Source organism: Ictalurus furcatus, chromosome 15, assembly GCF_023375685.1.
Source record: "Ictalurus furcatus strain D&B chromosome 15, Billie_1.0, whole genome shotgun sequence".
In the NCBI taxonomy this organism is placed as follows: Eukaryota; Metazoa; Chordata; class Actinopteri; order Siluriformes; family Ictaluridae; genus Ictalurus; species Ictalurus furcatus.
This window is the reverse complement of record NC_071269.1, coordinates 11355145-11427233: the sequence shown is the minus strand read 5'-3', so window position 1 is coordinate 11427233 and position 72089 is coordinate 11355145. Positions and strand designations below refer to the sequence as shown.

Sequence of the window (72089 nt, the reverse complement as noted above, 5' to 3'; positions counted from 1 at the left end):
AGAAAGAGATCACCATCTCCGCCTCCCTTACTGGCTGGGGGGCAGTGTCGTGCCTTAGCTAAAATTGAGAGCGGACCATTTGGCCTTCAATTTTTTTTTAACCAAAGCTGAGATATCACCATGTGTCTGTTCAGATGAGGTTGTGAAAATCAAATATATTAATAATCAATGAGGCATGAGGTCAGATATATTAATAATCATGGAGGCATGAGGTCAGGTTCTGTGCAAGGCTGTCTCCGCCTTGCTCAGATGGGCCCATCCAGTGTTAACCTCACTGAGAGCAACTCACCTGCCTGGACTGTACAATGGCAGCACTGTTCTGTCTGCACCCAAAAGTGGTCAGCATGCCTTTCCTGCTCTACTACTGATTCTGCCCATGTTGCACAGAATTCAGCAACTAAGCCAAAGAGTCTTGCTTCTGGCACCAAGATGGTCACCATGGCCTTGTTTTCACTGTCCCCTTTGTTAGTGATCAGACACTCTATAGACCTTCCTCGCTAAGCTTGTCTGCTATTCCAAATATATGAAGAGATTTGGCACATACAACCAAGTCATCCTTGCCTGTGGGTTTGGCCCCTCAAACTGAGGACTGTGACCTAGCAGTTCAAGAAACTCTTACACAATGCACGAGTCCCTAGTATGGACCTTGTATGCCCTTAGGTGGAATCTGTTCTGTGAATAATCAGCTGGATCTGGTGCACTGGCTAGTTCCCAAACTACTAAAATTTCTCCATGAACTGCTAGGTCACAGCATGTCTCCATCTACACTAAAGGTGTAACTAGCACTGGGATCAGAATTGTTCACATGTGGGCCAAAAATGAAAGCAATGAAATGGAAACCAAGAATGGCATCTCTCTGCGGGCTCATACACTTATTATGATCTTTCTGAAAGGTGCAAATCGCCTCCATCAGATTCTCTTAAGAGTCTGGGAGCATTGGGTGTTTCAGTTTTTGCAGTGCTGTGGTATGCATTTACATGTTCATCGCATTAATCAACAGTGGCCATATGATCCTTTGATCAATTGCTCATCGGTCATGCCAGAAAAACATGGGGGGGCCTCATGTTCACTAACAATACGTTGGTCCGATGTGTGGTGGACATCATTGTCATGGCCTATAATCCCATTACATGCCAGTCTATAAGGAGGAAGTCTCATTTCAAGTGCATATTAAGACATAATGGTAACAGATCTAAAGAAACCATGGTTCCCAACTCAGGTTCTATGCATGCACAGTTTGGTGATTTTCCTGCATAAACACTTCCATGAACTTGTTCAAGTGTGTTTGAACAGCAAAGCAAACTACATCATTCCTGGACTAAAACATGAATGAACATGCTGTGAACCTGTTCTTAGACCTCAATATGCACACCAGTGTTTGACAGAAAATTAAAAGAAATTGTTTGCTGTATGTACTTATGTCATGTCATGTAGGTAAATTAGGACAGCAGAGCATCATAACAAAATCTGATAGAAATGTTATTCTGTAAATTAACTTATTTATGGCCATTTTCAGCTCAAGAGCTTATAAAGATGGCTCTGTATCTACTTATGAGATTTGAATAAATCATTATTCTCATTGTAGGCCAAAAATGAAAGGTCCCCTGCCTGAAAGTTCAAAAGTTTTGTAGCTATGCAATGACAGTTCATTTTTAGTCACTATGGCAACTGTATTCTACAAAGAGCATCTCACCGTTCAACGTTCCATTATCCCATCAGCCGAATATGTGTGTGTGTGTGTGTGTGTGTGTGTGTGTGTGTGTGTGTGTGTGTGTGTGTTTGCTGTCATTTTCCGCTGTTCAGATGTCACATTGAAAGCCTGTCATTGTAAGCGACCTGCAGCTTTGAGATGGCTTTGTGATAGTAACTGTCTGTGAAATCTTTGAAGACAACAGAAAGAAAACATTTTGTTTATTAATGCCATCAGGAGGAGGGTTATGTGCAAAAAAAGTCCTATATTCACAGGACAATACTAATAGATGCTAATCATTAGGGGCATTTGCATTCCAAAATGGGTAAATTATCATGAATTTTCATCTTCTAATTATTGTTGTCTATGGAAATGCTTGCAGGACGAGTTGCTTCATTTAAGATGCCCTTGGATGTTGTCTGTTTAATGGGGTTATCTCAGTGTCCTTCGAGTGTACACAGTCAGGATTCTTGACCACATGTTTATTTAATCTGTTTATGTTTAGACAAATATGATTAGCTTAAAATATTCTTTTTAAAAACTTAGCTGAATTCAGTTAATGTCAGCATGCAATCACTTGTCAAAATATTTGCAATGATATATGATGTGTTTATATTGAATATAATCTTACATTTCATGTGATTTTTCTGTTTTGACTTAAAGGTAAAGATCTTGGTCATTTCATGTGTCTTGAGCATCAGATTATACTGTATCTGAAGATGTTTATCCACATAAAAATTAACTACCGCATAAAACTGAAAGTGTAAGTGTACACTTTAAAATTTGTTTTGTTTTAAAGTTGGTGCCTTAAAAATGTCAGCAAGATTAAAAACAGCACAATAAATAAATCTTATTCATAAAACAACTAATAAGGAGGAACAGTAGTTGTTCAAATGTAATGAGCTAATTTGCATATTAACACAAAATTACAGCTATTAGAATTTAATCTGGCCAACTGGAAGCACATTTGACTACATGTGGTTGAAATCTTATCAGGATACAAGCCAGATACAAGATGGATGAAATGGCCAGGTGTAATTATAAAATGAAATATATATATATATATATATATATATATATATATATATATATATATATATATATATTTCATATATATTTCATATATATATGATATATGATATATATATATCAGTTCAAAATAAACAAGAGTAGTACACAAAGTTTCCAGACAAATGGGACATTTTGGACAAAAGTCCATCAGCTGTACAAGCAAAGTGCTTCTAAGGAGGAGGAGGCTGCAGGAGATATTTGAAACCTGTAGATATTTGAAATGGTTGATGATGTAATAGATGTAACAATAGATGTAACATTAAAATAGATGTAATAAACCATGACATTTACCATGACATTCGAAAGTGGAGATTAACACTTTCTACAAAATGATAAGCCAATTTCTTCTTGGTTCCTCCAATGTAAAGCTGATTGCAGCTCTTACAGGTGAGATAGTAAACAGCTCCTTTGATGAGGTATGACTAAAGTGATGCATGACTAAAACTCATCCATTAGGGCCTGAGACTTTAGTGGTTATGTTATTTATTTTACAAGTTTATTTGAAAGCACCATATGAAGCACCATCCATTCATCCATCCATTGTCCATACCGCTTATCCTACACAAGGTCGCAGGGAGCCTGGAGCTCATCCAAGGGAACATGGGGCATAATGCGGTGGATAACCAGGAAGGGGTGCCAACCAATTGCAGGGCACAATCACACACACACTCACACACTACGGACAATTTGAAAATGCCAATCAGCCTACAAAGCAGGTCTTTGGACTGGGGGAGGAAACCGGAGTATCCGGAGGAAACCCACGGAGCACAGGGAGACCATGCATCTGTTTTCTCAATAATGATACTATGGTCCATGGCATCATGTATTACTTTCTTAGCAAATCCATGGTAATAAAAATAATCACACATTTCCTTGCTTTTCTTCATTTTCACTACATTTCAGTCTCAGTAGCTGTGAATAAGGAATGAAATTTTTTGCAGTGCTTAGGATCGGAGGAATTGTACTGTAAATACAAGTGAAGATCTGTACAGTTATAATAGATGGTGGTTTTCAAAAGGTATTTTCTGACATCACTATAATGTTTACAAAGGTCAGGGTGTGTGATGGTCCACAAAATGTGTTTATAGAATAAATGAACATCTACAGCTCTTTGAGTGAGCAGGTAGCTGTATTTAAAATGTTTACCTAGGGTGCATGTCCAATGAACAATACTTTCCTAACAAATCAAATTAAGAGTTTTGTATAAGAGGTTCCCACTCTTCTAGTGCCAGGAGCTGATTAGACAGAGTGGGATGAGGTCATTGCTGCCTTTTTTTTTTTTTTTTTTGAATATTGACATTAGGTATGCAAATGAAAGTGGGTTATTGCATGCTGCAATGACTACCGTATTTGGCTTTTGGATCTTATGCATATGATGGTTTTTCCCCCCATATTTCAACCAAATGTATTAAGAGATGATGCAGTGCATTTAATCTGGGCTTGCAAAGTAATCAGTACAAACCCCAGAGTGGGGGGGGAATACCCCAGAGTGGCTTTCGGAAAATGCATAATTCTACTGAAATTAATTATGAGAATTTCTCACATAATTTTCTGCATGGGAAAACTATCGAGGTATTGTTTTTTTAAATATCTTCTCTTGAAGTGTTGCATGTTGGGCTCAAGTTTCTCAGGTGCTGTCCTGCAGCTTCTTTGCTCTGCGGCCATGACTTTGCCCCGTGAATGATGGATTCCTTTAAACAGATTGCACCACAGATGAGTGATTGCACTCAGAGTGACAGTGAGCCACTTGCAAACATGGCTCCCTTTTTCTCCCAACAGCAGTGCTGCAGGGAGGGTGTGCAGAAGAAGATAGTTGATAACAAATGGCATAGTGTGGCTGTCATTTTTGTGATAAATTATTCCCACCATTTTTTTAAGCTCTTGGGGCATTTAGCTAAGCAAGCCAGTATCCTCAACAGTATTATTGCTGTTTAAAGGACACTGATATAGAAGCTGTACATGGATGTTTTGTTCCCGTGTTTAGTGACTATAATATTGAAAATGATTTTTACATGCATGACCTTTTATATATGGGAGTGAGAGAAGCATTCTGAAATTTGGATGAGTGACCAGTATTTGTAATTCTGTTTGAACAATGAGCAATACAGACTAAAGATACAGCATATCTGATCTACAGCAGTTATTCAGTTATCAAATGTGATCAAATGAGGAGCAAACAGGAGTTTGGATCTAGTGAGTAATGCGAGCTATGACTGATGTGACTGATACACATGGAATCACTGAATTACATCACTGAAGAGTACTCAGACATAAATTAATAAAGCAGGTGGTTTTGTTGAAGGCTAATGAATGGCTCTAACAAAAAAGAAATCTGTTTAAAAAGCTTGTATCTGAAAAAAGCTTGTAAACAGAAGTTTACCGACACTCCAAAACAGCTGGTGTGCATCAATCTCTGTGGTTGTATTGCTGCAAATACAATATTTAACCAAATTAATGCTCACCATAGTGTGGTGAAAAGTTAAGCTGAAACGATTAATATAAAAAAAAAATGTTTACCGTGGTCATGCAAGTGCTCAGCTTCATGTTATTGTGATTGTAAAACTGTGTTCCCACCTGTAACAAACTGAACTAGAGTTCAATTTGGGTAGGCTGTATGGGTATGGAGTATATGTGAAGTGTCCATATCTGACAAAACGGACCAAACATTAAATAGGTTCACAACAAAAAATGAAGGGGTGTGTGTGTGTGCACTTACCTGTACACACACACACACACACACACACACACACACACACACACACACACACAAACACACACACACCTATTGTTCTGGTAATATATCATGCCTATCAAGAGGGTTTCATCATCCAGTGTGGCTATGACATCACTTTCTTGAACATTACCACTTTTCTGGCCCAAGGGTGACAGAGTGAAATAGGCTGTTCCCTTTGGACTGTCACTGCCTTCATGAAATATATGTCCATATGGACTGACAATGTGCCAGAATCTTACTGTGTCCTCCATACTCAGTATGGCAAAGCTATGAAGGCACACTTGAAGTTCTGTTTTACAATATATGCACTCCAGAATTTCCTGGGCACTGCAGAAACCCTAAAGGCTGTGTTTTAAGTCAATAAACAACAAATAAAAGCCTTCACTATATACATAAACCCTCAGAAACATCAGTAAATGGATTATTTGTCATCTCATTTGTCATCTGTATTCAAGGCACATTGCCTCTTCACAGGATTATCCACAATCACACTGACTTCTGACAGGAACATAATAGATAAAGGCACATTGGGGCAGCCAGAACTAGAGGCCATGAGATCTTAGCTAAGCAATCATATCTCCACAGACTGCACTTACAGCCCATAAAGGTACTTCAATCTTGCTATAAACACTTATTGTCTCTTAAGACGAATGCACTTTTGATTTTGTGCTCCACCGGGTGACTTGACTGCAGACATGTTAATATGCAACCTCAAAGGCTGATATGACTGGCTTAGACCATACAAAGGGCAAAGGGTCCAAATGGATGTCACAGTGTTAGATACTGAGCTAATTTCTGCCATAGTCCCTGGTATCTAAAATGACCTTTGCTTTCTTAATACCCTCGTATTTATAAATATTTTTATTCACCTATTTATTCAGTTATTATTTAAAGATTAAAGATTATTTAGTTTGGATTATTTAGATTATTTAGATTAAGTTGGTAATTATGTATTGCTCAGAACCTTGAAACAAAGTATTCAAGCACCTCAAACCAGTGCAGTAAAGAAAAGAACCATTTCTTTCAGACTTGATGTGTCCTCCTTAAGCTACTAGGTTTTACCTGTATTTCAATATCCTCATACATTTTCACAGATAACTTGAAAGTGTCAGGTTAAAGTGCAAGGGCTGGTGGGTATAATAGGAAGAGGATATTTTCATCAGAATACACTTCTGGGATATGATGGCACTTTGTCACAGCGAAGCATGCATACATATTCAGACATGCCATTGACACCTAGGGGCAATTTACATTAGCCAATCCACAAACCACCATGATTTTAGGAGGTGGGAGGAAAATGGAGACCAAAGGGGAAACCCACGCATGCATAGAGAGAACATGCACAGAAACTCCAAACAGACTGCAGCAAGATTGAATTGGGACCCTGCTCCACCATGCTGTGTTCCATGGGAATTTGAATGATTTATTTTCTTTTGATCTATGGACAGTTATACCAGCATGCTAATTAGGAGAATAACAAACTGAAGTTATGCTCCCTGTTATATACAAAGTGATACGCCAATTGGCTACATATCTCAAGTTTGAAAGTAGCAGATCAGGTGTTATATTGTTTAAAATCATGAAATTTGTAATCAGTTTCATTTCCAGTCTCATCTCCAGTGAGAGATACACATAATTGTGCCTTCTGATGTGCTTTCGCTGGGCATTTTAGCATTGTGTTCAATATTTCACAGCACAGTAAGCTATGCAGTCCTTATATATCTAATATATATATACTACTAACATGGCCGCTGAGAACTACAACAACCAGACTTTCTCACGTTTACACTCACCTGATTACACACAGCTGAATCACCTTCACAGCAACCTCACAGTATATAAGGACTCACTCATTGTGAAGTATATGCACTGTGTCTGCTGTACTAGTCTATACCAAGCTGTTGGTCTGTTGTTTGTTTCTCTGGTTTTGACCTCATTTTGTTGTTTACGTTTTTTGATATAAATTCTTTATTCTAATATTTTGAGATACTGGATTTATGATTTCCATGAGCTGTAAGCCATAATCATCAAGATTAAAACAAAAAAAAAGGCTTGAAATATTTTACTTTACGTGTAATGAATTTAGAATATATGAAAGTTCCACTTTTTCAATTAAATTACGGAAAAAATATATTTTTCAAGATATTTAAATTTTTTTAAATCTATATATTGGTGTTTCTATGTTTATCACATTGTATCACTGTAGTGGCTGATAGATATTGGGTAAATGAGTTATTGAATCTTATAAGATTTTTTTTTCATTCAGTAAATATAACAGTTTATATGCAATTGCTAAGAACATTTTGCACTGAAGTCTCCATCATTGACCATTTAATAACTTCAGTTTGATGCAATTTAACTTAAAGTTAAAACTATAATGTATTCAGAAATGACTCTGGTACTCATATGTTCCTGTTTACACACTTGCACTTCTTGACTATATAGTATACAGGTGTAGAAGAGAAATGATTTATAATTGCACTATCCAGTTTCACTCAGATGAGGACGGGTTCCCTTTTGAGTCTGGTTCCTGTCAAGGAATGCTCCTCATGTTATCGTCACCTCTGGCTTGCGCATTAGCGATAACATTTATAAATTTAAAATTTATATGGGGAATTTATATATTTCTGTAATGCTGCTTTGTGCCCATTGTTAAAAGTGCCAGACAAATAAAATGGAACTCAATTGACTTGAATATGCTTTTGTATATCCTATCTAGATAGAAAGTATTGTGGACATTATAATATAAAATATTCATGCTTGACCTGGAGGAGGCTGCCCTAGTAGATGCCATTTTTGGCAGTGTCTTGAGACAAAGGTTGTTCCACTAAAATGACAGCTTTGGGACAGCTATCTCCTAAGGCTTCTCTGGTTGAATTTTTGTCACATATCTTCTGACTATTAGGGATCTCATATTTTTTTTCACAAAATACAGTAATTTATCAACCATTCCCACCTGCAGCTTCAGCGCATCCATCTGAGCTTTGCCATTTTCTTCTTTTATTGCCTTTTTAAAATCTCCTGGCTCACGCACAGATAAGATTTTATTGTGTAAATGCCATGTGTGTGCTTTGAATCTTTACACTTGAAATCGCTAGAGAAGCAATGGGTTATGGAAATGTTAATCGCAGATTTGTGACTCTGTGGTTACTAATATGACATTATCCATCATCCATTTACAAAAGACACAATTATTCAATGAGATTTGAAAGTACAGTAAACATACTGAGAAAATTTTTTTATTACAGGATTATGATGTATATTTTTGGCTCACACACATTTGCATCACACCCAACTGTATCTGCTGACTCTTTCTTTCATATTTCTAGAGGTTCTCTCGACATGCATTCACCATCCACTTTAAAAGGAACACCTGTACACCTGCTTATTTATGCAGTTATCTAATCAGCCAATCATGTGGCAGCTGTACAATGCATAAAATCATACAGATACAGCTCAAGAGCTTCAGTTTATCAAACATCAGAATGGGGAAAAAGTGTGATCTCTGTGACTTTAACTGAGCCATGGTTGTTGGTGCCAGATGGGCTGAGTATTTCAGAAAGGTCAGAGGAGCTACAACAACAGAAGACCACATCAGGTTCTACTCCTGTCAGCCAAGAACAGGAATCATGGGCACAACCTCATCAAATCTGGACAAAAAATATCTTCAGGACAAAAAAATCACCCTGTCTTTCTCCTGTCTTCAGCTGTCCAATTTCAGTGAGTCTGTGCCCATGATGGCCTCAGATTCTTGTTCTTGGCTGACAGGAGTGGAACCTGATGTGGTCTTCTGATGTTGTAGCTCATCCTCCTCAAAATTCGATGTTTTGTGTGTTCTGAAATGCTTTTCTTCACACCACGGTTGTAAAGAGTGATTATTTGAGTTGCTTTAGACTTCCTGTCAGCTCAGAACAGTCTGGTCATTCTCCTCTGAGCTCTCTCATCAACAAGGTGTTTCAACCTGCAGACCTTCCACACACAGGATGTTTTTTGTTTATAGCACCATTTTGTGAGACTGGTCCATTCCATTCTTCAGAGACTGTTATGTGTGAAAATCTCAGGAGATCAGCAGTTGGCTGATTAGATAACTGCATAAATGAGCAGGTGTACAGGTGTTCCTATTAAAGTGGACACTGAGTGTATACTGTATATGTCTTACAGTGCCTTGAGAGGCCTTTTTAAAGGTGCTATATAAAATAAAGCTTCTTCTTCATCTTCTTCTTCTTCTTCTTCTTCCTCTTCTTCTTCTTCTTCTTCTTCTTATTATTATCTGCATGGTTTTCCACACTTTTGATGTTTTACAGATATCAACAAGTCTGGCTTCTTGACATCAAAATCTATCAAATACCACCAAACAGCATATTGAAAACCGATGTAAATTGAAGTAGAGAAAAACAAAACAGTATCAAAATAGTATTTTTCATGAGTTCTGGAATCTCCTAACTACAGGGTCCACAGTTCAATCCTGAGCTCAGGTGACTGTCTGTGTTGAGTGTCTGTGCATGTTTTCCTCTGGTCTGCATGGGTTTCCTCTGTATTCTCTCACTGATTTTCTCCCACTGTCAAAAAACAGGCAGGTGGGCACACTGGCAGAGATGTCTGAATGAGTATGTGAATGTGAGTGCATGGTGCCCTGTGATTGGCTTGTGTTCCATTTAGGGTGAATTCTCCCAGCTTGTACCCAGTGTTCCCAGTCTAGGATCTGGAACGATTATAAATATAAAGTATAAATCAGTTAAGCATGATTATAAGCATAACTAATAAACATGCTAATCAGTTTTATACTTAGGTTGTGTACATGGTTGTGTGTGGGTTTACTGGAGTATAGCAGGCAATATGGGTGATGTAATGCAAATGTATGCAGACAATTTACTTCTGTGCCAACAGGCATGCTGAATTACAGCTTTTTGAGCTTGTTAATGGCTCATTACTTAGTATTTACAAATTTAGTTAGCATTTTTGCAGTGTTTCTGGGAAATAACAAGCATTAGTACTGTGCTAACTGTTTTTAGGAATTATGCCCCGAAAATGGGGAGGGTTATGTCAGGAAGGGCTCCCGGTGAAAAATACTGTAAGCAGCCGAAAAAGTGTGTGTGTGTGGGGGGGGGGGGGGTGTTGCTTTCCCCAATTCAGCTGTCAGTTAATTAATTATTATTTTTTTTCAATCACTCATGTATCAATCATTCATTTTCTGTTTTTTGTTCCCATCAGTTCAGGTTGTACAAACAGCACTATTATAGAAATGGGTGAAGTTGGAATTAATACTTTACTTAGAGGTGTGCTTTGGCATGCTGTTGTGATATTAGGCACATGCCTAATGCCAGTGAATCTACTTTTACTTCCCATAGGACAGGATTTTCTTAAGCTATATACAGTTTTTTGTACGATGTAACTTAGAACATTGACTTATTTGTTTGATTATACTTACAGAAAAGTAATTTACATTCCACACCTCTCTGGCATACAGCTACAAAACCAGTTGTTATGTAAAGAGGTTGGACAGTAGCTAGAATTGATCACTTTGAAAACTATATATATATATATATATATATATATATATATATATATATATATATATATATATATATGTATGTCAATCAGTGGTAAGTTTAATGAAGCGCAGGCCACTTTGAGCCGGTGTGTATATTTCAATTGAATGTTTATACCCATTAGATATGTTTTTCTTTTTTGTAGCGGCTTATGCCTTTAGCACATTCCAAGTAATGGACTATGTATAGATTAAAATCTCTTTTATGAGGAATTGGTTTGAAAAAGTTGTAGAAATGTTGCCACTGCCAGTTATTTTGAGTTCTATTCTTTATTAATTGTAGTGATTAAATCATTAGTCATAGTTTGTGCACAACAGATGTTCCTAAACATGTCAAAACATGCTTCTGAGATTTGAAACTCTAAGCCAAGGAAGAACATGTAAAAATGACTGAGACAGTTTTTGAACATTATCTCATTGAACTATAGATGAGAATTTGTTACTGAGTCTGTAACACTTTTAGAAACTTTTAGTTGTTTTTGGATGTCATTAGAGTTTCACTTTCTACGTGTTGCTTTCAGTCACAGTTTCTCTCATACTCAATGTAACAGTCACGGCAGTTGTCACACCAGAGGGCTTAATTTATTGCATTGCTTGTAATGGCATCAGAGAGAGAGTGTGTGTGAGAGAGATATGCAGAGTGCCATTGGCGTAACTTTCTGTGAAACATTCACAGCATGGCTTTGCGCTAAATGTTTTTCACTACACTGAGAATTAAAGCAGTGAGTGCATATGCTTGCATGCCAGTGAATTAGCAGTGGTCGTGAAGGTAGAGAGCGCACAGGGTTGTTTTTATGATTAGGAGCAGTCTGAGGGAGGTTTGTGGAAGAACGAAAATATTGTGTAGTGCATGTGGGTGTAGAAAGCCATCAAAATATATGTTGGTGTTCAAACCACAGTTACGTGATTTACATTTAAACAGACAGTACATGACAAATGAAAACTTTTGTCTTGCAAAAATCAATAGGTTAATATACAGTCTGTACAGGAGTTTTTTTGTGATTGTTGCAGCAAAAAATGCTTGATTTTGCTGTGGCTTTTTTCAAAATTTGCGGAAAACTAGTTGAATTGGCAAAATTGCAATTGCAAGAAATTGTTTTGAATGTGGTCATCGCAGTGATGCTTGTTGGTAAATGAGACCTTTTAGCTGTACCCATGCTCGATGCACATGAATTGAAGAGTGCTTTGACTGAATGTGCATTGTGATGATGTTACATGACACATCTTGGCCCAAATCTGTGCAAATTCTCTGAATATTGTGGTGTTTGCTTGATTTTGCCTTAATCGCGAATGCAAAATCGCGAAATCCTGAAGGGACTGAATATAGGTTTAATTTCTTTTCTGCGGTTGCCGAACCTACTTGTCCACAAACAAAAAGTAAAAACAAATAACTAAAATAACCGAATAGGTTAGGTTCATACCATTTTCCAGTTTTTATCTCCTGTCTGTCTGCTGAGATTTTTTCTTACTGGATTTGCATGATGTCTTATTCACTTTGTGCTATCGGTCTGGTCCCTCAGTTCCACAATACAGAAAAAGCTATTTGTTAAATGTTTGGCATGCCAGTGTTTTGCATTATTAAGCCTTTTGGAAGGAGCTCCTACTTCTTTGCACAAATACTGTTCCAACAAGTTTACAATTTTAAAATAGCTATCATAAATGTACAGTACAATAATACAATAAGAACATCAATACTGTTTTAATAGCATAAGTAGTAAAGAGTCAGTGCTAAACACACATGGACCTGTTAACTCTGTAGTGATCAATGTGGAAAAATAGAATTTAATGGCTATCATGCACCATACATAATAGCTTTAGTAGAATACAAGTTGTCAAATATCAACAAAAACTATGTTATTGATGTCTTGTTTCTCAAACTGTAAATATTTAGAATGACATGATATCCAAATATTTAATCACAATATTACTGAAAGTGTCCCCCCCTCCTCTGCTATATTGGCTACATAACTTGGTTAGATAACACTGTTATACTAATGCAACGCTACCAGCATTATCCATCTTGAAGTAAGTTCATTGTTGCTGTGACACTAATTTGGTATATCGAAGCTCCATCACATTGGGCTATGAAATTATTTGTCTTACGTGTCTGTTGCAAATTCTCTTTTACTTTTGCAATAAGGAATTATAGAAAAATATTCTTGATCAAAGAATTGCAAAAATGCATGCTATTATGTGAATCCGTAACAGTATAACAGAAAATAATAAATAATACTGCCCAGCCCTCAAAAGTTTGCAAATACATCTGGAGTACCTGAATGTGATTCATAATGTAGAGCATTCCTGAAAAAGTTCTTTTACAATATTTTATCAAGGATCTTATTCTCACTGAAAGTAATTTCAGTGTTGCAATATAATGTTGGAGTCACAAATTATGTGTCTAATTTCAGGGATATAAAATAGAAATATCATAATATAATATGAGCACTGCCCAAACACCCCATGTGGATGTATGAGTGAAGAGAAGTTTGTTTGTAAGAAATGTCATGTTATTGTATGATAGTTTGTACAAAAAACCCCAAACTATTTTGATATTGTTGGGAAAATATATTGGTGGTGTTGCTATTACCATCACATCTTACCATTGGTGTGTCTATGTGTAGGACTGTAAGTACTCAGAATGTCAGAGAAGGGTTCTACTTCCGATGTGAAGAATGCCATGGAGGGAGACAGCAAAAGAACAAGAGATCAGGTAGGACAAGATATCAATGCAGTGCTGTCCAATGCAACATTACGTGCTTTTCATGACATTCAATGTAATATGATGCAGCATACACAGAATCAGTCAAAAGTTTGGACACATCTATTTTAATGTTTGTTTTTCATGATCTTAAAGGCATTATAATCAAAAGGCTTGTGCTTGAGATTTCATATTGAGACAAATACAAATTGTTACATTGATGTCTATATATGGATTAATTTCTAATACAAGTATTTAAAATTATTACTGATTTTAAAACCCCGTGACCCTGAGGGAAGGATAAGCGGTATAGAATATGGATGGATAGATGGACTGATTTTAAAACACCACCTAAAATGTACTTTTCATTTAAGACTTTACAGTACAATGTAATGTATGTGAGTTCTAAGACTAAATGGAGGACTGCCAGGGCAGTTTCCTTTGAAATAGTTTTTTTAATGCTCTTACAAATAGCAAATAGCACAAATACAAAGTTGTCCTCTATAAAAAGGTCCCCGCTACATTGTAGTAGTGACTGCACTTCTTCAGTCAGCATAGCCAGCTCCCTTCGATACCTGTGTTTGGTGGTAGCTGACAGTAAATCTGTAAATGACTACCTATTTTCAAATATGATGCTGAGATGCTGCAGCACTTTCAGCGAATTGTTCCACTGGAAGTGTGGTCACACTCTGAGTACTTACTGTACTTCTTTAATTGTTTTGGTTTCTCACTGCAGCACCAACGTGGCCCATGCTGTTTCCTGCGTAGCTCTATCTACCAGCTGTTGCTGCTGTGAGAGTAGTGTGTCAGCAGACAAGGGCACCGAAAGGTACCTGGCTGCCTTAAATATCTAGATCATTTCTGACAGAAAGAGGTGATAATCTTGTGCATCCAGTGCTGCCTGCAGGTTTTCTGTACTGTTTGCTTCTCCAGTTATAGGCATCTCATTAAAGGCTAGGAGCAGCTGTGCCACTGTGTTAGAGATATGACCCATAGATACAAAACCAGAACGTCATGCACTTTGAGAAACAATTGTCTCTCTCTTTCTCTCATATTTGATCTGTAGGCTACACAGATTCATGTGCAGAGCTTCATCCGCCTCTACCACTAATGAGGCCATCAGTGTCTCTACTGAAGCATACTGCACATCTCACCCCTAGTCCTTGCATCTGCTATTGCAGCCAGTATGTGCTCCTAAATGCACATTAGAGCTCTTGAATGAAATTGGTACATTGTGGAATAGCCCATTTTCTCCCTGTGCTGGATGAATTATCGAAGCATCGATTTGATCAGCTATGGGTGGAGGCTTCAGCTTTAGTTTTACTAAGGCAGCCTTAATTCCAACCTGCAGCATATTTGCTGCTGCTGCTCAGCCACACTTCTGCATGACATTCTGATTGTTAGAATGCTTTTATGGCAGGCTATCAGGATTCTTTTTGCCAGAGTGGGCTTATTACTCAAAATCAGAAAATCAGAAACAACCACTGAGAGGGGCAGAGCATCTAAGGCTTCTGTTCCAGTGCAGCGAAAGTGCTGCATAAACTTTTATTCTTGCTGCAAAAACATAGTGAAGGAGCTTACTTTTTTCCTCTTAGTAGGCTCAACAGCCATTCCTGTTCATTCCACTCCCTACTCCAACAACTCGGCATCAAAGGAAGGTAATTAGTCAGCAGTATTCCCATAGTGTGTGAGGCATGTTTCTAGCATTGTTGCTGTTAGCATTATACTGCAGTTGGGACAAATCTCTGTAAAAGCTTAAAGATGCCAAAAAATATAATAATTGGGCATTGCTTATGTCCAGCATCCTTATCAGTAAGAAGAAAATGTGATGTAGCAGGGACCTTTTATAGGCTGTCCCTGTGGGGTTAGGGTCACAAGATGACAACTTTACTATTTGTACTGAGTAAGGAAGGGAAAATATGAGAAGACTCCATTAGTTCCAAAGGAAACCACCATCTAGAACTTGAGAAAGTAGAACAACTAAACAATGCACTTTACTTTTAGGATCATGACTCAAAGATATCTGATGAACACCGAGACACAGATGACTCATCTGAGAAAACATCCAGCAGGATGTCCAGATCCCCACAGAAATCTTCCAAAAAACCAAAGACCGTGCCTGTGAAAGTCACGCTGTTGGATGGATCAGAATATGAAACTGGAGTGGAGGTATGACAGTTGCCGTCTTATGTGCCTTAGTGGGTTCCTGACATGAAAACATTACATTTAAGATCAATTGAAAAAATCTAAAAGTTTTTCCACACATATACACAAACAGGTGCATCTCAACAAATTTGAATATTGTGGAAAAGTTAATTTTTTCCTCTAATTTAATTCAAAAAGTGGAACTTTCATATATTCTAGATTCATTACACATAAAGTGAAATATTTCAAACCTTTTTTTGTTTTAATCTTGATTATTACGGCTTACAGCTCATGGAAATCAAAAATCCAGTATCACAAAAGAATAAAGACTTTATAATACAGAAATGTCGACCTGAAAAGAGCTCTAATCAGAAAATTAACTCAAAACACCTGCAAAGGTTTCCTGAGCCTTTAATCTCTCAGTCTGTTTCAGTACACTCAACCACAATCAATTTTCAGATGAAAGTAAATGTTGCATTTCATTTGGAAATCAAGGTCCCAGAGTCTGGAGGAAGAGTGGAGAGGCGCAGAATCCAAGTTGCTTGAAGTCCACTGTGAAGTTTCCACATTCAGTGCTGATTTGGGGTGCCATGTCATCTGCTGGTGTTGGTCCACTGTGTTTTCTCAAGTCGAGAGTCAATGCAGCATCTACCAGGAGATTTTAGAGCACTTCATGCTTCCATCTATTGACAAGCTTTATGGAGATGTTGATTTCCTTTTCTAGCAGGACTTGGCACATGCCCACTGTGCCAAAACTACTCGTAACTGGTTTGCTGACCATGGTATTACTGTACTTGATTGACCAGCCAACTCGTCTGACCTGAACCCCATAGAGAATCTATGAGTGACACCAGATCCAACAATACAGACGAGCTGAAGTCTGCTACCAAAGCAACCTGGGCTTCCATAACACCTCAGCAGTGCCACAGGCTGATTGCCTCCATGCCACGCTGCATTGATGCAGTAATTCGTGCAAAAGGATTAAAGCCCCGACCAAGTATTGAGTCCATAAATTAACATAGTTTTCAGAAGGTCGACATTTCTGTATTATACATTTATTCTAATATTTTGAGATATTGGATTTTTGATTTTGAGCTCTAAGCCATAATCATCATAAAAAAAAGGCTTGAAATATTTAACTTTATGTGTAATGAACCTGGAATATATGAAAGTTCCACTTTTTAAATTAAATTACAGAAAAAAATGAACTATTCCACGATATAATTTTTTTTAGATGCACCTGTACATACAACAGTGATACTGGGTCTGTGGACTATGGATACTAACTGCCGTACCTTTTAGAACACCTTGTAATCTATAGTAAACATAGATTCATCCAGCAATAGTTTGTGTTAATTATCCACTAAACCAAGGGTTCCCAAACCTTTTGGGCAAACCAACCCAAATGGACATTGTGAATGACCCCTTGCCTTGACCACCGTAGACTTTTTTTTCAATTCCAGATTTATAATTTAGGACTACTGTAACATCTGAACACTTTATGGTGTAAGTAACATAAGTATGTATAAGGACAGTGACTAAAAACCAAAGGTATATTACTGGCACTGACTTACCAGTTTGGTGTCTAGTGTTGGGTTGTTATAGGATAATCAAGCACATTCACTACATATCTAATGTACCATGTCAGGATAGTAAAAAGAATAAAATAACATGTACTCTGTTAATTTAAATGCGGCTTGTCTGAATGTGACTTCCAGTAGCACCCAAAATCCATCTTCAATATTTCTAATATTAATTTGTAAAATAAATTAACGAAACAAGAAAGGAAACTGTAAGCTTCTCTCATGACCCCATTTGTAAATCAAGTGACCCCTAGTTTCCGAACCTGCACTAGACCTTCATCAGGGGATGGTTGCTGACCATGTGTGTGCCATTAGGTAGATATGCTCTTCCAGGTGGTGACAGATGACTATGTATGTGATGCTCTCTGCTCTAGTGAATCATCTGGTGGAGGGGTGGACTTTTATTGTTGATAAATTTATGGCTATCCCTACCCTCTCTGATCTCCAGGAAGCACATTCACGGGCTATAGATTAGAGCAACATCAGCCTGTCTTGCCCCGGGGCTTTCCCCTGCCTAATGTACTGTATTATGTTGGCCTATAACCAATCCTTGAATATGTGGGACTGTATTCAGAGCACTTATTCAGTGTTATGGCTGCTGAACCATCTAATTAGAAAGACACAGAGACCATTCAAAAGTTAAAGGGCACCGTTGCTCTAACTGAAAATGGAGTGATAGATAGCAATTGTATTGCACTAGTCTTAAAAAGGAAAATTAAAATTATAGAGGTAGCAAATTACTACTCTGTGTGCAGCCAGGTGGGAAAATAATGCTACTGTACTTAAAATGAACAAAGAAGTAGGGGACTGTGTGTGTTGGTGTGTGTGTGTGTGTGTGTGTGTGTGTGTGTGTGTGTGTGTGTGTGTGTGCAATGATATGCGCAAGGTGTGGCAGTATCTCTAGTGAGTTCACTGACAGGAGTAACTGAAGCAACAGCTCATTCATATTCTGATTACTTCTATTAGAATATGCTGAAAGTGTGTACAGTACTTGAAGCGACAAATTATTTTCCCTGGTAATACGATCCCCCACTGGTAATTGACTCCTCATTCCAATTTGATTCCTGGGCTCACGTGTCATTAATACTAATGAACTCTCATATGCTGCAAAAAAAGAAGCATTCAAGTTTCTTATTTCTATACACTTGCACATGAAGTAGATATCAGACACACTAAATGATTAAGGCTAGGGATAATGATAAGGGTTAATTCAATAAAATTGTCAGATTGCTAGCATTTATGCCTTAAGGCATGAATAAAAAAATATCACATGATGTGGACAAAACTAGTAGTGTACAGAGAACATTATATACATTTTATCTGAAGTTCCTCCACATTTGTACTCTAGAGTGATATCTGTGTTGTCTGATTAGCAGACACACGTGATTCAAGAATCACCCTTGGCATCAAATGTGCTCAAATCTCTTGTGTACAATCTGCAGTGAGGCCAAAAAATTTCATCCACATGTCTGGGTGGCTTCTAGCAATCAGGGGTGTTAGGATTGACTGCATTGATATGATTCTCATGGCTAGTAATATTGCATTTGTCCTAAAAGTCTACTTTAAATTGTTTGTGTGATCTCCTTTGCTAACTAAAACATGACTGTTGAAGTTTTTTGTACACAAGGAGCTCTAGTCACCACTCACCAAACTCTCTGTAAAAACATTGAGTCATGGTGCTCTTAGAGGTAGGGAGGAGGCACACAGACCCAAAAGGGAGAAAAGCCCTCCTCATCACTTCTGTTTCCATGGAAACAGCTGCTTCTTCTCCCTGTTGCTGTGGGAACTGTGTTCCCTGGGTGGTGAATGCTTGGTGTCTTTGTAGAGTGGCACTTTGAAAGGCGGCATCTTAAGTACTTTGCTTCTGCCACCCTTTTCTGCAGTATAGCCTTGAGGTCTTGACAACATTATAGTGCATAGATATAATATCTATAATGCTTGAAATATTTTTGTGACATATGTATGTGTTTAAGTTTGGTGTGCTTTAACTGTCCAGCACCAAAACGTTGGCCCGGTTCAATCCCACAGTACAATAAACAGAGCTTGTGGGAACGCTTTAAAATGCTCCTAAGATGCTACACTGAAAATGCTACACTGTTCTCTGTAATGATTGATATTTGTGTTTTTTAGAAATAGTATTTGGTGCTGGTATTGAAATAGAAGAAGGACAGGACAATATATGTATGAAGTATGTAACAAAATGATGCTTATATTTACTGTAATTGATATGGTTTTTGTGTGTGTGTGTTTTGCATGTTTGCCTGGGCAGAAATCCTGTAAAGGTCAAGTGTTGCTGGATATGGTGTGTGAGCATCTGAACCTGCTGGAGAAGGACTACTTTGGCCTGACCTTCTGTGATACTGACAGTCAAAAGGTTGGACGTCATACACAATACCACAGGGTTAAACCCACCATAAGAAAAAAAAATTGTGACTGATATTTAAATATTATATATATTTATATATAAACTGAGGACTCAAAGCAAAGTACTATAAGTGGCTTTTGCCTCTTAATTTACTGTCTGTCTATGTCACTGTTTTAGTGTATATACCCGATTTCTGCTTATGTTTTAATCTTCTGCTTTAGAATCACTTAATAATTATTATTAATAATTAATATCTATTATTTCTGATAATTGTGTACTTTTGAACAATATATGGATTTGATTTTTTTTTGCATTTTAATAGTTTAAATGTTACCATATGTTTCTAATCTACACAGCTCTTTCTATATTTTCAACAGACCTTATTTAGTATTAATGACTATTTTTATACTTTAGCATGCATACACCATCAACATTCCCACATAAAGAATTCCTCATTCAAACACAACTCCATATAAATAAATGTACATAAAAAGCATAATGCTTATATATTGCCAACTGAGCATCCAGTGGCCTTGTATGTAGTGTGTGTGTGTGGGTTTGTCTTTGTATGTGAGAATAATGGTGATCTACCTCTTTTCAGGGAACTCCAACCATAGTTTGCTATGTATACCTCTTTAACCTTTAGTTTCTGTTAAAGGGTAATTCCCTAATGATGTTTCTTTAATATTTTGGCACAATTAACTTGCTGAGAAGTAAACAAAATCCTGCTTCTGTTTTTAATAATGTGCTGACAATATTTGTGATTGGAACCAGGGGTCACACAGTCAGTTTTGATGTGTAGTGATGATGATACTAAAATGGTGGTAAATCCGTTAAAAAAATTTTTTTTACTTTAGGTAATATTGGTTCTTACATTACCATGTATATACTCCAGAATGTATGTCAACAGTTATTGAAAAATAAGCCAATATCATGGCCCCTAGGACGCAATGTCTGTTAAGTCATATGTTCTAATATGGGGCAGTGGTGGCGTGGTGGCTTGGTGGTAAAGGGTGGGTTGCTCTCTGGGTTACTGATCGGAAGGTTGGGGGTTCAAGCCACAGCACTGCCACGCTGCCACTGTTGGGCCCTTGATCAAGGCCCTTAACCCTCTCCAGGAGTGCTGTATCATGACTAACCCTGTGCTCTGACCCCAGACTCCTAACATGCTGGGGTATGCGAGGAAAAGAATTTCACTGTGCATATGTATATGTGACCAATAAAGACTCATTATAATGTGCATTCACTAATACGGAGTTACCTATGGGGGAAAGACCTCTGCTTAGTCATAATGGTTGTGCAGTTTAGTCAGCAATATTGTTGTCATTAAACACTGGTACCAAAAGATGGTTGCTGTAACCTACAAAATTCCCCCAACATTTGATACAAAGAATTAAAAATGCTATGAAACGTGGAAAAATTTATTTATAATGTGTAGATGCATTACAGAAATTGACAAAAAGAAACAGGCTTAGCCTGTTAGCCTGGCTTAACCCTTGTTACTAACTGGAAGAGCAATGGATGCTGTCTTAGGCATACTCTCAGAGAATTCAAAACTATATTATAATATATAAACAATAACTATAAAACAATATTAGAGAAATTGGACTGACAAATTCCTACAGGGAGATGATGCACAAGATGGAAATGAAGATGCTGCATCCCACAAGGAAAATTCTGGTAAGAGAGAAAATAAGTCACTCACTTGGTACAGAGTCTCTAGATAGGCATGATAAAAATGCCAGCCAAACCACATGTCACTGGACAAAAGACTGCCTACTGTATACAAAACAGAGCATGCAAAGTTGACAAAAGATGTAGAAAAGTGGAATATTGTGCTGGAATCACTGGGTTCAGCTGTCATTGACACAGCTTATACCAGACCAGTTTGTGTAGATAAATTACTTGATCATTATGTCAGGGGATTAAACAAAGATGAAATATCGAAAATAGAATATGAAAAGAGTGAAAAAGCTTTAATGTTTGGTGATGGAAGGGTTTTGCATTAAAAAAAAAAAAAAAAGACGCTTTGGTAAAAAACTGCAAAAAACACTTTCTAATTGTAAAGCGACCTTGATTGTATAGAAAGGCGCTATAAAAAATAAACGTATTATTATTATTATTATTAATATTATTATTATTATTATTATTATTATTGTTGTTATTAGCAAAGGGTGCTGAAATCTCAGCCACAATGGGGCAAAGTACATGCTAGATATAAACTAAAACAGTTCCACTAGATTGCTTTCAGCTGTAGCTGAAAAAAGCAGGTACAATCTTGAACATTGAAAATGACAAAGCCATGATGATCAAGCAGCCAGTTAAACTTTAAGTTACTGGTTTGGGACCTTATGAAAACAAAATTCATGCTGCGGAAAAGGCTCTTCCTCTAACAGAGAACTTGACAGTAAAAGAACAAAAAAAAACAAAAACAAAACAACAACCCAGAAACAGAAAGTCCTATTATAAGCAGCTTGGCTTCAGTTGATAGACTACAAAAACTGCTAATGTAATGATGATGAATTTCAATTCTGATGCATGTATAGAGTACAGCAAACCCTAACCCACAGATTGTTTTGCATTGCCTTTAATGGGAAATGTTTTAGATGATTGCACTCATGGCAGACAAATAATTGTGCCAATGGGAGAAAAATGAATATTCGCATCCATCTGTTGGCCATATTAAAGAACTGTTTGGAGCACCCTAGCTGAGGAAACTTTATTCTTTGCAGATGGTAGTGATAATGCAATCTTTTTGTCTACACTATCATCTTACTATAGGCAACAGCGAACAGCACATCCTGCCTACTGTTTGTGTAAAAGACAATAACTCTCATTTTGATGAGGCAGAAAGGAGACTACATATGAAAATTAGCAAGAAGAATAACAAGGAGCTTATCCATGCTAGAAGTATTTGCTAGGTACTGACAAAAAAGCATCTGCATGACTTCTCTTTACCATTCACAGTGAAGGTGTATGGGAAGTAAATACTGCAGAGATTTAATTAACAAAACTGTGATGACATCATCTGACGTGCAACGTCTTCTGCAAAGGTGGAGTGAAGAGCAATGTCCTCTACTAAGGTGGGGCAAAGGCCAGAAATGTCCTCTATGACAGTGGGGTGAGGAGCATTGTCATCCTCTGTGCAGTCAGGAGGCTGAGTAACATCATCCAATGTGAAGTGAGGAGTGATGACAACTTCTGTGGAGTCCTTGTTGTCCTCGATAGAGTCACGAGATGGATGATGTCATTCCCGTCAGAATCAGGAGGCAAAGAGTCCTCACTGGAGTTTTGTAATGGAATGACAACACTCTTACTGGACTCAGGAGGCAAAGTGATGCCCACCAGAAGATCAGCAACCACACACTCATCCACTGAGGAAAAGGGAAATTAACTGTATACTCACCTCAGAACTGGGCACCTGCAACTCCTCCTCACAGACTAGGAGCAGGACATAAGAAGATGGACAGAAGAAGCCTCAGCAGAAGCCTGTGCTAGCTTGACTCTCTGCAGAGGCCTCACAGGGTTAGTTAGTTATACAGTAATACGGGGAAATAAGTATTGAACATTTTTTTTCAGTAAATATATTTCCAATTTTCCAATGAGGCTATTCACATGAAATTTTCACCAGACTTTGGTATTAACTCAAGAAATCCACACATATAAAGAAATTCAAACATTAAAGTCCATAAATTAAGTTATGTGTAATAAAGCGGAATGACACAGGAAAAAAGTATTGAACACGCTAACTGAAATTTACTTAATACTTAGTGGAGAAGCCTTTGCTTGTAATGACAACATTTTGTCTTTAAATCTTGTTCAATTGGATTCAAGTCAGGTGATTGACTGGGCCATTCTAACACCTTGATTTTTTTCTCTGAAACCAATTGAGAGTTTCCTTTGCTGTATGCTTTGCATCCTTGTCCTGCTGGAAGATCCACCCGTGTCTCATCTTCATCATCCTGGTGGATGGCAGCAGATTCTTTTCAAGAATGTCCTGGTAAAGGACTCCATTCATCTTTCCTTCAGTTATATGAAAGATTACTTACTGGAAGATTCAGAAGTTTTTTAATACACCTGTATCCGATTCCATCAATATGTTTCGCACCAATAAGGTTGTGAAGGTGTTGAGCGCGCTCTTTGTTTTTACCCATCATGAGATGTTTCTTGTGTGACACCTTGGTAACGAAAAGCCTTTTTATAGACCATCAATTTACTAACCCAGCTGATATTAATTTGCACAGATAGGATGTATGGTTACTTTCTAACTACTTACAGATTTCAGCTGGTTCCTTGCCTTACCTTGCCTTTGAGAACTGCTTTTTCTTAGCATGTTCAATACTTTTTTCCTGTGTCATTTCACTTCATTACACATAACTTTATTTATGGACTTTAATGTTGTGAATTCATTATATTTGCAGCTTTCTTGAGTTAATACTGATGTCTGGTGAATATTTCATGTGAATAACCTCATTGAAAATATATTTACTGAAAATAATATTGATGCCTTTAGTACTTATTTCCCCACTGTATTTCCCAAATTATAAACAAACTAGTAGCTTAATTTAAAGCACCATGACCCTGGCTAGGCAGTTACTAAGGATGAATGAATTAATCCTGTAAATGCTTTGCACAATGCTTCAAGTTCATGATAATGAATGTAGGTAGTGTTTGTCTGGTGAGCTTCATATCACTCACACTGCATGTAAGTGAAAATCTCCTGCTCAGATTTTTTGGTTTGTTTTGTTTGTCCCATTGGATCCCAGTCCCAACACGCACCTCTAGTCTCAACCAGAATGCCCTATTTACCTTTCTGGCAGCTTTCTAAAAAAGTTAATAAATTGTGCACTTCCTATTCATATATTTATTTGTATCTGCTTAGAATACGTTATCTGTTCATTCTGAATAATGTGTTTGTGTTCAGTTATATCCCTACTGTAGAGTACAAAAATATACATGTTTAAATATATGCACAGATGCAGATTATATATTTGTACAAGCATATCCATTTTAATTCCTTAACCTCAAAAAAGGAGCACCATTACACAGCTTTCTCAGATCTGGATCTGGATGTGTTTACAGCTTTCTCAGACAACCAGGTCACGTGAGGAGCCCCATCTTGGTTGTTGGGGAAGACTCTTGTGCTGCCATCTCAAGACTGCCTGGACCTGGGGTTTGGTTGTGAAATAATAGGGCCTGGAGTAGCTGATTCAGTCCTATCATCTCCTTTATTCAATGCTTATCAGGTCAGCAAAGACCTGCATTTTGGCACTGCTTTTGTTGATGATATTGAGCATAACCATAACCAGGCATCAACAAATAACTGCTTGCCTAGTTTCTGTCAACATTAAAGGCTTGGTTGGATAGCCAAGCTCATGGCAAGTGTAGGTGTATGAAATGCAAAGTCACCTGAGAAGGATGCTGTGCAGTTTCCCCTTCCTGGCCACCTTGGCTGCTATGATGTCCCAGTGAATAAAGGAAGGTAATATTTCCTGGTTCTGATACCCCTGCAGGTCAGGAAGTGATCTGCAGTATAGAGCCACCCCACACTTAACTGGCATGAGATGTTTGTGTTGAGTGCAGTGCTGGCACAGGAATTTACCCAGGTAGTGTAACTCCCTGCTTCTGGATGAAACTGGTTCCTGTGATGTGGAAGAAGGGTTCCCAGAAGTGAGCATCATAGTCTTTTTTCCTACTTTTCAGCCTTTGGGGGCAAAGGTGGGGAAAGAGGCATTTCATGCTTTTGCTTCCTTCTTTTCCTTCCATTCAGTTGCAATTGATCCAGTGCAGGTGCTATCACCTCAGAATTCTTACTAGAGAAAATGAATTATTTGTTACAGCTTCCCCAGTTGCTCACACATAGCTGGCAAATCTATACGTATATCGCACATTTACTGACAGTGTCAGCATTACAAAATTTCTACACACACACACACACACAGAAAAAAGGACTCAATGACAGAAAAAACTACAGACATAGACACTACTGAATTCCACATACTTAAACCATTTCTTCTGTGTGGTATTGCTGCATGTGGTGGTGCTGTATGTGGTATTTCTGATCCTGATGGATGATCTTCCCAGTCAGAAAGTCCAGGATCCAGTTGCAGAGATAAGTGTTGAACCCCAGCAGGCTAAGCTTTCTTATGGATTTCTGAGGGACAATTGTGTTTAATGTTGAACTGAAGTCTATAAACAGCATAATTGTTAATTGTTAATAATCTATAAACAGCCTTTTTGTATACATGAGACAGAGTCAGGAGGCAGGATGGCAGCAAATACAGTATGGTATCTTCTCTTGAATGATTAGGCATACTAGAATGGGTCCAGTGTGTTGGGAAGACTGTTCTTTGTGTTTTATGACTAGTGGCTCAAAGCACATGACAATAGGTGTGAATATACCAGGCTAGTAGTCATTGAGGCAGGACACAGATAATTTCCTTTGCACAGGGTTGGTGGTTGTCTTGAAGCACATAGGGACAACTGCTTGGATCAGGGAGATGGTAAAGATCTGTGTTAGGACATCTGCAAGTTGATCAGCACATTCCCTGAGCACCCAGTCAGGTATGTTGTTAGGGCCACCAGCTTTTCTGGCCTAACTGTGGACAGAGCTTTCCTGACATCCACTACAGACCGACAGATAACTTGGTCAATGGAAGTAAGGGGTGGGTGCCAGCACATTGGTCTTTGCATCAAACCATGTGTATAATTCATTCAGTGTGTGTAGGAGTGATAATGAGATAATGATAATGAGTCTTTTTTGGTCACACAGTGAAATTCTTTTCTTCGCATACCCCAGCCTGTCAGGAACCTGGGGTCAGAATGCAGGGTCAGCCATAGTACAGCACCCCTGGAGAAGAGAGATTTAAAGGCCTTGCTCAAGGGCCCAACAAGCTTGGTAGTGCTGGGGCTTGAACCCCCAACCTTCCGATCAGTAATCCAGAGCCTTAACTGCTAAGCCCCAGTGATACATCATCCCCAGTGATGCCCCAGTGATGCATTACTATCACAGTAAGGCATTACTATCACAGACATGTGATGTAGCTTTGAAGTCAATGATGGTCTCAGTGCCTTGCCACATATGTCATGTGCCCTTGGTTTTCAGGAAATGCTTGAAGATTCTTAGTAAATAGAGAAGCTTTGCCTCTCTGATAGCCTGGGACAGATGGGTCCTTCCTGTGTGGAGGGTCTGTGGCTTTCCCGAAGGAAGCTTCTGGGGGTTTCAGTAGTGCATGCAAATCTGCAGTCATCCACAATCATCTACCGATTTGTGCATGTGGTTATGGTCTTGAAGGAAATCATCATCTATGCACTTGCTGTTGTAGCCAGTCACTGATGCTGTGTATTCTTCCAAATCTGTACCGTGGTCACATATAACATTCTGAACATAACTGAACATTCTGTGTGTTTAAAACAGTCCCTCAGACCAGGTTCTCACCTGTTTCATTTGAAATGTGCTTCTACCTCTTGCCCTACTTGCCTGTTGTTTCTCCATTTTGTCTGTACATAGCACATCTGTGACCATTTATTATGCAAAACTGAGCAAAGACTTGTGACCTATCATGTTTGCCCAGGTTCATTAACTCATTGAGCGTTGTTAGGTGTTTTGTGCATTAGCAGTAAAGGAACCAGTGTAATGATTGTTACACTTTCATAGTTTTATTTGTTACACTTTTATTGATTGTTTTTTTAAAATGATTATTACACTTTTCTTGATACTTACATTGATGTAATGATTGTTGTGCTTTTACATAGAGCATTGTGTGTAGTATTTTGTAACTTGAGTGGACTTAAACTGCAGCTTGAGTTGATGCAACTAGAAAGTGCACTCAATAATGCAGCACTGGTTTGTTGTGCTATGGGCCTGTTATAAAGATCAGATCACTGTGGGTGCATTTGGTGACAGTGCGAAGCAACTGGGGAAAATGGTAAATAAAAAACGGCAAGCCTAACTCATTGCTTAAAAAATGATGTCATGAGAGCCCTGATAACCTTTGCTATTTCTAATTGAACTCTCTGGCCACTGTAGACTCTGAGGGCAGAGCTTTGGGTACATGAGCATGAATTGGGAGTGGGCTCAAGGAGTGAAAATATCATTCCAATTTTGAATGTTGGAATCTGGACACATTTTGACTTATCTTGACCTTTGACTTATTAGTGCACCTATAAATATTTAAAAAATACATTCCATTTGCAATGCTAAGGAACTGTTTAATGCTTCTAAAAAATTCTCATGTGCCTTGTGTAATGGCACAAGTGTATCCTTTCTTGTAAATAATCGAATAATAATCTTCTCTTGTAAATAATCTAAGCAGTTTTAAACATTTAAAGTTTCAGTCATTTCTATTTATTTACCCACAATAATTTTTCCTTATGACTGTGTAGCTTGATCTTGCATTTTCTTCTTCGTGACCCACCATCCTTCTAGTTGGGGCATATCCCAAATGGTTTCTGTTTCACTTTCTTTCTGCCCTACATGGGATATAACACTACAGAGCTGAATGCCCTACCTAAAGCCCTCCTGAATAGTATAGAAAGACATTTGAGATTCAGCCTCATAAAATGTATAATGGCTTGTGAGTGTGTGTGCGCACGTGCGGTTTAACATGGTCTGGTAATGCAGTCAAACTCCTCTGTGTCTTCGCTAAATATCACAGTATTGGCACATGTGGCTGTGTTCAGGAGCATGAGCAGTCATTAAATGAATGTTTATCCCACTTTATTTTCACTAAACTTTAAAGTATTATTCCTGTAGGCATATGTGGGCATACTCTCTCTTCATTCTAAAATCATACATTGTATTGAATTGTAGTAACTGCAGTTTGAGAATCATTCTGGGGAAAAGGCAAAGTGGTTATCTTACTGCCTTAGAAAGTAGTAAGCTTGTGGAAAAGTGATGCAACAAATTTGTAGATCCTCTGCCTAAGCAATAGAAAAAGCCTATTTAGCGGATGTTTTACTAAAGCATCTGTGAAGGTTCATCCATAATTCCTGAGTTGAGCCTGTACTATTACTCCAGCTTATTTATGAATGGCCTCTACACTTTGTGGGTATACTGAAGCTACTGTGTTCCCCAGAAGTCCATTGTTATGTATAAAAAGCACCTCAGCTTCCTGGATGATGGTAGGACATTAATGAGTCTTTATTAATCACGTATACATTAGAGCACAGTGAAATTCTTTTCTTCACATGTTAGGAAGCTGGGGTCAGAGCACAGGTTCAGCCATGATACAGTGCCCCTGGAGCAGAGAGGGTTAAGGGCCTTGCTCAAGGGCCCAACAGTGGCAGCTTGGCAGTACTGGGGCTTGAACCCCCGACCTTCCAATCAGTAACCCAGACCCTTATCCGCTAAGCCACCACTGCCCAGGACGTGAGATTTGTGGTATTAGCTGACAATCCTTAAATAATCTATAAACTATCTATGGGAGTTAGATTTATGACAGAGTCTACTGGTAATTGTAACCATGATTACTTGGGTTTCAGTAGAGTGTAGAGTTTGTCATAGCTGTGTGTAGTGATTTGATTATAGCACAGGTAGAAAATGTATTTCTCTATGTCTCAAATTACAAGAGCCATTTCCTCCTCATGGTTTTAGAAGAGAATAGAATGTCTTTGTACTCTGGATGATATTCTGAAGATAAAGCTAGAGCAAAAAGAGCCCATGTGGCTTAACTGACCCTGAAACATTTGGCTGTACAAAAATGCATCGGATTAAGGTCTGTCAGCATGGTGTTCAGCTTCGCCAACAGTTTTCATCACAGCTATGGACAAAGTTAGAAGTCTAAGCACAAAGTAAAATATTTGCCTGAATAGCCTTGTTTGTGACATAGTGCAGCTCTCACATCTACTTCAGAGGCACCCACTTCTATGACAGATTGAAGGCTTTGTACAGTATGTTTCAAAAGTGATGTTGACATGAAGCACCAGTCTTTAAAAGGCAGAAATTTGTACCGCCTCTGCACTGAGTCTGCATCCAAGAAGATGTACTTATTTATCATGTGTAATAAACTTATGCAGAGTGGCACAATGGATTAATATATCTTTGATTTAATAAACAGGAAATCGCTTGAACATTATTGACATATTCTTGAAATTTCAAGGCACATAGCTAGACCATAGATCAACATAATGAAACATTGCTCAATGACCTGCTAGATTTGCTGATCAGGTCTGTCTGATCTGAGATCTGTTTAGCCATTTTTCTAATATAAAAATAAACGTGCTTAATTTAAAGGGCGCACGGTGTTTAATTTTATTTAGTTTAAATTAAAGGGGCACACAGTGGCTTAGTGGTTAGCACGTTCAACTCACACCGCCAGGGTCGGGGGCTCGATTCCCACTGTGGCCCTGTGTGTTCGGAGTTTGCATGTTCTCCCCGTGCTGCGGGGATTCCCTCCGGGTACTCCGGTTTCCTCCCCCAGTCCAAATACACGCATGGTAGGCTGATTAGCATGTCCAAAGTGTTCGTAGTGTATGAATGGGTGTGTGGATGTGTATGTGATTGTGTCCTGCGATGGATTGGCACCCTGTTCAGGGTGTACCCCACCTCGTGCCTGATGCTCCCTGGGATAGGCTCCAGGTTTCCCCGTGACCCTGAAAAGGATTAAGTGGTATAGAGGATGGATGGATGGACATGCTTAATTTATATTCATCTGTCCAAGACTAGGCATATATATATAGACCAGGCATGCAATATGGGCCCTTGTTCCAATTCTTATCACTGCTATTGCAAATAAGACTTCCCTGTTGAAAGAAATCTAAAATTAATGTTTTACACTAACCATTTTCCCATTGGTATATAATAATTTTAATGGATTTTGGCAACCACTAGGTGACTGAATCAACAACTAAACATTTGCTGTTGAATTTAGTTTTTTCAATTGCTAACAAGCATCGGTCAATACTAAAGCCACTTTTTCCAAACTCTTCATACAGTCTGCATTACCAACATGAATCTTGGCCAACAGTAAATCTCACCTCCAAAACAAAACACTTCATATGCTGTAAGTCTCAAAATAAGCTCGTTTGACCATAACACTGGCAACAGTTCTCACTCAGAAAGCATACATTGTCACTCATGACACACTGACCTAAAAAAACACTAACAACAGGGAGCATTACATAAATGATAAACTTTTATCTTTGAAGGTTGAATGATTTTTCACATAAATCAGTATTTCTTACAGAACAAGAATAGCTCCTTTTCACTTTTTTGACTGTACTAAAATATACAGTATGTAACAATAATGAATCAGAAATGCTGAATTTTGCTTTAATATCCTTTATTTTATATATATATATATATATATATATATATATATATATATATATATATATATATCTTTGCATATAGTCATTTAAATGAAACAGCATAAAAAAAACAAATTCCTGAAATTCCAGGGCTGCAAGAATAATGACAAAAAACACCCCCCAAAAAACCCATCAACAACATGTATAGTATAATCACGCATACTGTATTTACAGTACTGTGAGGGTTCTAGTTTCTTATCAACATCACATCTTATGTCTTCTCTGGCGATGCATCTTGGAAAGTATCTTCTGGGATGTCTAATCCAATCCTGGCAGTCTTCAGTAGAAACGTCTCTACACCCCACTTTCATGGCATCCAATAAGACATCTGGTCATGTGGATGGTGGTTATAAACCTTCCACCTCCATGCAGAGAAAAACTCCTCTATGGGGTTTAGGAAGGGGGAGTATGAAGGTAGGAATAGTACTGACATCCTGGGATGTGCAGCAAACCAGTCTGTAACTTCAGTAGAGTGGTGGAATGCCACGTTATCCCACACAACAATGAAGGTAGGGGAGTTTCTTGCCCCTTGACTTCTCTCCTGTGCTGGCACAAGTCGATATTACAGGTCATCCCAAAAAGAAATGAGCCTCTCTATATTGTAGGGGCAAATAAGTGGTGTGTGCAACAGCAAACCATCATTGGTCAGTGCTGCAGACCTTGGGATGTTCGCTCCTCTCTGGCCTGGGACACCAATGGTTGCGTTCTGTCCAAGCACATTTCTTCCCATGTGGCGTGTTTTTGCCTGTTTCAATCCAGCTTCATCCACAAAGCTGAATGTATGTGCAGTTTGTTTGGCTTCCATCTCCATTACTCTCTAAAATACAGACAGTTTTACAGTACTTTAAATTATGCATAGCTGTGTATTTACCCTGTTTGGTTACTGAACAGACATCATACTTGGACATATTGATAACGGAGTTCTATCACATGTTCATTGTTTCTCTCAAAGGGTATAGAACATGACTGCGTCATCCTTATTTTATGTTACTCTATGACTCTGGCAATTGTTGTTGTGCTGACCATATTCACATACCCAAAAAAGATTTGTCTGTCGGCACTCAGTCCTGAATTTCCCACAGTTTTATTTCATTGTTGCCAAAGACAATGTCAACAAAGGCAATTTCCTGCGCACTTGAAAAGATTCTGCCTCTCCGTCCAGCGGGAGGCAACCTTTGGATCCTAAAACACAAAACAATCAATATATTTCAAAATGTCAGTACATGTAAAAATATAAAAATACTGTATTGTACTGTAATATTTAGTTCAATTATCATTGAAGGATGCACAGTTCTCCTGCTGTTTTGCCAGAAAAATCATACTATTGATGCAACTGTTGAATACTGCAGATTTGGTTTCGCCCTTCAACCCACCTCTCTCAGAGAGAAAACATGGTTTACAAGATGGTCAATAATTGTGGCCCTTATCTCTTCAGAGACCACCGCTCTTGGTCTTCCTATTCTTTGTCCTCCACACATTCTCGCTCTCTCTGCCACTCTTCTTTCCCCACCAACCTGTCATCCTTGATTCATGTTTCCAAACAAAATCTTTCCAAAGCCTTCCACTTTTACTAAAAGATGGTAGCGAGACACCTGGGTAGGCTTTCAGCTGAAATTGCAATTAGCTGTGTTTGGAATGATTATTATTTTATTTTATTCTAAATACTCTGCTAAGATTATCTATATATTTCAATATGGTTAATATTGAATATGAGTTTATTGCATATGAGTCATATTCAATGTGAGTTTATGGATTTTGGAAGATGTGGTCATTGAATGCATTTTGTGTGAGATCAGTGAAAAATGATTAACAGTCAGGTCCTCGTAGACTTCTGTTTCGCTGAAACAGAACTGAAAAAAATTAGTTTTTTTGAAATGGTGACTTCAGTTCAATTGAAAAACTGTAATACACTGATCATTTAGTGGAATATATTATATTACAGTTGCAATTAAAATTATTCAACCCCCATTGAAAATCAGGTTATTGTCAAAATTTATAGACTTTCAGCTGTTAGCAATGAAAAAATCCAACAAAAGCAATTAAAATAGTTAAACACAACGAATGCTTCAAGCGGTTTTCCCAAATTCACCTGAAAATGCAATGACTTCTCATTGACTTCTCAAGTCTCAAATTTATTCAACCCTCTGAATAGAATCCCTCACAACAGCACAAATATGCAAAACAGGTGTTGCCTCAAGCATACCCGATGCAACTAATCAAGGGCTTCATTAGTTGCACCAGGTGTGCTTGAGCTGGAACACATGAAATACCTGCTCTGGCTAGGGGTAGAAAGTATATGAAATACCTGGATGGGGCAGAAAAAGGAAGCTATCAACGGCTACGCCCAGATTTATAAGAAATCTACTGCAAGACTTGGTGGCAACAGGCACTGAGGTTTCAGTGAGCACAGTAAGACGCATACTAAACACAGAAGGTTTCCATGCCAGAACTCCAAGATGTATGCCACTTCTGATTCAAAATCACAAGAAAAGTCGGCTCAAAATCATATAAATGAGCCGCAGAGGTTTTGGGATTCTGTTCTGTGGAATTTTTTGTCATGATGGATCAGCGGTATGTCTGGAGGAAGAAGAATGAAGAAAGAACACTCTGTCCACAGTCAAGCATGGTGGTGGCTCGGTGATGCTCTGGGGCTGCTTTGTATCCTCTGGCACTGGAAACCTGCAATGTGTGGAAGGCAAAATGGATTCAGTGAAGTATCAGTAAATCCTAGGATAAAATGTCATGTCATCTGTGAGGAAGCCTGAAGCTTGGGCATCATTGAACCTTCCAACAGGACAATGATCCCAAGCATACCTCAAATTCCACCAAGGCTTGGTTGCAGAAGAAGTCCTGGAAGATTCTACAGGGCCATCACAGTCACTGGACTTGAACCCCATAGAAAATCTCTGGTGGGATTTGAAGAAGGTGGTTGCAGCACACAAACCCAAGAATATTACTGAACTAGAGGCCATTGCTCATGAGGAATGGGCCAAGATTCTTCAGGAATGCTGCCAGAAGCTATGCATCTCGTTTGCAGCAGGTCATAACATCAAAAGGGTGCTCTACTAAGTACTAAAGATGCTTGCCATGAAGGGGTTGAATAATTGTGAGACTGGAGAAATCATTACAAGTTGCATTTTCAGTTGAATTTGGGGAAACTGCTTGAAGCATTCATTGTGTTGAACTATTTCAGTTTATTTTGTTTGATTTGTTCATTGCAAACAACTGTAAGTCTGTAAATTCTGACAATAAACCTGATTTGCAGTGGGGGTTAAATCATTTTGATTGCAACTGTATTTCTCTTGACATGGCAAAGGCACATTGTGTCACTATGATGAAAGGTTTGCTAGACTGTCTATGATGTAAAGTTCTCAGTAATCTCATGGGAGATTTTTTTTCTTCCATTCCTTTCAGAACTGGCTGGATCCATCAAAAGAGATCAAAAAACAAATTCGTGGTAAGTTTGGAGAAAAAAAAATACTCTTTGTTCTCCCAAAGACAATATAACCCCTGAAATATTTACCTCATAACACTTTTTATGAACCATGTATTCATAAACACCTATAATAATAAACATATTTTGTTAAAATCTAATAAAACATTAATAAAGTTCAAATAAACAAACGTTATGTTATGTAACTAAAATAAATGTGACCATAATACCTTATAGTATGCTCAGCTTATGTTGTGACTTACTATTATAATGTATACTACTATAAAGCACAGATAGTATTTATCAAGAATGATGTATAATTATGAATATTTAAATGTCTTTGTAAAATTGCTTTTTACAAAGAATGCTTAGTAATCTGCAAGTACATTTCAAATTCTCTTTAGATTGTAAATTACTGTCACGTATCGTGACGGTGCAGAGATAGGACGGATGCAAGTGCAGGATGAACAGTTGTTTATTTGAAAGAGAGACAGGCAGACAAATCCAAAACGTGATCCAAAACGTAATCCACAAACATGCAAGAGGTCAGGCGATTGGCAAACAGGCATACACGGGGCAAGGCAGGAATCTAGGTCGTGGTCACGGAAAACAGGGTCGATAAACAAAACAAGAAACGAACTATGACGAGGGACTGGAAGCAGATAATCCAGCGCGAACTAACTTTAAACATGGAACGTGACTGTGACTACAATACGAACTAAACTAATACTAACCATGAACCGTGACGATACCTGCGATACGCCCTAAACTAACTCTATAACATTACTCTTCCGCGTTGTGTGCTGGGAGGCGCGCGGTATATATGCGGACATAATCAGCGTCTAAACTACTAGCAGCTGAGAGCAATACAGACCCACGTGAAATCCCAGCCAATGACAGAACAGGGAGGAGACATGACAGAAACATAAACAAAACACACGTGTCCAGATGTCATTACGGACAGCAACGGAAAAGCAGGTGCTCGCGCATTCGCGCTTAGAGCACGCTGCTTCAAGGGGCAATCGTGACAATTACACACTTGCTTGCTCACTATTAACATCCTTAAATTCTCGTCTTATTATTCAATTATTTGTTAAAAGGTTGTCACTAAGTAATAGAAAAAGTATGTATTTATGAGAGTGATGAATGTTAGTCTGGACCTACTTGATGGGTTCTTGGAGTTTAAGGGGATAATATCCTATACATGTTGGAAAAAATTCTAATAATAATTTAGATATTTTATGCGGAGGTTATAAAATGCTCACAAATAAATGCTAAGTTAAAAATAAGTATAAACACATGAATTTGGGTTCATGAAAAGTGTTATGAAAAAGTTACATTCCTAGCCTCTATTTTAAACTATAAAGACCTTTCTTAACCAGTTGTTTTTGCCTTTCGTCTTGCAGTAGGCTCCTGGCAGTTTTCATTCGCTGTCAAGTTCTATCCTCCTGACCCCTCACAGCTGATAGAAGACATCACTCGGTGAGTGCACTGCATTTGCACTTAAACTTTCAGCCCAGGATTTCTTGTGCTTTTACAAAACCCTTATGCAGTGTTTTGCCCAGCAGCCACAATTTATAGACATGACTATATAACTTGCACCTCTTTTTACAGATTTTACTAGGGGTGTCACAAAACATCTTGATACAATGCATTGCAATGCAAAAATGTGATGTGCATTGTGGAGGTGTTCGATTCACGTAGTGGAAATCAACATTCTCTTAATAATAATCTGCACAACCCATAGAGTTAAAATGTATAGAGAGCATGCTGGTCACATGATTGTGTTCTTTCGTGGAGACCCTGTGAGATATGTACTTGTGAAGTCCGATAGTCCAGTAGCTCCGGGTTGCAATGACCAACATGCATTATACGTTATATAGTTACATTACCAATTTATAATGGTGTTCAACAACCGCAAAGGCCATGGATAATGGGCATTTTAGATGACTTTAGAGCTCTATTTCTGTTACTGAGTCCCCAGGTCAGACACTTTATTCAGTCAAATGTTTTGGGAGAATTTATAAATGTATTCTTATTAATTATTATGAATTTATAAATGTATTATTTTCAATTCAAATTTTATTCACAATATTCTGAGATTATAATCAAATATCCATATCCCCACATTCCTGACATTGTGTTCTTTAAACTCAAATATGATTTGTGTCGTTAGTGCATCAGTAACCCAGTAAACATAAGGTAAAAGCCTGGGCCCTGGTTGCTTTTTGAATGGTTGTGGTGCCTTTGTATCTGTGTGTTTAGGTATTACCTGTGTCTTCAGTTAAGAGAGGACATGCTGTCGGGGCGCTTGCCATGTTCATTTGTCACACACGCTTTGCTAGGCTCATACGCCGTGCAGGCTGAACTAGGAGATTTTGACCCAGATGAGCACGGACTTGACTACATCAGTGACTTCCGCTTCGCTCCCAACCAGACACGTGAGCTGGAAGAGAGGGTTGTGGAACTCCACCGCACCTATAGGCAAGGGAGCATACCAGAACACACTCATTCACACCCATATGCCCTGTTCAGAATAGACAAAACATTTAACCTTTTTGTATCAGCAAATATGTACGTTTTTAAATTTTCATTTGATAAAATACAATATTATTACAATAGTAAAATGTACTTTTAAACAGAAAACATATTTTCACTCACTGCAGCTAGGGGTGTGTTTTTGTGTGTGTGTGTGAGTGTCTGGGTAGGTGAGCACATGTGGGTAGGTGTCCCTTTATGGTTGTATCCCAGGCCTTGCATGTAGTGTTCCACATCAGAATGTCCACACCAGTTTCAGACAATTTACAGTTACATTTATATAGCGCTTTTCTAGACACTCAAAGCGCTTTACAAAGCATGGGGGGTGGGGGGATCTCCTCAACCACCACTAATGTGTATGTTACAGGCCTCAAGCATGAGTAACCTGTGAACAGATATTGTGTCCTGTTTTGTACAGGAAAATCAGACACAGGAGATGTTACTTGTGATCGCTCAGCAGGCTGTTCTCTGTCTTTATTAAACAGAATATGTCTTTTTTTCTTCATTTAAACCACTTCGACAATAATATTCCTTGTAACAAATTACACATTTAGCATCACATTACAACATGGAGGTTAATGTATCAAACCGCTGGAATAACATATTTTACAAATTATATAAATTGTACAAATTTGTTGTTAAGTTCAACAGAAATACTTCACCTATCCCAGTCTTAACTGGTACTAAGAATCATAATTACTGCTATCACCAGCTCCAAAATCATATACATCCACTAGCTTTAATACTGCTAAGCCTACTTGTTTCACACTTTTACTACATTTTCAAATACAAAATATAAAACCAATACAGAGGCCTACATTATACAAAATACCTCTGTCTCTTTAACCTTACCAACACATTACAGCTATATATACACAACTATTGAAATAACCGTACTTTATAAACTTTAGCTTTAACAAATACAGAGAAAGGTGCACATGTCCAGGAGCAATGACCATAAACAAAATAAATGTCAACGTCAGAAGGCCACCATGTCGCTTACACTTTTTACATGGGAGCTAGCTACACTTCAATTCAAGGTCTCTCAACTGAATAAACCACTGTTTTACACATAAAACGTTGTCAGAACAACATAATTAAGGCTTTAACGTCCTTAGAAATGTGTTGCGTCAAAATATCACACACTACTAACCTGTTTTGTACAGGAAAATCAGACACAGGAGATGTTACTTGTGATCGCTCAGCAGGCTGTTCTCTGTCTGAGGAGCAGAAGCATCGTGCAGCCCTACTAGCGCTCACATAAGTGAACAATCAAGCAATTGCACCCTCAAAAATACTACTCAAATCCAGTGCAAAAATACAAATTCAAATAGTTCCTTTTATACAGGCCAATACACAAAGCAACTTAACAATTGTGACAATACATTTGTAGGTGTCACATGTAGCATCCACCTGGATGATGTGACAGCAGCCATAGTGCGCCAGAACAACCACCACACACCAGCTATTAGTGGAGAGGATACAGTGATGTAGCTAATTCAGAGATGGGGATTATTAGGGGGCCAATGGGGGAATTTTGCCAGGACACCGGGGTTATACCCCTACACTTTTACCATAAATGTTGTGGGATTTTTAATGACCACAGAGAGTCAGGACCTCGGTTTAACGACTCATCAGAAAGACAATGCTGTTTTTACAGCATACATCATTATACTGGGGCATTAGGCCCCACACACACCACAGGGTGAGCACCTCCTTCTGGCCTCACTAATACCATTTCCAGCAGCAACCTTAGTTTTCCCCAGGAGGTCTCCTATCCAGGTAATGGCCATGCTTAGCTTCAGCAGGAAACCAGGTGAGAACTGCAGGAACATATGGCTCTGGCAAGATAACCAATCTTTAAACAATCTATAAACAATATAAACAATCTTTATGAAAATGGACACCCACATGGTTTGTGATACTCCTGAGGGCAGGTGTGTGTGCCGAGTTGAAAGTGCAAGTAATAGATGGAGGTCATGACACAGGACCAAAAAAATGAACATTTTATTTTCATAGTTACAAAAAACAGGCATGCTTTAACACCTAGTTATTATTTTATTTGACCTTATTACTAGTGAGTAAAAGTGACTTGAACATAATCTCTAGTAGAATCTATTTTATTATTTCATTTAATTAGTTTTCAACAACAAAAATTATGTATTTTCACCCAAGCAGAGCACTGGGATTGCCTGAAACAGCAATATATTGAAAAACTTCAATATAGCATATTCTTATAAATAAACTTTAATTATTGGTTCGGTACTCACCAAATATATCCTTTCAAAATGTAGCTAGCAGTATTTTACATCCCAAACACATGCCCATTTACACTGACTTTCAGCTGAAGCTGTTTAAATAAGTGCCATTCGAAAAATATTTTTCAGTGTCAGATATTACTTATTTATTTATTTTTTGCTCATTGACATGTTCTTGTGGAATGAGTAGCATTACGGTGATTAGAATGATGATGTTGATAATTGTGATATTTTTATGTTATTTCTGATAATGATAATTATTGTGCTCTGCTGTAGGGGCATGAGTCCTGCGGAAGCTGAGATGAACTTTCTGGAGAATGCTAAAAAGCTCTCAATGTACGGAGTTGATCTTCATCATGCTAAGGTGCACATTAGCAGCTACTTTTAATATATACAGTGGTGCTTAAAAGTTTGTGAACCCTTTGGAATTTTCTGTTTCTGCATAGATATGACCTAAAACATCAGATTTTCACAAGTCCTAAAAGCAGACAAAGAGAACAAATGAGACAAAATATTATACTTGGTGATTTATTTATGGAGGAAAAGGATCCAATATTACATATCTGTGAGTGGCAAAAGTATGTGAACCTCTATGATTAACAGTTACTTTGAAGATGAAATTAGAGTCCGGTGACTTCAATCAATGCAATGATAATCAGGTGTGAGTGAGCATCCTGTTTTATTTAAAGAACAGGGATCTATCAAAGTCTGATCTTCACAACACATGTTTGTGGAAGTGCATCATGGCATGAATAAAGGAGATTGAGGACCTCAGAAAAAGAGTTGCTGGAAAAGTTTACCAAACCATATCTAAAGCGTTTGGACTCCACCAATCCAGAGGCAGACAGATTGTGTACAAATGGAAGAAATTCAAGACCACTATTACCCCAGGTGTGGTCGACCAACAAAGATCAACAAAGATTATTCCAAGAGCAAGACGTCACAAAGGAACACAGGGCACAAAGTTACAAAGGAACACAGGGCAACTTCTAAGCAGCTAAAGGCCTCTCTCACCTTGGCTAATGTTAATGTTTATGAGTCCAACATCAGGAGAACACTGAACTACAATGGTATACAGTTGCGGTTGGAAGTTTGCATACATATACCATTGATTGAACAATGAATTCTTAAGTATACCAGCAAATTCTAAAGAAGGAAAAAGTCTGAACTGAATCTCAAGAGAAAGTGGGTCCTGCCATCAAGACAACGACCCTAAGTACAGAGGTCATTCTTTCAAAGAATGGTTTAAGAAGAATAAAGTTAATGTTTTGGAATGGCCAAGTCAAAGTCCTGACCTTGATCCAATAGAAATGTTGTGGAAGGACCTGAAGCAAGCAGTTCATGTGAGGAAACTCACCAACATCCCAGAGTTGAAGCTGTTCTGTACTGAGGAATGGGCTAAAATTCCTCCAAGCCGATGTGCAGGACTGATCAACAGCTACTGGAAACATTTAGTTGCAATTATTGCTGCACAAGCGGGTCACAGCAGATACTGAAAGCAAAGGTTCACACACTTTTGCCACTTACAGATATGTAATATTGGATCACAGACATAATAATATATAGACATTGGGCTGCATATATCAATGTACATTACTAAATCACATCACATCACATCACAGCCGGTCTAACCGCTGCAAAATAACATGGCCAAAATCAATTTATTGATTAACACCAAACTCCATTAAAGGCAAAACTCACATAGAGAAAATAACAACTAAATAACAATAACAATTAAACAGTGAAAGAGTGCCTCCTAAGTGTTGAATGCGCTAAATCTTCCAGTAATGCAGCTCAGCCATTGCAGCACATCGTCTACCACAGACACACACTAACACTTTCGACTTTTATAGGGTGCCATTTCTTTTGTCTTAATTAAGTCGCTAGTCTTATCCATAATTAATGGATTTTTTTGGCTTGCCATCAAGTCAGTAATATGAAACGTGCAATTGAAGCACTAAATAAGTGATTTAAACTTGACATTGCAATTTGTTTGTAAAATCTATCTATCTATCTATCTATCTATCTATCTATCTTTGTTTTTGTTAAATTATTATTGTGAAAAAATTAGCAAATTTTGTTTCATCTTCTGTTTGTGTGTGTGCGTGTGTGTGCGTGTGTGTGTTGCCGTGTGTGTGTGTGTGGTATTTTACAGGACTCGGAGGGCATTGACATAATGTTAGGTGTGTGTTCAAGTGGCCTGTTAATCTATAGAGACCGTTTGCGGATTAACCGTTTTGCCTGGCCCAAGATTCTCAAAATATCCTATAAGAGAAGCAACTTTTACATCAAAATCCGCCCTGGAGAGGTAGAGAAAAAGGTCTTTTGATTTTTCTTTCAATGTTTACTTTTTAGAGACTGTTTATAAATGCATATGTACAGGATTTATAATTTGTCATTAAATCATTAATCTTGAAAGAAATAATTGTATGTAGTGACAGGTTAGGACATGTGGAAAATGTGACTTTAACAACTTTTTCAGAAAAAGGGTAGACCATTCGATATATAGATAGAGAAAGATTACAATAAGACAGTGTTCATACTGTGCTAGGGTTTAAGTTAAGCAAGTCAACCTGTTTTGATCCTCTTTGATTATAGAAGGTGCACTGGTCAAGTAAGCAGTAAAAGAAGATGAATTGCATGTGGGCATTTCAACCTCTACACCTAGAAGCTAAGAGAGATGTATGATGCCTTAATAAACAGTCTGCTGTGGTTGTTGTGACAATCTTAAGAATAGTCAAACTCATTTTAGGCTCCTATGACTGTGAAAAGTCTTGTTATTTAAGGCTGATAATAATCAATTGTCTTTTATCCTGTGATATGAAGTTTATATCTACTCACAAGGTATTCATGTAGATTGTAAACACTGAACATCTTTATTTTTTATGACCTAATACCATAGCTTAGACAGCATGCATAGCATCATCTGTGGGGTCTCCCATATCAGTCAACATGAGTTATGATTAGTGCTAATCTTGTGTGAGACAGTCCTAAGTTACAAACTTCTTCCCTTTCTTAACACCTGGTTCAAAGTTTATACTGTACAGTGTATTCTTGTGATTTCTGATGTATCTGAGCATATAACAAGAAATCATTAATGTATGTTCCCATGATATCTACAGGTAAATTGAGTGTGCGTGTGTGAGTCTGTGTGTGTGAGTCTGTGTGTGTGAGTCTGTGTGTGTGAGTCTGTGTGTGTGTGTGTGTGTGTGTGTGAGAGAGAGAGAGAGAGAGAGAGAGAGAGAGAGCGAGAGAGAAAGAGTGAGAGAGAACTAGGTAGAATAGAAAAGGTTCTGTAAAGTCTTCAGAAGTACTTCAGAAGTGACATAAGCAAATGCAGCTTATTTATTCTTTTCACTTCTTCCCATGGAACTTGAATAATATATCAGAGCCTTTGTGCTTCTTGTTGTTGAGATGCATACTAAATTTATCATTTAAAATGATAGTACCTTATTATAAATTGTATTATAATTTAATATTATAGTACCTTATCTTCATATGTAAATATGCACTCTGTAGCATATGGGATGATTTACAAATTCATTGTGTGCATGCTGTAGTCTTACTGTCACTGATTCCACCACCTCATTTGTAGTAACACACTGCCCCTTCCCCCCCTCACCCTCTCCCACACATACACACACTCCCCTGCACCCCCAGTATGAACAGTTTGAGAGCACCATTGGCTTTAAGCTGCCCAACCATCGAGCTTCCAAACGCTTGTGGAAGGTCTGCATTGAACACCACACCTTTTTCAGGTAGGCTCTCCCTGCTTCATCTCACAAATCACTTTTAGTGTAAATTATTCTTCAATACAACATCCATGACCTGGCAGACAGACTTGTTACTGTAGGCTATTTTGCATCTCACCCTAAGAAGAGTCAGTTAAAACATTTCAGAGAGATGAATGAGTTAGAAATATATCCCCTGTAAGACCCTTCTAACTGAAGTCGAAGTGTCAATTTGTTTATGTATTTTCTCTATTTAGAGGTTTGTATGAATGCTTAGACAGTGTAATATTTAGACAGTGTAAAGTAATCCATCTTGACTGCTTGGCCATTCCCATAGGTTGGTCTCTCCTGAACCCCCACCCAAAGGTTTTTTGGTGATTGGCTCAAAGTTCCGCTACAGTGGGCGTACCCAGGCCCAGACTCGGCAGGCGAGTGCATTAATTGACAGGCCGGCCCCTCAGTTTGAGCGATCGGCTAGCCGGAGGTACTTACTCTCACGCAGTCTAGAAGGAGGTATGTCTTAATGATTTCTATCATGAGAGTACAATTTTCAACCATGAACACATTGATATAATCCTACTCTTTCACATATTCTTACATGCTTGAGCAAGCATTACTCATTACAAGATGCACCCTAAAGAGGAACCAGTTTAAAGTTTGCTTTAATATTTCATCATTGTTGATATGAAACATAGAAAATGTAGTCCGTGTGTCGCCAAACAAACAAGCAATAAATTTATATAATATAATATAATATATATATATATATATATATATATATATATATATATATATATATATATATATAGATAGATAGATAGATAGATAGATAGATAGATAGTAGGGAATTTAGTCAGCGGTGGGCGGAACACAGACACACAGGAGGCTGCGTCGGGTGAACTCGTGAGGAATTTTATTTACAAAAGTCCGTGAGAGTGTCTGTATGTGTGTGCACAAGGGTGACTGTGCGATGAAGTGCTCAGTCATCGTGGGGCTGCCAGCGTGGTGCTGTAGTTTTCCCGATAGGCGGGGATCCCTTTTTTCCGTCAGGCAGCGCCGCAGGTGCAGCCAGGTGGGCGAAGTCTCCGATCGCATCGGTCTCGTCTGGAAGAAGGAAAAAAAACCACAATACGGATTAGTGCACGTCCCTGGAGAGCCTTCTCTCCCTTGCAAGTGAAGTATCAGCCCTTTTATACTCTCCCGTCGCCTGCTGGATGGTGGAATTTTCCCGTGCCGCCCACCATTCAGCCGCCGTGTGTGTGTCGGCGGCCCCGCCCCGCCGCCACGCGTTCTCCGGCTGTCCAAAACATTGGTGGTGCTGAAGCGGAGCTGTCGCTTCAGCACCACAGCGGCAGTCGCGGGAGGAGCGATCTTTGTTTCCTGTGCGTCGGCCGTAGGCCTGTCTCCACTAAATATATATATATATATATATATATATATATATATATATATATATATATATATATATATATACACACACAACTCTGGAAAAAATTAAGAGACCACTGCAATTTTTTCTTAAATGAGCATCTCTGATCACCTGAACCAAATCTTATTTAATGATGAAAAGTATAAAGACCACTGCTGTGGTCATCACTATCCTCTTGTAATAGGACCAGCTGGATGGCAAAGACAGAGCTACTAGTACCTCAAAAGTAATTGGAATAAAAAAATAACTATTAACCATGCCAAAAGAGTTGAAAAGGAAAGTTTTGAGTGAGGAAAAGAAGGGTTCAATTCTGGCTTTACTGGCAAAGGGATACAGTGAGTGTTGGGTTGCTTCCATCCTTAAAACTTCAAAGACGACAGTTCATAAGAGCAAGGTCAAGCAGCAGACATTGGAGACAACAAAGCTATAGACCAGGCTGACTGCCAACTCATTCGAATGTCACTCAACAACCGCAGGATTACCTCAAGTGACTTAAAAAAAGAATGGCAAGTGGCAGCTGAGGTGAAGTGCACGGCGAGGACAGTTCAAAGCAGGCTCCTAGGGGCAGAGCTGAATGCAAAGCTCGAAAAAAGCCCATCATCAATGAAAAGCAAAGAAGCGCCAGGCTGAGGTTTGCAAAAGACCATAAGGATTGGACCATAGAGGACTGGAGTAAGGTCATCTCCTCTGATGAGTCCAATTTTCAGCTTTGCCCAACACCTGGTAGTCTAATGGTTAGACAGAGACCTGGAGCAGTCTACAAGCCACAGAGTCTCTCACCCACTGTGACATTTGGTGGAGGATCGTTGATGATCTGGGGATGCTTCAGTAAGGCTGGAATTGGGCAGATTTGTCTTTGTGAAGGACGCATGAATCAAACCACGTATAAGGTTGTTCTGCAAGAAAATTTAATTTGCTTCCTTCCGCTCTGACAATGTTCCCCAACTCTAAGGATTGTTTTTTCCAGCAGGACAATGCTCCATGCCACACAGCCAGGTCAAGCAAGGTGTGTATGGAGGATGTATGGTGGATGGGTTAATGTATAGATTCTGTTGGTTCTATGGGTTAATGTGTAGATTCATGACATTCTGTATAGTCCCAGTTAAGTCCATTTCAGTTCCAGGTTGTAACAATATAAAATGGGGAAAGGTTAATGGGGGTGAATAACTAGGAAATAAGTTTATCTTACTTTAACCATGTAATTATAGAAAGAAGCTAGATTAGTTGTCAGTACACTAAGAATGCTGTGCTTTGCTCATATTTGCTTATATATATATATATATATATATATATATATATATATATATATATATATATATATAATTATTTTTTTAATAAAAATATATATATTAATCTTTTTTTTTTTTTTTCAGTGAATGATTTCTCAAATCACTAATCACTTAACAAGAAACATTTCTTAATGCCCTTATACTTATTTCCTGGTTAGATTTGAAAATTTTGGAGTACTTAAAATGAGGTCATTTAAACAGAAATGCTAAACATTTGCAAAAACGGAAATTTGTTCTATTGTGTTCTTTTAGATCATAATTTTAGATCATGGTGTGTAAAGTTTGAAGCTACGGATTAAACTGATAGTCCACATAATTACAAATTAATGGTGGCACAAAGATGACGCATGAGTTTTATGAAATTTTTGGTTGTTTGTTGCTGTCAGCATCTGCTCTGGGCGATACAATGGACAGACTCTCCCAACACACCTCTAGTGACCCTGCACATAGCTTCTCCAGAGACGATCTGGACCGGGACTACATGGAGCCTAGTCAGGAGCAGGATCTGGACCAGCAGCAGAAGCAAACTGTAGATAAGAGACCAGAGACAGTTGCTACTCCATCAAAGGCCATGGTACAGTAGTGTTTTTGATAAACAGATCTATGTCTTATTAAATAAAAAAATTAATTGGCAGAGGAATGTAATGAATAAGATGTAATACATGCAAAATTGTCTACAACACTTCTTACTTTCTTAGATGATCAACTAAACAACAAGAAATAGTTCTATAACAGTAGTATATATGAAATATTGCTAATGAATTTCTGATGGGTCTGCAGTACCAGTAGTTTAAGGCCTTTATTGTGTGCATTTTAAGTAGATGTGAATATTACTTTTAACCCTAGAAGACATATTTACACTTAACGGCAGGAGTCCAACCCACATTATGATAACTACAGACTATGACTCTGGCCTTGCCTTATCTTCTAATTACAATGTAATCCATCTCCTCTTAAGCCTTTTCCTTATGTCATAATCCATTTCCTCTCTAGCTCCCTTTCTTCACTCTACTCGTTTACACTTTTCTTGCTCTTATATTGCTTCCTCTCTCTCCCGCTGCTCTGAATATGTGTCTACAGTAAATCCAGCTATTTTTATTTTTCTCTATTTCTAAATATAACTTCCCTGTCTCTTGTCAAATCTGACAGTATACTTTCCTCTCCTTTCCCCCCTAAGATTCTCCCCTGCTTTCTACTAATAGCTTTTTCCTCTTTTCTTTTGCTGGCAGGGGGAGGAGCCAGGCTCTCCTCTAGACTCTAAGGCTGAGGTATTTTATGGTGTCTACCATTTGTCTGTCTAAGTATTTTTGTGTTAACATAGCTCATGCAAAAAAAAGTCCATTATGAAGAGCAGTTAGATTTTTAGCAATGCCACAGCGCAAGATGTTCATACATATGTCTTGTCATGCCTCTCCAAGCAGTCCATATGTTTGTCGTGGAATCAGTGTTTATAATGTGTCTTATGTTTGGTAATGTTTGCAACATTAGAATGGGTTCACCCTTAAAATATTAGGGTCCTATTAATTTTTAATCCTACTTAATATACCAAGGCTCCTACAACTGCATCATTTTGATGCATTTTACTTGGTGTGTGCTATATGGTTTAATGGAAGAGAAGGTCTAAATCAGATGGTACAGATGATGGTTAACACATATTAATGAATTACATAATACAATTTTGACTTAGACTGATCAAAGTTTGTCATACATATTGTTTACTACTTTGGTTCTATTTTGCATATTTAAGGGTGACATTTTCAGCACCTATCCTTGCTTTTAGGAATGTCAGTTTAAATACGCCAGTCTGCACCTCAAAAGAGAGCCCTAGTCATGTGTGTCATTGGTCTGGGTACTTTGTTTAGAACTTTGTGATCAATCGTCTTTCAAAAAAGTACATTTGGTTCAGTGTATCTAGGAACAATGACACAACCCTGTACACTCTCTTCAGTTCCATTGCTGAATTTAGTGTATTTGTATAAGATTTGTTCTTTGTTTGGCTGCCTGCCTTCCCTGTAAATTCAACCATGCTCTGCCTACTTGTCTTCACTCCTAAAACTGTTTCCCCTCCGCCTCTACCTCGCTGTGCCTCGCCTTGCCTCTCCTTGCACCATATCTCACCCACTCATCCCTTTGCCCAGTCGGACCAGGACTTGGCCCCTCGCCCTAAACAGGAGGTACTACTTCTGGCACATCCATTGCCTGAGTTGTTGTCTGTCTGAAAGGATTCTTTTGAAAAGACAGATTTTCTGTCAGTGCAGGTTCTGGGCCAAAATGGAGAGCCATTAACTACCAAAGCATGTGGCATATGTTCATATGTTGTGTGTGTGTGTGTTTTTGTGTGTGTGTGTGTGTGTATGTGTGTGTGTGTGTGTTTTTTTTTGTGTGTGTGTGTGTGTGTCTGTGTCTGTGTTTAATGGTGTTAATTTGAATACTTAATTGTGTGATTTGTGAGTAGCTACACAGCTTTTTAAATGTTGTTTATTTATTTATTTATTTATATATTTATTTTACTTGAGAGAAAACATTATATTTATGGAATAGGTAGCACTCATGACAGATAAAAAAAAAGAAACGTCCTCTCACACTCAACTGCTTTTATTTCCAGCAAATTTTTTAATATTAACTTAGCAAATATTTGTATTAAAATAAAAACATTCAAAAATGAGACATAAACTGGGGGGGGTGTCATTATCAAAAGTAACAGTCAGTATCTGGTGTGTCCACCAGCTGCAGTGCATCTCATCCTCATGGACTGCACCAGATTTGTCAGTTCTTGCTGTGAGATGTTACCCCACTCTTCCACCAAGGCATTTGCATGTTCTCGATCACGTCTGGGGGGACACATGGTTACACGTGGTTTGCCACTGCAAGGACGATCAGCTGTCCTTGCTGTCTCCCTGTAGCACTGTTTCAGTGCAGATTACAGACATTAGATCAGATTACTTACATTACAGACATTGCAGTTCATTGCTCTGGCCACATCTGCAGTACTCATGCCTCCCTGCAGCAGGCCTATGGCATGTTCACGCAGGTGAGCAGGCACCTTAGGCATCTTTCTTCTGGTGATTTTTCAGAGTCAGTAGAAAGGTCTCTTTAGTGTCCTAAGTTATTGTAACTGTGACCTTAATTGTCTACCGACTGTAAACTGTTCATGTGTTAAGGACTGTTCCACAGGTGCATGTGCAATAATTGTTTATGTTTCATTGAACAAGCATGAAATACATTGTTTAAACCCTTTCCAATAAAGATCTGTAAAGCTTATTTGGATTTTACAAAATTATCTTTAAAATACAGTCTCCTGAAAAAGGGACGTTTCTTTTTTTTTTTTTTTTTTTTTTTTTTTTTTGCTGAGTATGTATATAGAGGTTCCTTTGGCATGAATACAAAACAAAAAAGTGCAGTATCAGATTTTTATTTATTTCCCTTTCTGTAATGCATATCTGTTTTAACATATATTTCACATGATGCAATGAAGAAGTTTGCATTCTTGAATGGTTTGGGTAGTGGTAGCTCAGTTGTTAAAACATTGAACTAATGATCAGAAGGTTGTGAGTTCAAATCCCAGCTCTGCTAAGCTGCCACTGCTGGGCCCTTGAGCAAGGCCCTTAACCCTCAACTGCTCAGTTGTATAAAATGCAATAAATATAAGTCATTCAGGATAAGGGTGTCTGCCAAATGCCATGAATGTAAATGTGAATGTTTGGTTTGTAGCAGTTCCTGGATAAACCTGAAGATGTACTGCAAAAACATCAGGCAAGTATCAACGAACTGAAGAGAGCTCTGAGGGAGCCCAACAGCAAGCTAGTCCACAGAGAGAAACGTCTGTCTGTGACCTCTTCTGGCAGTACTCCAGAGAAAAAAACTGTGAGTTTAAGAGGCTTGTAAAAGCCTGCACAGTAGGTGCAGCAAGTTAGATATGTTTTATGTAGATTTAATCTAACCACTGGCTAAGTGCAAATTATGAATGTTTTAAATAGTAATCAAAGCTTTCTAGAGTGAATTTACCAAACACAACATGAATTCTGTGTCTTATGGTTTATACTGTTTAGAGGGTCAATGTGATTGTTTGAAACACAACTGGTGCTTTTAAGCACATTCTATTTAATAGTGGACATATGGGACTATTTTTACAGCAAATCTTATTTTTAGTGATAGAGAGTGTATAAGCGACACACGCAAGCTATTGAAACTGTTCACTCTATATTGATATATAGGCCTCTGAGGAGCCCATATTTATTGAGGAGCAAGACGGTTGTCAAACAGACCTGACCCTCAGTTCAAAAGAGGAAAAGAACAAGAACGCTGCTAGAATAGAGACACCACTCACTCAGCATGAAAGAGATCAAGTGAATAGTGTGAAAATCTGTATGGCTCCTGGTGGCCCAATGGGAAGCCATACCAGCAAATCAAATAAGAACTCCATCCCATCCCCAGAGAAGCCTCAAAGAACCAAGATGTATACATTAAAGAATGAATATATCAGCGAAACACATTCTGCTTCCAAGAACATAAATGACAATGGACTTCCACATGAGAAATGTTTGAAGAACAATATTCATGCAAATGGCTATGATGAATATCCGACAGAGACTCATTGGATTGAAAGGAGATATGTTGGAACAACTCATGTAAAAGATAGTGTAAACCTAGATTTTTCAAACTTTGAGGGGAGAAAGCAGGGTGAAGTTTCTCCCAATGCAGTTATAGACAAACATATGAGAGATCAGTATAATGGAAGCAGATGGGAGAGACGATCTGTGGAAAGTACAGACAACAAGATTAAAACCATTAGTAAAACCAAAACAACGGAATATAAGGTAGTTCTAATGAGTGATTCAGTTAAAAGTAATGCTTCTGTACCAGAACAAAAACGAGCTGTTCCCTTGAAACCTGAGAGGTCCAAAAAACTAAAAGGAAAACATGGAGTCAAAGATCAAAGTGAAAGAGACACAATTTACTCTAATTTATTTGATGACACAAAAGGAACAAAGTCAGAGGAATCATCTGGAATTGAAAAAATACCAGCTTTTTTCACACAGACAAGTATGCCTTCAGTCATGGATAGCACCTCGGCAGTTCCTAAAAGAGACTACACAGCTAATGGCTATGTTAGGGAAACCAGAAAATGCAACCATCCTCCACAAACATACAGGAAACAATTTCAAGATTCAGAAGACAATACTGATCAGAGACTTAGTGCAGATGATGACCAGGTGTGCTTTGAAGACACTTCCCCACTCTCTGATTTCCCATCAAACTTAATATTTTCTGGCTTTGAGCAAATGACTCCTTTGAATTCTCATGTAAAGTCCCAGAAGTCAAGAGAGATGCGACACAAACAGTCTTCTCCTACTGACTCCAGCTACAGCCTTCTCAAGAGCTCCAGCTTAGAATCAGCTAAAAAGAAACCATCGGTAACAACTGCTTGGCATCTGCTTGTCTCTCACAGGAACTATAGGCATCGCATGAATCTGCACATCCTTATGTTATAGTTTTAACCCTTAAATACATACATCTATACAGCATAATCACCTGTATCTGAGGAGAGACGGGTGAAATGCCCACTTCTAACGTTAACCATTGGCTGATAAAAAATGCTATGTCGTGACTGATTGGATAAGGATCCACTTCTTTTCCCTTTCCCTTCTCTCCACAGCTCAACATCTGCTTGCACATATGAGACAGCCCATAGGATCCTTCATGTACTTTTCATTGCTTAAGCTTTTACGCTTGCTTTCCTTTAATCGACCACTGTACATATGGTCTTTCCTTCCAACAGCCTTTCTCTGGTGCTATTTGTATCTACTAAAAGGGGAATGGTTGTTGCTAGGAAACAAATGCAGCATATTATTATGCTAGAATGTCATTTTTGAAAATGTAGAGGCTTTCGCAAGGGAGACTTGAAAAAATGGCTAATTGCTTTTGAGCAGAGTGCAGAGTTAAGGCTTTCGATTGAGCTAGGCTTTGCTATTTGGATGGAATTGTATTCTTATTCTAAGGCTTATTATTTTTCTTTGTGATAGTTGAGCCCTTATTCACTAGAGCATGGGATGTTGATGTACTAACCTGAACTTCAGTTTCATCATAGGAATTTTTAGTTGTTTTTTTATATTACCTTTGTATTTTGTCTTTGCTTATAATTAAGAAAAATCTGGTTCCAAAGCTCCTGTGCAAGCTAATTTTTTTCAACTTTTGGTCAATGGGTGTCTTATTACATTACAAATATTTAGTCAAGCAAGCACTTAAATGGAACAGATTTTTTCAGACAGTGAACTATTAATAAAGCTTTTAGTTTGTAATGTATTTTGGTGCTGGATGTTCAAGAATTGTGTAGACATTATTTGTGCTACTACTTATGTAGTTTTAGAGATTTACATCTCCATATCTTTGTGTGCAGCTGGGACATGCTTACACTTAGTAATTGGTTTAGGGTCCATTATGCCGTCTAGCCCTTTTGCCTGAAACCTCATTGCTCTAACTTGGACTCCTTTTCCTATTATTTAATTTCACCAGGAACCCCTTCCCACCCCAGCAATTCATGCGGAACCTCAGGAGGAAGTCCAGGTGCCTCATTTTTCCACTCATCTTACTTACTTGCAGCATCTTGCTAACCCATAAATTTAAACTCTGTCATAAGCTTTGTGGGTCCATTCTTGCTTTCATAAACAGCATGCATTCAGTTGCATGGCTTCCAAAAGTCCCTTCATAATCACAGAAAGTAATTTGTCCCATTGTGTCCGATGAAGCTATGGGGCAAGTAACTTTTGTTTCACTGCATGTAATCATGTTCCTACATAATAACAGCAACTAAGCTTCACAGAATGAGCAATGATCCAAGTCTTTTTAGTCTTTTGATATCTCTGAGAATACTAAATGTAATGATTTCTGCAAAGAAATTAAATTTTTAATTCAGCTAATGGAGTCAAGATTAATACCTGCATATACCTGACTCAGTTTCCCTCAGAGACATGTACCAGTTCTTAAAAGAAAGTTTTACTGAATCCATCTTTACAGCTTTAACCAATATTTACATTCCCACTAGATTTATATGCTTGGACTACTGAAATATAACATTCTAATTGTTTTAAAAAATATTTTGGTTTGTAAATGTACATGATATTGACATGGCAAATTCTCATGTCATTAATTTACTTCTACAGTGGACATTTTTGTCCAGATCGAGTTAAATGAATACTATACATTTTTGTAAATACTTATGTTAATTCATCTCTGGGGATTTTTACTACACAACATTCACAACATTGACTTGGTGCACTTGTGCAACTGTTTATGCACCATATACTTTTAGTTTTCCTTCTCAAAAATCTACTCTTCCTCTGTTTTTTCAGAGAGAGCCATGGGAACGGCGTCTGGGATCAGTGTCTGAGGATGACCCTGACCCCGAGTATCTATATCTCAAGGAAACCCACCTGGGCATTGAACGCAAATGCTCCAGCATCACCGTTAGCTCCACTTCCAGTTTAGAGGCCGAGGTGGACTTCACTGTCCTCATGGACCTTCAAACAGGGATGGAGGAGTTCTCCAGAGGAATGACGGAGTTAGGAGAGAAGGACATCTCACATGAACTTTGTGTTTCAGACCGGCCAGCACATCCAGCTTTCATGCTAGGGTCCGAGCCCATCATCATTCCACAGGAAAAACCTGCAGAACTATTGAGGTCGATGGAAGAACTGAAGCCCATTGTAGAACAGAAGCCTGTGGAGCAGCGTAAGCCTGAGGTAAATAGTCCTCCTTCCTTACTTGAGTAGGAACTACATCACTACCTGATGGAGAGATGCCTTAATGTCTTCGATCACTTCATTTTATTTTCTTTTGCATCCTACAGGGCATCAAACCAAAGCATGAATTTACTTGGGAATTTCAGTTCATGATTGATTCTCATTCTGTTCCATATGATGCTGTCTTCCATAGTCGAATATCAGTCCGTCCAGGTCTGGTTTCTTTAATTTCAAAATTCAGTTATGTTTATCATGGCTTCTTATTCTTTTCTTTTGAATCATGCCCCATTTTATGCTGCTAAGTTTTTTAGCTGGCACTGACCTCCTACCTAGGTCCTAGCAAGGACTTGACCTTTTGTTATTGTCTCTTCCTTTCCCTTCCAAGCCTTTTGTGCCAAAAAAAGCTCCACGGTCAGTGAAGGCTGCTCAGGCTTTAAAAAAGGAATCTGCAGAGCTCCTTCATATCCAGTCAGTAAGGCAAGATGGTTCAGACACAGCATCTCTACAGCTTCACAGCAGAGAGAGCAGTGACATCATTGCTTCTCAAGCTCTAAGAAAAACAGAAGTCAAGATTGAGACGCAGCCGAATGGGTCAGAGGTTACTACGACCATTATGGAGATAGCAGACCAGGTATACATGTTTACATTGTGTAAACAGGGTGATTATAAAAATGTTACAAAAACACTTATACAGCAACAGACAACTATAATGCTGTTCCATTTAAAAGATCAGTCCATTAAGTGAACATTCTAAGACATCATAGGGTCTTGCTGCAGCCAAGTGGAGTGAGTGGGAGTGAATTCTGGCACTGACAGAATCCTCAACCTCAGCTATTGAATGCGTCAAATTTTTTTTTAGTAAATATATATTTCCATTGAGGCTATTCACATGAAATTTTCACCAGACTTTGGATTTTGAAGAAATCCAAACATTAAAGTCCATAAATAAAGTTATGTAAGCAGAAAAAAGTATTGAACATGCTAACTGAAATTTATATTCTTAGTGGAGAAGCCTTTGTTTGTTTGCTTCTTAGTAGAGAAGCCTTCCTGTATCAAGAAATTAATTGGCCTCAGAATTCAGGTGTGATTTTGGCCCATTCTTATAAACATATTGTCTTTAAATCTTGTTCAAATGTATTCAAGTCAAGTGATTGACTGGGCCATTCTAACACCTTGATTTTATTTTCTTTGAAACCAATTGAGAGTTTCTTTTGCTGTATGTTTTGGATTGTTGTCCTGCTACAAGGTCCACCCACGTCTCATCTTCGTCATCCTGGTGGATGGCAGCAGAGTCTTCTCAAGACTCTCCCAGTAAAGGGCTTCCATTCATCGTTCCTTCAATTATATGAAGTCTGCCAGTACAATGTGATGAAAAACAGCCCCACACCATGATGCTTTCACCTCCAAACCTCTCTGTTGCTATAGTGTTTTTAGGGTTATGTGCAGTGCCATTTCTTCTCTGAACATGGTGTGTAGTATGACAGCCAAAAAGTTCAATTTTGCTCTCGTCTCACCAGACTACACTCTCCAAGTATTTCATAGGCTTGTCCAAATGAGTTGTAGCAAACTTTAAACGAGCTTCTACATGCTTTTTCTTTAGTAATGGAGTCTGCACGTGAGCAGTGAAGTGCATTGCCTATTGTTTTCTCTGTGACGATGGCACCTGCTGCCTCCAAGTGTTTCTGGAGCTCTTTCTTAGTGGTCGTTGGCTCTTGGGCTACTCTTCTGACTATTCTTCTGACTCCCTGGTCAGAAATCTTGCGAGGAGCTCCTGTGTGTGGCCGGTTGATGACGGAGTGATGTTGCCTCCATTTGTGGATAATGGCCCCAATGGTGCTTACTGGAAGATTCAGAAGTTTTGAAATACATCTGTATCTGATTCCATCAATATGTTTTGCAACAATAAGGTTCCAAAGGTCCCTTTGCTTTTACCCATCATGAGATGTTTCTTGTGTGACACCTTGGTAATGAAAAGCCTTTTTATAGACCATCAATTTACTAACCCAGCTAACATTAATTTGCAGAGATAGGATGTATAATTACTTTCTTACCACTTATGAATTTCAGCTGGTTCCTTGCCTAACCTTGCCTTGAAGAACTGCTTTTTCTTAGTGTCTTCAATACTTTTTTCCTGTGTAATTCCACTTTATTACATAACTTTATTTATGGACTTTAATGTTGTGAATTCTTTATATTTGCGGATTTCTTGAGTTAATACTGAGGTCTGGTGAAAATTTAATATGAATAGCCTCATTGGAAATATATTTACTGAAAACAAATGTTGATGCGTTCAATACTTATTTTCCCCACTTTAACTCACTACAACACTGTAACACTGTAGTGGAAACACAGTAACATGATAACACAAGGAGGTTAGCTTATTAAGTACAGAACAACAATACTGTAAAGAAAATAAAAGTAAACTGTAAAGAAAAGTGTTGCCAGTTTTATCATCCTATATTATTTCTATATTAACTGTACTTGGTATATAGAGTGATGAATTTCCCATATTATAGTGAACAAATCTAAGTAATATAAGAATAATTGCCATGCCTTAAATTGTGGCATAATAAGCTTATTCTAGTGATATTTATGAGCTTTTCAAGGATGTAATATTTAGATGTTTTGTTGTTATAGGATCATGGTATGAGTGGTTTGTGTGAAGCCCCATTCTCAGTGGCAGAGAGGATCTCTCCTGTAAGTATACCCAAGCATAAATTAGCATAAATGTATAGCAGTGTGCACATCTATTCAATTTGTGAAAAAATAGGATTGTTGTAAATAAATAAATTTAGTGATTGCTTTCAGTAAAATACAATGGATATAACAAGTCTACACACCCCTGTTAAAATGGCAGGTTTTTGTGAGTAAAAGAATGACACTAAGATAAATCATGTCAGATCTTTTCTCACCTTTAATGTGTAATTGAAAAGTATACAAATAAAGTGAAAACCAATCAGAAACTTTTACAGAGAAAAAAGAAATTAAAAAACTTATAATAAACTAATTGCAGATGTGTGCACGTCCCTAAACTAAACCTTTGTTGAAGCACCTTTTGATTTTATTACACTACTCAGATTTTTTTTGTCTACTACTTTGACTACTTTGTCTTTTTGGGTAAGAGTCTGTCAGCGTGGCACATCTTGACTTTATATTTTCCCACTCTTTCTAGCAAAAACTTTTGGGTTACACATGTAACCCTGTTCCCTGAGAAGGGAACGAGATGTTGTGTTTAGCATAACACCATGGGAAGCGCCTCTCGCGCATGACCGGCATCTGAAGCTTGTGTAAAATCATGCCTATTTATAGGCCTGCCATGATCAGGTGACGTGGCAATTAAGCGCGTCGCGTCGCGTGCCATCAGCCTCTATTATCTGAAGCGAAGACGCAATTCACAGGCCTGCCCTGGTATGACAAAGCTACGCAACATCTCGTTCCCTTCTCAGGGAACAGGGTTACATGCGTAACCCAGACGTTCCCTTTCAAAGGGAACTTTGATGTTGCGTTTAGCATAACACTATGGGAACGAGAATACCCACTCCGTCATACCAGGGGTACAGCCTGTTCAAAAAGACCCAAGCCCGAGGGTCACTGCAAGACACTCGAGCCCAGGGTGGAATGAACATCCAGGCTGTAATAACGAATGAATGTGTGTGGTGTAGACCACCCTGCAGCAGCACACACATCCTGTAATGATACCCCTTTGGACAAAGCCTTCGTGGAGGTGACCGCCCTAGTGGAATGAGCCCTTATGCCCAGAGGCGTAGCGAGACCGCACGCCTCATAAGCAATAGAGATTGCTTCCACTATCCAATTAGAGATGCGCTGCTTTGACACAGCATCACCTCTACTGTCGCCGCCAAAGTAGACCAGCAGCTGCTCCGACTTACGCCACTGGCCGGAGCGGTGGACATAAGTACAGAGAGCCCTTACTGGACATAGCAGGTGCATTCTCTCTTGTTCCGGTGTGGAGAATGGAGGAGGGCAGAAAGCCTGCAACACCACAGGGTGGGCAGCCGATGTAGGCACCTTAGGAATATGATCCGGCATAGGATACAGGAAGGCCTTGGCTACTCCAGGGGCAAAGTCAAGGCAGGAAGGGGCAACAGAGAGAGCTTGTAGATCTCCTACTCGCTTGAGAGATGTCAGGGCCAGCAGAAGAGCTACCTTTAGAGTCAGAAGCTTCTCAGAGGCTGGCTCTAAGGGCTCAAATGGGCCCCTGACAGACCTTCCAGGACCACAGAAAGGTCCCAGGAAGGTATGCGCGGCCTGCAGACTGGCCTCAGCTGCCTGACACCACGCATGAACGTCGAAGTTAGAGGATGTTGCCCCACAGAGGCTCCATCAACAGGGGCATGGCTGGCCAAAACGGTGGCCATGTAAACCCTGATTGTAGAAGGAGCCCACCCCGCTGAGAAATGTTATTGTAAGAACTCCAGGACTGTAGCTATTGTGCAGTTCACTGGGTCTACAGTGGAACCCTGCGGATGGGAATCTCCCGAGGAGTGCCTTCTAGCAGGGATATTATCTCTGAGAACCATGTTCAAGCTGGCCAATAAGGTGTTACTAGCAGCAGACATAGACTGTCTTGGCGAACTCTCGCTAGAACTTGTGGGAGCAGTGCGATGGGGGGAAAAGCGTACACATGTGCACCATGGCGTCCAGCACTAATCGTGCGGGAGGAGTGAGGGCGAACCACAGCGGGCCATGTGTTGTCTCCTCGGAGGCGAACACATGCAGTCCCGCTTGGCCAAACCTCGCCATATGGACTCCACCACTTGTGGATGGAGCCACCAGTTCCTGGGCCTCAGCCCCTGCCTCAACAGGATGTCTGCCCCCATATTCCCAGAATGTACATTGCACTCACTGACAAACTTTCCTTCTGCCCAGAGAAGAATTAGTTGTGCCTGCCTGAACAGGGGGAACGGGCATAATCCTCCCTGGTGGTCAATATATGAGACCACCGGTGTGTTGTCTGTAAACACATGGTGACCTCTCAATTGAGGAAGAAGGAATTTCAGTGCTAGAAATATGGCCCACATTTCTAGGCACTTTTGGAAGAAAGGGGAGTTTCTGCAGTGTGACGGATTTACTTTCACTGGGGAGAAAAAGGCTCATCCAGCCTTAGTAATCACTTCAAGCAACTCTTTATATGCTGCCCTCAGTTTTTAGCACATCCTTCTGGCTCCTCGAAGTCAGAGAGGAATTATTACTATTATTTTTGTGTTTTTTTCCCTTTTGGCTTTCCATAGCGGAAGGAGGAGTCGCGGCGCGAGCTCCAAAATCCAGCGGAGAGCCAAACCCGGAAGACAGAGCAAGAGATAGAGCAGTGCTCGTCTCCGGCCCCTCTTCCGGATCCATAAAAGATCCCCCGACGGCTAGCTGCCTCGGCAGCGGCCGGCCCAAATCCGCGATGCTCTGAAACCCAACTCGCTCCGGCTTCCGAGGAGAGCGCGAGCCGAGCTGCTTAATGTAGGCATTACCATGCGCGGCCTCTTGAGGCTGCCGTCGCATGCTATACCCCTAGACACTTCACCTAGAAAGTGTGCACTATTCCCCGTGATGAAACGGGAGCAAGCTGTAACACACTTCCTGAATTCTCTGTCATATTTTTCTCTCTCGCTCATTCCTTTTTTTCTTCTCTTTTTTTTAAAGGGATAGAAAAGTTCTGAGATTTTGAGAAAAGATAGCGAGGAAATGAAGCGTCTTTATATCACGCGACACACTTAATTGCCACGTCACCTGATCATGGCAGGCCTATAAATAGGCATGATTTTACACAACCTTCAGATGCCAGTCACGTGCGAGAGGCGCTCCCATAGTGTTATGCTAAACGCAACGTCGAAGTTCCCTTTGAACAGGAACATTCTAGATCCATCAAATTGTACGGGCATATCCTGTGCATAACCCACTTCAGGTCACACATAGGTTTACATCATTGAAAAAAATACATTTAATTGAGATTCAATTTTGATTTAACATGCGATTTATTTCTTCTATTTTTGCATTTTACACTAATTGCACTTCACCATAATATCTGCATATCAAATACAGACAAATAAAGAAAGGACAATAAGATGTTTGACTTTGTAGCATCTTTTATAAGATTTTTTTTTTTTTTTGCAAAACAAGCACAAATAAGATATTGTGCTCCAAACTTTGTGATCGCACCCGTTATTTCTTTGTGTCAGCGTGAGCTCTTCTCATATAGTGTGACACTTTCAAATACTGCAGTGATTATGTGATTACGGGCTGCTTAACAGCTCAAAACTGTGCTCCAGAATTTTGAGTAGCTAAACATTCATGATGTTGTGATTTGTGGTACCATCTGAGATGCTGGTATAAGTTTATGTTGTTAACAGGAGAGGTTTGCACTGTTTTTCGCACATTCTTCAAATCACCTGCTGTTGAAAGGTGTCTGTCTGAAATCAGAATATTTCCAAATGTTTGATGTGCAATTTTGTTTGTCTATAAGATCAGCTTCACTTGTTTCATTAGATTTTCATTTCATTGCATTGCATTTCAATAAATTTGCATTTGCTTGTTGGACCAGACTCACTACTGCTAGCCTCCACCACCTTTGCTGCTAAGTAGCACTTGCTTCCTTGATGTGATGGCAGAAACTCGTCCTCTCATAGGCCAGCTAGGCTACGTATCACATTTGTGGAGTCAAGCTAGACTTTACATTGCCAGTCTACTTTTGTGTTTTGTTATTTAAGGGGTTGTATACTTACACCCGGTATTCACACCTTCAATCATACACCTAATGCGCTGTATGAACTGCACTTTTACAAATTGTGATTTTGATTAAAAATGTGTTAATCATTGAGCCTTAGTCCCCCCACAATTTTTTTGTTGGATTCAGGTCTGGGCTCTGGCTATCATTCAGAAACATGGATTTTCTTTTGGTTAAGCCATTCTTTCGTTGATTTGGATGTATGTTTTGGGTCAATGTTCTACTGAAAGGTGAAATACCTTTTCATCTTCAGCTTACAGGCAGTAACTTACTTTGCATTAAACTGACTGGTATTTGCAGCTATTAATGATTCCATCCACCTTGATAAATGCCCCAGGTCCGGTTGAAGAAATGCAGCCCTAAATCATGATGCTGCCACCACCATGCTGCGCCGTGGGTACAATATGGTGTTCTTTTGGTGATGTGCATTTCTTTGTACCAAACATACCTTTTGGAATTGGTCTCATCAGACCATAACACATTTTGCCACATGGTTTTGTGTGATTTAGTTTTTTGTAGGAAAGGTCTTCTATCTAACCGCCCTACCCGATTGCCCAGACGTGAAGAATATGCTGTCACATGCAGAGACTAATCAGTATTTGTCAGATATTCCTGCAGCTGCTTAAATGTCACCATAGGTCTCTTGGCAGCCTCCCTGTTAAGTTTTTGTCTTGTCCTTTTGTAAATTTTGGAGGGTCATCCTCCTCTTGATAATGTCAGTATGGTGCTCCATTTTCTCCACTTGTTGATGATGGCCTTCATGGTGTTCCACGGTACATTCAGTGTTTGGGAATTTTTTGTACCACTCTCCTGATCGATACCTTTCGACAATGAGACACTATACAGGCTTTGTCAGGTCTTTGTGGACCATGGCTTCAGCAGTCAGATGAGGCCAAGAAGATGTCAAGAATATCCTGCAGAAACAGCAGATCTTTATTTGGGGTTAATCAGAATAATTTAATTCATGACAGCTGTATGATATTTATCTTTGATCATGAGATTGAATGTGATTGGTTCATTCTGAACACAATTATAAAAGGTTGTGCACAATTATGCAACAAGGTTATTGTAACCTTTTTTCCTCCCTATGTTTCCTAAAATGTTTGTTTTTCACTTACTTTTTATACATTGTAATTTCCTGTTCTGACGTGATTTAACTTGGTTTAATTTTATTCATCACAAAAACCTAATATATCATTTTAACAGGAGTGTGTAGACTTTTTTTTATATCCACTGTATTGTTATCATTTCTTATATCGAATAATCAAATAATTTTGCTTGGGATGAATAACTCAGGATTATTTCATTAATGTAAAATTGATGCACAAGAACATAGCATTGAGGCCTTTTGATGTGGCATAAATATTCTTGATATTTTTGTGCAATTTGTCACTTGGGTAAAAGTGGCATAACTGAAAAATATGGCTTAAAGTAAAAAAGAAACATGCAGAAGGATATACATTCGAATGAACTCCTCTCCTTACTCCTGCTCAGTACAATGGCATGTTGTAATGATTTATGGTTAACTAGATTTACCATTAATATTCCTTCACTGACTGGCTGACAACTAAGAAAGAAATTATATTTCTGTTAATTATATGATGTTCTGTGTGTAATAACACATTAAATGTATTATTCACATTTAGTTGTCACAACGTAGTTATTTCTTCTTATTTGTTACAAATGCTTTGCTTGATATCAGGAAAAAACAGTTTTGACCGTTTATATGGACAAATATCACTGCTCTTCCAGTTTTAATATGTCACACTATGATGTGCCTATCCAGCCAGCACCTGTGATTGATTTCTAACCACAACAATATCAGCCATGTGAGAAAAAGAAATATCTTAATGTCCAAAATAATCTGCGATTCTTTTCTTTTCTTGGGCAGGTGAGCTTCGGATCTTTGGCCAGAGAGGGTTCTGGGTCTCCTCTACTTGTAACAGAGAATGTGACATCAGCCACAACACATGTTACCAAAGTAACTGCACTACAGCAGAAAACCCCCCCATAATTTACATCACAAATGATAGTAAAATCAGTAAAATCAGATAGTAAAATCAATAAGTCTGATGATAGTGAGTGCGCATTCTGATTTATCAGTGTTTGTTTATAGACAGTAAAAGGAGGATACTCAGAGACAAGGATTGAGAAGAGGATTATCATTACTGGAGATGATGATGTTGACCAAGATCAAGTAAGTTAAAGGCAAACTAGCATAACAGAAATGTGCGAGAACATGACAAGTATTGTTTATTCTCTAGGGTTTCTGTATTCCTTTGAATTGAGTTTCTTTTTTCACAGGCACTCGCCATGGCAATAAAAGAAGCCAAGCAGCAGCATCCTGACATGTTGGTAACCAAGGCCATAGTTGTCAGGGAAACAGAATCTTCCACTCAAGATACACATGAGCAATTCAAGGTATTTGTCATAATCAATCCCTAAGAGCCTAAATAACCCTCTCCCCTCAATTTTACAGTTTTACATCAAACCATTTTCAATTCTGCTATTTCACACATGGGTCTCTTTTCATGCCGGCACAAGCATCATTTCCTGGTATAAAGTTAGCCGTATGACACTTTTTACTTTTTACTGCGACCAGTTGATATTTTAGAGGTCAGAAATTAAAGTGCTTGCCCCCTGTATAGGCATAGGAGTGCAGTAATGGTTGTGACATACAAAATCTGCCAGCACAGTGGGACCTTTCTCCCACTTTTCCAAAATTTGCACTTGCTCTAAGAGGAGGTCTTTTGAAGTTGCTGACCTCCTCGTAGTGCAAGTTAAAATTTTGAAAAAGTTGCAGCTGACAAAGCAGTATTTTCCTAACTTAAAGCACAGGTTTTTAAATCTTGTCCTATTACGTACAAGTCAGTTTTGTGAATGTTCACTGTTTTTCATTCTATTGTAATATTAGAATTATAGATCACTACCCACATACTGACTAAAATATTTTCTGGCTTGTGCTATGGTCATAATAAAGGAGGTTGTCAAAACAAACTCATATTTAGACCCCTTTTTTTCTGATAATAGTGCAGTTTTTATAGTGCAAAAATAAGGCATACGATTCGTGCATTATATAAACCCTACAATTAGTCTGAATTAATACATTATAAGAAAGTGCAATTAAGTGTGCTGCTGAGCTATCCAATCAAAGCTCTTCTCATTTCTGTTGATGTAAATGTTAAATTCATTAATGGGCATCAACAATACCAGGTTGTAAGAAACGTTTTATTCAAATTTTATTTAATTTTTTCAGACCAATATATATATATTTTTTTTGCATGCTATGCATTTTAAGGGGGCTTTCGGTAATTCTGGGCCAAATAAATACCACAGCTCTGTCAGATTTTAACTGTCACATTCTCTGCTGTATTGCTCCACCAACATCAGTGAAGACTTGTCTTTGAACACAAAAATAGCAACTGAGCAGAAAACACTGCCCAGCAAAAGAAGCAATACATGATCAAACTAAATTTGGTAGATCTTACAGGAGCAGTCTTACCTGCATTATATAAATAATATCTTAGACTATCCCTAGTTTTAACACAGGTAATTACTGTTCAAAATACCAAAATAATTTTAGTAGTACAGTAGATTATAAAATATATTATTTATAAACACAAACTCAACATTTTAGAGATAATGCATTTTAAGATAATATACAAGCTAAGACAGTTATTTATAATGCATGATAATTGTATTTGTATGAAGTTGATGTTAATACATCATTATTGCTCTTTTTCAGTCCTGATCTCTAAGGCTGTCAGGACTGTTCACAGGAGAAGTACTGTATTTTAAACCACCTACAGATGGTGGATCATGGACACCCACTATCCAGCACCCATCAATCTTAACCCACAGGAACCAGTGCCTCCCTGGTGGCATACAGATACTGTATACATCTTCCCTGTCACAATTCAAACCTCACATCTGTCTGTTTTTACATTAAATGTGGTCATGCTAAATGGGAAACATTTCTCTGTCTGGTTGTCAAATAAAACAGGCACTAAAGGTGGCATTGTGCATCCCATGCTGGACCACTGAATAATTTGAAACTGACTATTTCTCTTGGTGTATGGAGATCTATTGGATAGGCATCAGAGAAAGCAACATATGAGCTTATTTTGCAATCATCAGACTACAGGAATAGGAACTTGTATCAGAACACATATTACTGTTACTTGATCAACTAAAGCTAAAATGCTGTTAAATTTTAATTCTCAGACCCTTTATGTGTATGTGACAATGGTCATATGAAAGAAACAAGTCAAAAAATCTAAAAGATGGGCACCATCAGGCCAATTACAGTGAATCAGTGCACACATCATATAGGCACATATGGTGTTGACAGGGCATGGACAGATTGCTGGACACATGGACAACAAATTGTGCCAATTATTGAAGGAAGACGCTTCTGAGAAGCAGTGGCTTTCTGAGAAAACGAAAAAACAAGAAACAGCTTTGAAACAGGCTGACACAAATACTCAGCATAAAGTGAATAAAACCCATTGTCATTGTGAAGATAAGTTCTCCATAAAAATCTCTATAGGGCCTTGTTCCTGGAAAGTGTGATGTTTATGTATATTTGGCCCTGGAAACCCTTTCATTAATCCTGTATGATTCATATTCAGTTTACAAAATGAAATTATCCTTTAAATGAGGTGCTAATTCCTAAAGTGAAAACCAATTCCCTGTATATATAAAAACAACATCAACAAAAAAAACACATTTCATATTATTGTAGTAAGAAAATCCCTCCACTGTTCTCCAAGCAGGTGTTAAACAATCTGGAAATTATGTAATATGAACATGTTTATACGAATGGTTTTGCGCAAGAATTGAAGACCCAATGATAATATTTTATTTTATATAGGTATTTTAAACAAAGAAAAAATGTCATGCCCAAGATATATTGACCCTGATGCTAGCAAAGCAGAATAAAGTGTGTTGAATAACTGTGCCATATGCATGACAAACTGCCCAATTATTAGTTCCACTAGTTTATAGAAAGAAAAAAAAAAAAGAAAGAAGACACAAATACTGTTATTTGGCTTTTCAAATACCTCCACTCTCATTTTTCTTTTTTTTTTTCTACTATGCGAATACACCATGTCCCATAAACAGATGTCTTTACAGTTTCACAGTGTTTCAATATAATGATTGCTTACTCTGTGTTAGATGTCATGAGCATTTTATTTCTATTTTCAGTGGACTGTGCAGTGATTCTTCTTAAATTCTTCCCTCTGTAACAATCGTGCTGGAACAGAATGAATGGCTGAATGCAGATTTGCCTGTTGTAGTGTTTTATAGGTGAATGGGCCTTAAATGGTACATGCATTACTGTGCTGTAAAATGATACTTGGGAATACTGTGTAAGGATGAAGAATCTGCTCTGATTTTCATTAGAAAGCTGAAAGTGACTTGTAGAGGATTGTGTTATGGACCTTAAACAAAGAATTGTACCATGTGAATGTTTCATATAGGCACATCTTTCTCAACTTGAAAATGTCATGGGTAGAATTAGAGCATTAAGACATTTAAGCAGTACATTTACAGACTTAAGTGGAGTGGTTTTCCAGACAAGGTTGAAAATAACACAATGCCATAATCCTACAAGAATAAAATATGGATTCCCTGTTATTTAACAATCCTTGATTGGATTAAGATGTTTTCTTTCATTAAATTAACAGCTAGAAAACAGTAATTACAACTTATGATTTATGTATTATCTGGCCACATAGATTGTATCCAACATTCATTATTAATATAGTGAACATTAATAGAGATATGGCTAATCTGAAAATAAACCTGTCATCGTTGAAATTTAATTTTCACTTTTGTGCATTGTCTTCAATTTTAGTTTTAAAATAGCATACAGGTGTTGTAGCCTACCATGAACTGTAGTTAATAGATAAAAGCATTCAGCAATCTGGAATTATCATGCCATTTAGCCAAAAAGTCATGGCTGGAAAACCACCCCTGATTTTTTTTTTTATATACAAGTACAAAAGTGCCATGGAAAGCTGCTAACTTCATTCCAAGCCATTCATCAGCTACTTAACCCAGACCTTCATCTCAAACCAAGACCTCTAACATAAGCCTATGAATGATTTAGCAGTGTGCTAATGCTATCTGAAATATACCGCTTGTTAGTTTACAGTAGTTTTCTCTCATTTCCTGTACTGGGGAAGGGTTAAAGAGAACAAAGCAAGCTGATTTGGTAAGGAGTTGGTGACATCTATTGAGTAGATGTTGCTTCCATTGCAGTTCAGGGTTCATAACTTCACTCTACCTTTTCTAATAATTATTAATCATGTGTCATGGAGGTCATGTGCTAAAGGACAGAGAACCTCACTGATGAATACAGCTCTGCATATGATCTGCTCTTTTGCATTTACACTTCTTTCACTTGTATTCTGTAATTCCTACTGCTTGGTTTCCTGTGTTTGCTGTACAGTGATCTACATTAAATAAATTGGCCAATTAATGCCATGTGGTGTCATAAATTGTACCTCTATCATGCAGCAGCAGCATCTAGTCTACTGAATAATAGCCTTCTTTACAAAAAATATATAAAAAAAAAAAAATCGGGACATGAGAAGTACATTATGTTCCACAAGAGGTATATATATATATATATATATATATATATATATATATATATATATATATATATATATATATACACAATACACTACACTACAGTGTTCAGATCCATATTCAGTGTTCAGAGCACTACACAATGTTCAATGTGCATAAACGTTTTGCAAGCTATTACATTAAAATCTGCAAAACGGTTTGAAATTCTTCCATATATTTTGTCACATTTTTTAACTTCATTTCAGAACTGGAATATGTCCAAATTAATTTAGTCATTTTGATTTGTTTATTTAAAGACCTAATGCTTTTTTAAATATTGCAAAGACACAATTCATGCTGAGCAACTGTATGGATGGTGCAAATGGATGGTGTGCAATGTGCCCACTTAACCACAGCAACTTGCTTCACAATACAATGCAAGTTGTTGTTAATACATAATTCTCAAGAAAAATTATAGTAATAAAACAAATACTTACTATTATTTAAGGCTGGTTTCCCCACTGAGACAGCAGATTGAAGTTATGTATTCTGCAACAGAAAACAGGGACCTTAAACATTATACAGCTTGGGGACATTACACATGAACAGGACACCAAAATCTAGAAAACAATGTACTGTACGAGACGGATTGATGGTTGAGGATGATAAAAACTTCAGTGAACAGAATCTGTAGCATTATGGAGTTATTTTGTATAACAAAACATCAGGACATCCAGCTGGTTTATGTGTTAATGTACTGTGATATTTACTGTATATGGTAGATTCATAGAATCTGCAGATTATGACACATCTATAGAGTTATGTACTGCATTGCTCTTCAAGTTGTAAAATGTGTATTGTTTTCCTGTTTGTAATAATAATAATAATAATAATAATAATAATAATAATAACAACTCATATTTTCAATGTCCTGTTGGCAAGATAGGAGACTGGAAAGAGTTACTGGACATTAAAAAATACCACTGCAAGTGTCTGCAACCACAGTATTTTGATACTAGTCTGTATGTCCTTGTCAGGTCTTTGCTCAAAAAGTTAATGGAATAGTTCCTCTAAAAATATAAATTCTATCATTTGCTTACCCCTATGTCATTCCAAACCCAAATACTGTTACTTTGGGGGGGGGGGGTGATCAGTGCAAATAGTAACAGTCTTACCCTTACAGAGGTGACAAGCATGCATGAGAGCAACGAGTTCCATAGGCTGAGTAGAATTAAAGGGGAATGAGACTCATGAACAATATTTGGTAATGAACACACAGAGTAGCTACATAAAAATGTGGTCATTGGGTTTAAAACATGATCCATCAACATATACTTCCTCTCCTCCCTCCAGGAGATGCTATAACAGATCGGAGTGAATTGATGATGATTCATGTATATATGTTAAAACAGTCATGTTCCAACCAAGCTTCAGGTGCAGGCTCCTCTGAGCAGGCATGCAGAACTCTGTGAATCAAGACTGCAAGGCTGTTAGCAGTGGTTACAGATTTAATGGTGAGGTTGTGTGTGGTGCAAAGGATAGCTTCATATCCTGAGCTACGCTGTGCTGTCATGTGTTGTGTCTGAATGTTATTCAGGATAGATAAGACCTGATGAGATCAGGTGTGCAATGTGAATGGTTGTGAAAGGACCAATTTTTCAGCATCAGTGACCATGAGAGCAGACGCAGCAACAGCCCTTAAACAGGTAGGCATACGTTGAACCACAGGTTCTAGAGATTTGGAAAGATATGCTGCTGGGCGAGCGCTACCACCGTGTTCCTGGGCCAGGACCTCTGCCGCAGTGCTTCCACCCTCCGAAACATACAGGTGGAACAGCGATGTGTACTGTAGTCCGGGAGTCCCAGAGCCGGGGTTCAGATTAATGCCTGTTTTAGATAACAGAAAGAGTGCATCATCTTTAAAAGGAGAAGACGGAATGACGACGTATTTTTGATAAAACATGATATCAGGATCGTCAAGAGATGTGACATGAAGGGAGTGTGTTTTTGGACAAGTGACAGGAACCTCATCTATTCCCACAGAGTTAATGCTAGAGCTTGATGCTCTCCCGTACTGTGTACCAAACGAGGTGTAAGTGGCACTCATGTCAACCATAAAAGGGTATTTACCCCCGACACAGAGGTAAATAATAGGCATTGTGTTGTAATGTGAACTCAGTACAAGAGAAAGCATAGAAGAGGTTCCTTCACTCTGTATTCATCCCTATTGGGTTTGTTGAACTTGCCACTGAGACGGGTTGGGGTTTGACCCCGTGGCGACAGGGGCAGATTGTGGCTGATTATTTTTTAAATCCCTATGTTTTTTAAGGCACTCCCGTTCCCAGTGACTTGGAGCGTGACAGTAATGAAATTTCCTGGCTGTCTGCCTCTCATATTACGTTTATATTGGCGTGAGCGGCGCGAGGACACCTCATTGACATTAGTAGAGACCATCACAGGTTTAATTTTATTTTTGACAAAGGCTTCGAAAGCCCAGACGGATTCCATTTCCCTCTCGCGCACTGACATAAAGTTAGCTTGACCTTGGACGTTCGATATTTGCAGATATTCGCAAATTAAGGGACCGTCTCTAAAGTTACATACAACATTGTTATACACGTTTCTAACTTCAATAGCATTTGAAGGGAATGACTTACAGTCATAAAACCAACTGTAATGTATTCCTGAAGGTGTCAGCTATGATGCACTCCTTTTAAATTTGATATATTTACTAAAATAAACTATGAAAACATATGTAAATTTTGCCACGTATTTCATTACCAAATGAATTCATACACAAAATATACCATCATTTAAAGCTCAATAGCATTTGAAGGGAATGACTCACAGTCACAAAAACCAACTGTAGAGTGTTCAGCTAGGTGTTAGGTATGATGCACACCTTTTAGAGTTTTAATATTTATTATAATAAACTATGAAATCGTATGTAAAAAATTAGGCCTAGGCCTAATTCAGGAGGCCTACCGAATGGGCTCATACACAAAATATACCATAATTTAAGGCTCAGTAGCATTTGAAGAGAATGACTTACAGTCAAAACCAACTATAATGTGTTCATGTAGGTGTCAGCTATAACACACACCTTTTAGATTTTTGAAATTTAATCAAATAAACTGTCAAATCATATCTAAATATTGTGATGTTTTTATACTGTATGGGATCATACAAAAAAAATTACAAAACGTGTATACCAATTTCATATGTAACTTTAGAGATGGTCCCTTAATTTGCCCATATCTGCGAATATTGAAAGTAAAATGTCAAGCCAGCTTTATGCCAGTCTCACGCACATGGTGAAATCCCTAGCGGTCATTGTTTGCAGATTTTGTGTCGTAATTCTAATGGGTTGAGCGCACTCGATGCGCACATCGTTTAAACAGGTGTATATAAATAAAATTGAATGTTCCTCGATTAATGGCAAACATAAATTGTTTTCCCATTCACTCTGGAAGCGAATTAAAAACAAGCTAGGGGATTCATGGTCATGCAGTTTAGTGTTAGCTGCATATGAAATATCCTGTTTCCCTCCAGTTCTTCACTGTAAAAATGTGCATAACTCAGCATTAAAGTTAGCGGGTTAATCCGAGTCAGCCCAGGCATATTCAAACGGTCTACTTGCTTGACCTGTGCCCTGGACACTATCATGAGTTAAGCCCAGTGTGGGAATGCCTGCAATTAAAAATTCCTCAAAATACAGCGGAAATCTTGACCCGGTAACTGAGCGTATCTAGTCTGCTGTTTAACCGAATCAAAGAAGTGACCAGGTTTATCTGTCGAAGGCAAAGCATCATATATCGCTTTTATTTCCATAATACTAGGAGGGTTCAATGTAAAACTCTTTCCTACTTGTATGAATAGCGATATTGGAATCGGTAAGGCACACTTCAGCTCCTTCTGGCTCTGAGACAGAGCTTGGATTATCCACTTTTTACTCAGTTTGCTCATTAACCGTAGATTTTGTTAACGTTTCTTCTCTACATCGATATATGGTGGAGGCGTGATAGGCGTCAGGCTAGATGCCATTACTAATTTTACTGTCTGTACCCTTTCGGATTCTTCTCTGATAGAAGACTTCACGGATTTACCCTTTTTTTTCTTATTGGAGTGCTCCTCATCCCATTTGGGTTTTACTATCTTTACATGCGGATAAAGCACATTTATTGTATTCATAATCCCAGCCAGGATCTCCTCAACTATCATTTACACACAGATCTACACGAGTACATGTGCCTTGTCAAAAGTTCCATCACAGGGGTAAGAATGAAAATGGGGCTGATCTTCTGTCCAGCCTGCTAAATTATAGATGAAAGGCTGGAGAGCAACGCCTTTACCATGGTCATACATCCACTGATTTGGCGTGATCCTAGACTGACCATTTCCACACATAGTTTACAGCTTATAATTTAATAATCACGAGAGGATATCAGACAGTGCTGGTTATAATCTTCAATCCAAAAAGGGTATCAGACGTTTTGTTGAATCACGTGGTAACCTGTACCTGCGGAAGCACCGTGGACTAAAACAGTGTGATATTGTTAAGTAGTAACAGAATTAAGTTTACACAGTGTCTCTAAGACAGACTGTGTTCACGGAAACACCATGAGCCAAAATGTGATATTGCAACCAAGATTTATCAAGATATCTACACGGAGATAGAAAGAATTCAAATCATTCAGTTACCTCCGTCCATATATCCCCACTTCTGACACCAGCAAACTGTTCTTTGTCTGATACCAATCAGAACCACAATTTGGACCATATAGTGGCTGATTCCCTCCCGTCTGAGCTCAGGAAGTAGTCACATCGACACCACGTTCAGTGAAAGCTTCTTAGTTTCAATATTCAAAAAAAAGCATAGCATATATACACAGAAAATATTGATAAAGAATGATAAATGTCAATTGGAAAAGGTCATAGATAAAATCAAACATCTATTACTTAGGTTCGAGTGATTAGGAATTAAAGACTTCTGTTCTAACAGATAATAATAATAATAAGAGCTGAGAGAGAATGAGGATGAAAGGTGGGGGCTGATTAGAAATGCACAAAATAAACTCTATTGAAGGTCATGCTTCCTGTTAATGCAAAAACATGGCATCATGACACAGACTAGAGATTTTCAGAATTGAGAAACAGAGATCATGCAATAAAAACATATTAGACTGTCTGCTTGATATGTCACCAGACTTTAG

The 72089-nt window shown here is 38.4% G+C and overlaps 1 protein-coding gene across 1 annotated transcript; it reads left to right on the top strand.

Annotated features, from left to right (window-relative positions):
• Window positions 1-13681: 13681 nt before the first annotated feature.
• si:dkey-178k16.1 (band 4.1-like protein 1) lies at window positions 13682-66776 on the top strand. The gene is made up of 21 exons (XM_053643628.1): window positions 13682-13753; window positions 15746-15910; window positions 19739-19843; window positions 34559-34601; window positions 35984-36059; window positions 36843-37061; window positions 39650-39737; window positions 41529-41681; window positions 43034-43131; window positions 43442-43617; window positions 46209-46396; window positions 47052-47090; window positions 49534-49686; window positions 50037-51236; window positions 53172-53561; window positions 53947-54192; window positions 56199-56258; window positions 62189-62278; window positions 62414-62494; window positions 62602-62718; window positions 64043-66776. Exons 1-21 carry the CDS (start codon window positions 13682-13684, stop codon window positions 64046-64048), a joined length of 3765 nt encoding a protein of 1254 aa, XP_053499603.1. The 3' UTR covers window positions 64049-66776.
• The last annotated feature ends 5313 nt before the right edge of the window (window positions 66777-72089 follow it).

Excerpts from the sequence above, each read along its gene's own strand:
- si:dkey-178k16.1 (XM_053643628.1), top strand. The coding sequence starts at position 13,682 with ATGTCAGAGAAGGGTTCTACTTCCGATGTGAAGAATGCCATGGAGGGA. Across the intron at positions 34,602-35,983 it reads GATCAAAAAACAAATTCGTG|TAGGCTCCTGGCAGTTTTCA; the intron begins GTAAGTTTGGAG and ends TTCGTCTTGCAG. Across the intron at positions 47,091-49,533 it reads CTCTAGACTCTAAGGCTGAG|CAGTTCCTGGATAAACCTGA; the intron begins GTATTTTATGGT and ends TTTGGTTTGTAG.